This window comes from Papio anubis, chromosome 16 (genome assembly GCF_008728515.1).
Source record: "Papio anubis isolate 15944 chromosome 16, Panubis1.0, whole genome shotgun sequence".
Lineage (NCBI taxonomy): Eukaryota > Metazoa > Chordata > Mammalia > Primates > Cercopithecidae > Papio > Papio anubis.
Genome location: NC_044991.1, coordinates 34433088 through 34499394, shown reverse-complemented (window position 1 = coordinate 34499394; position 66307 = coordinate 34433088). Strand labels below are relative to the sequence as shown.

Genomic DNA, 66307 nt, shown 5'->3' with positions numbered 1-66307 from the left:
GCTTACTGGAAATCTACCAAAATGTCAATGCCTGCTTACACTTAAGTCCAGGATAAAGTTAATTCTAGTTGAACCAACATGAAAAGAAAACCACAAAGGGTGTTCCTGTCTATATCGCTCAGACATGGGCTTGGGTGGCTATGTCTCTGCTCCAGCCCTAAAGTAGTGTAAGAAACAGCAGTTGTCCCTGGCCCAGAGTGACAGCTCCCCCTTGATGAGGGTGGACAGTTGTGAGCCAAAGAAGACATCGAACGGAAGGAAGGAGGGCAGGAGTTCTCCAGAGCCAGAGTCTGGTGGTCCTTAGGTAAATCTGTGGAGGGCCCCACACTGACAGAGGCTGTGATTTTAGGAAAGGAGAAGAAACTCTGGCTATGAAGTGTGGCGTGTCCTTAATGGGACTCATACACCTCTTGGAATTTTAGAGCTCAAGGATTCAGAATTTGGATATCATTGGTTCATTTTGCAGATGAGAAAACTGAGGCCTAGAGATGTCAGGGGCCTTGCCAAGTGGCAGGTTGGAGGCAGAACAGAGGGTAGAAGCCAGGAGGGGATCTAGGCCTCGCTCTGGGCTCCCTGTCTAGTGCTATCTGTACACTCAGGGGGTCCATGAAGGAGAAAGTCATTTTTGATCCACACAGGAGGCAGGATGGTGGCCACAGCTCAAAGTTCTCAGAGCTTTGCCCTTGGAGTGACCCCGAGATGTCCCTGTGATCTCAGAGACTTACGGCTCTCAAGTAGCACTAAAAGTGACACCTGGTCTTGAGCGAGAGCAGGCAGTGCAGCTATGGCAGTGGGGAACCCCCAGGAGAGGCAGCCTGGGAACGGGGAAGGGGACATTGGCATGTAGGGGGTCTTGCTGTGCCCCTCTTGGCCCTGCAGGCCTGGCAGTTAAGGGACTGGTTCTCCCAGGTGTAAGATTCTCATGGTATCTTCCTTGACCACGAAGGGCTGCAAGGGGTCTTGTGGGGAAGTCCTTTCTATGGGTGGATGGATGATGTCCCCAGCCTTGCATGCTCATGGATGGCTGGGGTGAGTGATTAAGAGTTACCATGATTTGGTGCTGCTGGAACTGAGTTACCATGTTGCTTGTGCTGACCAGGAGCTGGCCCCACCACAGAGCCCAACTGTTCTGCCTCCCGCACCGCCCTCAGAGTGTCACAGAGCATAGCTGCCTGGCTGGGCATCCCGCAGCCCCAGGAAGGATGCTGGGCAGTTGCTGGATTGCGCTCCCACTTCCCAGACTTTTTTGTGCTTGTGGCCACCCTGTCTTGTTCCGTGCTTCACTGTGTGTTGTTGGGTTGACCCCGCAGGGTCGGGGGCACACTGCACATCTGCAGGGCTTGGTGCATGGTGCCACAGTGCATGAGGTTGTGGTGTGTTGCAGCCATATGGGATCCTCTAGCCCCCTGCTGAAGCAGATGTATGCGTAGACTCCACATACCTCATCATCACCCGGAATTCATGGGCACATTGAGAAACATGAGCCCGAAGGGAAGGGAGCCCTGTCACCTTGTGAAGCTGCTACCAGGGCAGCCCTGGAGATATAGCGGAGAAAGCTCCTTATTTTTTCTTATGCAATTTTTTTCTAATCCCCTTAACTATAGGTAAGCTTGCTTAAAAGAACTTCGGGTGGCCTAGGAACTTCAGGACGCTTCACCAATTACCAGAGGAAGATAAGGCCTGCACAAAACCAGAGCAAACCAGAACCAGTGGCCCCTGCCACCTTTAGATCATTGGCATGTCATTATAATGCTAAAGTCCCCACTCACAGAAGAGAATCGCTGCCACTTTCTGCACACGTGTCGTATGAAGAGCATGTTCATGATCTGCACCTGCGTGTCTGAAGTTCCTCCCCACACAAGCTTACATAGCCCCTGCACCACATCTAACCCTGTAACATTCCCCAGCTTTGCACTGCTCTGGAAGAAGCTGTCTTTAGAGCAAGCGCTCTCTCCTTCTCCATGCCTGGCTGGGAATAAAACCTGCTCGCCCTTTCCCCAATCTGGTGATCGTTCTTTGTAGCCGATGCAGAGTTGAGAAAGAACTCAGTGTACTGGTGACAAAGCCAATGCCAGACTCCCAGCATTTGGGTCCTGTACTTGCTCTGAGCTCTGTCACGCTCTTCTAAATTCTGTGTTTTGGTTTTACTCTGCATTTCAGCTATTTGAACAGTGTCTGTTCCTCCCCAATTTGAATTGTGACCTGCTTGCTTGCAGGGGCCATAACTGGACCATCCTTGTCCAGCTGACAGCCCTCAGCTCTTGGTGGTGCACATGGGAGAAGTTCACAGTTTCTTCTGAGTGTCATTGGAAAGAGGTGTGTGTGTGGGGTCACAGAGACAAATGAAGAGAACAGGAAGAGGGAGAGATGGAGGAAAGAAGAGGAAGGGAGGGCTTTACCAGCTCTTTGGAGACCACAGAGTGCACAGGGAGTGGGTGGGGATCCGTTATCAGCCAAGACTGTTTCTTGAGCGCCCGAGCACTGCGACTCTGGAGTAATAGGCATGGCAGGAGCTATGAAGGCAAATGGCGAAGGTGGTGTTGGTGGGCTCTACCCCTAAAGCTGTTAAGTTAAGATGCTCTGGAGGCTATGGCTCTGCTACCTACTAGCTGGTGGTCTCGAGTGAGCTTCTGTCCTCCCGCTCATTTTCACACATGTACAGTGAGGGCAACAGCATTCACTGCTGCGGGTCGTAGGGTCAGTAGTCACAGCTGTGCTGGCATTTCTGGCCTAAACATCAGTCCCGAGACAGAAGCGAAGCCCAGATTCCCAAGACCCTACCTCCCAAGCCCTTCGTGTGTGTGCAGCCCCTGCCTGACAGCATCCGGTGTTCCAAGGTGAGCTCTCCTGAAGTTGAGGCCACGGGCTTCTTGGGGAGAATATGTGACCAGCGCTGCCCTTATACCTTGCTGCCCTCTCAACACCTCTGAGGGCCCTCCGGGATGCAGGGCCAGGAGCGGGTGCAGTGGGGTGGAGTTCAACCTTGTGCTTGTTCTGCGAGAGTTGATGACTGGCTGCCAGGAGGGAAGCAATGGGGACGACCTTGGCCTGGGCTGTGACACTCAGAAGGAAGTTCTCAAGGCCACCTCTAGGTAACTCGGGCAGCAAGAAGTGCAGTTCTGCACCACCTGGTTGGTTCTGACATGTTTGGTTCTGAAATGATCACTTCTTCTTATCCAACCAGAAAGAATGAAGTAGTATTTATTTTAAAACAGAGTTAGTTGTATGTACTTTTTTTCATTGCAGTTGTAGAAGACCTTAGAAATGAAGGTAGTGGGAAGAAGGAGCCATCGCCGTGCACTCGCCACGGGGTGGCTGTCGGTGCTGGGCCCAGTCACAAGCAGCGTAGCTGGTGTCCCTTCTCTCACAGAGCTCCCTCCTGGTAGGAGGACTGGGAAGATAAACACAGAGCTAATAAGTAAGAGCCATGGAGAAAAACCAAGTCAGGGGTTGGGACTAGGGAATGAGGGCAGAGGTACAACTTTATGTAGGTGACAGGGAAGGAAGGGCTCTTGGATGGAATGGATGTTTGAAGACACCTGAAGGAGGTGAGGGGGAGTCTCTGTGGACATCTGGGTGGAGCATTCCAGGCAGAAGGGACAGTGTGTGGCAGTCATGAGGTGGAAGCCTGCCTGGTGATGGGAAGGACAGGAGGAGGCCAATGTGCTGGAGCCCCAGTGAGTGAGGGAGAGCAGAGGAAGAGGGGACGCTGGCTCAGGGAGGGCAGCGCTTCTCTAACTTGAATGCACATGCAGCTCCCCTGGGGGCTTAAGATGCAGATTCTGAGGCAGCAGGTCTGAGATGGAGCCTGGCATTCTGCATTTCTGCAGTGTCCAAGTGATGCTGCTGGCCCATGGACCACACATTGAGTAGTAAGGCTATAGCCTGTGGGCCAGGGAATGATGTGGCCTTTGTTTTAAGGAGACTGGGGAGCCCTTGGATTGCTCTAAGCTCCAGAGCAAGTTCCTCTGACTTTTGTTTAAAAGGAATTGCACTGCTGCTGGTTAGGCTGTCAGGAGCAAGGGTGAAAGCAATTTGAAGCCTACTGAATAATCCTAAAAAGAGATGGGTGTGGTTGGGATGGTGGCAGGAGAGGATGGTGAAGGGGGAAGAGGTTAGTGCTGCAGGTGTTCTGAAGGTGAGCCACAGGATTTGCTGACAGGCTGCACGTGGAGTGTGAGGGGGAGGAATCTAGGATGAAAAGGGTATGAGCCCAATGAGCAGGAAAATGCCATTTCCATTCACTGACACAGAAGATCCGTGTTGGGGGGAAGAATCCCAGGACTTGGTATGTTTCAGATGTGAATGAGACATTTGAATACAGGACTGAGATGTGGAGGAAAGGTCCAGGCGGGAGGTGTCAATATGACAGTCAGAGATTAGAGAGCTGGTTGCTGTTTCCTAGGGGGCAGGGGAGAAAGGGGGATTTGAGGGCTGAGCGCCTGGGCACTTCAACACTTGGAGGGCAGAGAGAGGAAAGGCACCCAGTACAGGGCACTGAGAGGCAGAAGTCAGTGAGTGAAAGAACCATGCAGTTTTCAGCTTCAATTGTTGTATCAGTTACCTACTACTGAGTTACAAACCACCCCAAAGTTTAGTGGCTTAAAACAACAATGTATTCCTTCTACAATTCTGTAAGTGGACTGGGAGGTTCCTTTGGGTCCCGGGCGTTATCTGGGGTGACTCATGAGGCTGCTTTGGCTGGGGCGGGAGCCTCCACATTGGCCTCGTTCCTGTCTGGGATTTGGTCCTGGCTGTGCATGCGGCAGCTTCATCCTCTCCCTCGGCCCCTTCCTCTGGAAGGCCAGCCCTGCTTCCTCACAGCTCGCAGCTGGGTTCCATGGGAGGACAAGCTGGGGCTGCAGGGTCTCTCAGGGCCTCCAGGTGGAACTGTCAGAGCATCCCTCCCACCAGGTTGTACTGGCCAAAGCAATACAGCCAGCCAGGGTCCTCCTCTGGACAGAGCAGCGCGCCATCACATGCAGGTATGGGAAGGAAGAGTTGGTAACCATCTATGTGACCACCTGCTACAGTTAAGAGCTTTCTCAATTTACAATTTTACTACTCACTGACCTCTGCCTCTCAGTGCCCTGTACTGGGTGTCTTTAATATTCTATTCAAATGGGAACTTAGGCCAAAGAGCTCCCCACTGGGGGCACTGGGTATTAGTCTTGCTCTTCCCCCTTAGCCAGTCGAATGCTCTTTAGTAAGCCCTTTTATTTGTTTGGGTTCAGTTTCCTCATTTGTTCCACCTGGAGTTTGACAGTCGGTGGGGGGTGGACAGCACTAGATAAGTTTTAAATTAAGTAGACTAGCCGGGTGTCGTGGCACACGCTTGTAGTTCCAGATACTCAGGAGGCTGAGTCAGGAGGATCGCTTGAGCTCAGGAGTTCCAGGCTGTAGTGAGCTATGATGGGAACCACTGCACTCCAGCCTGGGCTACAGACCCTATCTCTAAAAAAGTATCATAAATAAATAAACAAAGGAGAAAATGCAGGTCAAGTGCGAGCACTGTGCAGGGCATGTGTTATGCTAGTAGATGTCACTGATTCTCCAGCCCTTAGGTACACTCCTGTCTTCTCTGGCAGACAGCAGCATTCCCCAGCAGGGGCTGGTGGCTGGCCCAGGCAGAGGATCCTCTAATGGCAGGCTCCTCCCCTCTGCAAGCCCTACAGCTCAAGGGAAAGAAACTTTAACATCAGAAAGAACTCAAGAAACCAGTTTTCCAAAACCTCTCTTCCCCTGTGTTTACCCCTTTGTTATGAATTTACTTCTTGGGTGTCGAAATATTTAAGAACTCGGTGGAGACCAGTTTTATACGTTTCCTTCTGTCCTTCCTGGCTCCACAGCTGCAAAAACATCACCCCCACTACTGAGCTTACTATGGGGCCACGCAAGGGTAGACGCTTGACAGACATTGTCTGATGTATTCCTTACTGCAGCTCCCCACCCCCGCCGTCCCTGCCCCCCAGGGAGGCATTACTTCCGTTTTCCCCAAAAGGAAAACGAGGCACCTACAAGTTAAGGAACTTGCTCAAGGTCACAGAATTTGAACTCAGGCCACAGATGCTGGAGCAACTGGATAAAGTCCTCATCGCCCCATATCACCCACCACCGACCCCCAGCAGAACGTGACCCTCGCCAGGACGGAGGCCGGCAGCTGGGGGACTGGAGCATGGGACCCCAGACCACGGACTCAGGCCTGGGCAGCCTCCCGGCTTCTGGGCTCCCCGCCGACCTCCTTCGCATTCCGCTGAGAAGCCGGGGAGGGGTTCACTCTCAGGGGCGCACAAAGGCATGAAAACCTTACTTCAGCCTCTGAGATGCGGAACTGACCGACCTATCGTCTTGGGACCCAACAGTGCGCTTGGGTGCACCAGTCCTCTTAACGTTGGTGCCAGCTCCCTCCCGCCTCCTTCCCATCCCAGAGGGCCCCCTCGCCCTGGGCCGCACGTGCCTCTGGCAGCTCGAAGAAGCTGTCGGGGCTTGCAGGAGAGCGCGCAAACTGAAACCAAAACAGGCCGACGCGAGGAACGTCCGGGGGGGGGACTGCAGACCCGCGGGAGCACAGCGCCTGGGCCAGGGCCTGGGAGCCTGGGCTCCGCCCCGCGCTCCTCTGCACCCCTTCCCCACGCTGCTCCCCTCTTCCTAAGCGTCCCCCCCTCTCCCGGGCAGCAGAAGAAGGGGTGGGACCCGGGCGGGCTCCGGGAAGGGGCCCTGGAGGAATGGATGGTGGCCGAAGGGCGGAGCAGGGGCGGGGCCCTCGGAGACTCCAAGGGGCGCCCCGGGCGTGAGGCACCCACTCTGGGAGCACAGAGAACTCAGGTAGTCCGGCTAGATGGCGGCGCGCAGCCTGGGCCGCGGCGTCGGGAGGCTGCTGGGCAGCCTGCGAGGGCTCTCGGGGCAGCCCGCGCGGCCGCTGTGTCGGGTGAGCGCGCCGCGCAGGGCGGCCTCGGGACCCTCGGGCAGCGCCCCCGCAGTTGCCGCAGCCTCACAGCCCGGCTCGTACCCCGCGCTGAGTGCACAGGCAGCCCGGGAGCCGGCCGCCTTCTGGGGGCCTCTGGCGCGGGACACTCTACTGTGGGACACCCCCTACCACACCGTCTGGGACTGCGACTTCAGCACTGGCAAGATCGGCTGGTTCCTGGGAGGCCAGTTAAACGTCTCTGGTGAGTGGGCTTCGGGAGACCCAGGACGCCCCCAACTCTTGCGTCCAGAGGGAACTCGGAGCCTCTCGTCTGCGGCAGCCGTCCCCGGGCTGCGCGGATCGCACCCCTGCAGGGGCCCCTCCTCCGGTATTCCGTCCGCCCCGCCAGCTCTAAGCAGTGGCTCCACGTCACCCCGTCCCTCATCCCATCCGGCCCCAGATCCACGTGCCCAGCTCGGGCCGGTGCCCGCGGGGACCCGGTGGCCGCTTGGGACGCCCCGCTGCTGGCCTTGCTCGGCGCGGCTCCTCGCTCTGCTGACTCCAGAGTTGCGTTACCGGGTGCATAGCGCCGCGGAGCCAGAGCCGGCGGGGAGCCGCGGGCTACACCCGAGCGCCCTGGAGTCGGGACTTTCCCGTTGCTATACCGGGGTGGACGGAAAAACAAAGCGGTGGCGGTTGTCACTGGGGGCTGCGGTGCCCGGGGATCAGCCTGAGGACAAGCCCTGCCCACATAAACAAACAGAGCTGTGGCGGGCGACCTGGGGAGGAGGAAACCCGGCGTGGCAGCTGGAACCAGTTATTTCCTCGCTGCGGGCCTGGGGCCTGTGGGCGGGAAGGAAGTAACAGCGGCCTCCGGGTTCTCGTTCTCGGCCTCAGAGAACTGCACCCCAGCGACCCAAGGCCTGCTTTGGACCCGCGGGGTCTGAGGTTCCCGGTGGTCAGTGGTCTGAAACTTGCTGAGCAGAGGCCTCTGCTGCTCTGCTAAGATTTGGGGCTGGGGGTCGTACACCGCACCCTCGCCCCCACCTAAGGCGCTGACTGGGCAGCGAGGGGGAAGCCCTGAACTGCAGGCAGGGCTGGCCACGCAGGGTGGGTGCCAAGTGCAGGGTGGGCCCTGGATGCAGGGTGGGCCTGGGTGTGGGGCCTGCGGGGAGGGCCTGGCAGACACGGTGTTGATCAGAGGGATGCAGGCCAGAAGAGTGGCCATAACCAGCTTGCTGGATTTGGGAGTGTTTGAGAAAGGACTTGAGGGTCTTTATGGCAGGGTCACCAGGGCCCCATTTCCTCCAGCTCCTCCCTCAGTTATCCCTGTTGTTCTGCCCCGCTAGCCCTCAGTGTCCACATTGTGAGAATGGGGGCAGTCATGCTCAGAGGTTAGGCTGAGTGCTGCAAGGTATGCAGCAGACCCAGCTCTTACTGGTGACCCACAGGCAGTAGCGATTTTAGTTTAACTTCAGATATAGCCATACAGTTGTAGGTAGTGTCTTGTGGTTAGTTTTCAAAGAAATTGAAAGGAACTTTGGACCTCCCCCCGATATTGTATATTACTTTGCTGGTTTAATTAAAATGAGTCACTTACTAGATAAGTGTTTTCTTTAACCTTGAGTCAGCAGCAAGTGCCCTCTAACTACTGGGAAAAAAACCAAACCCTTTGGTTTGCAGAGTTGGTGCAATGTGCCCTTGAAGGGGACTAGAGCAGCTTGCCCAAGGACAGAAATGGAAAGTGACCTGCTCTGGACTTGTGAGGCCAAGGTCATGGGGAACATTCACAGTTGGCCTGTGCACAGTTGCAGCCCCACTCAGATAAGACAGGGGGGCGGACCTCCTGGGGCCAACAGCAAGGACCTTCTGAACCTCGCTGGGTCAGGATCAGGGTGTGGTCAGCAAGCATTCTTCTGTCTCCTTTTCCTTCACTTATTTCTCCTGATAATATGGCCTTTACGGCTACCTTAGCCAGAAATTGAGCTTCAGAAAACTAACTTGAAAAACAGCTTTTCAGCAACTTTCTCCCCGGGATGTGCGTGCCCACCTGTTCATGGGTCAGCAATATCTCTTTCCTTTGTCGGTGTCTGCAAACCATAGTGGGGACAGTATGAAAAAGGGCCAGGCCAGGCCATGACTCCTCTGGGAGCCCCTAGAAAGTCATGGGATAGGTGAGAACACTTTGGCCTGATCTGTCAGCTGTGTGTGATAAAGTCAGATGGCTTGTTCCAAAGGAATATCACTCTTGAAGAAAACTTCACCTCACTCCTTCAAGAATACCAGTGGTTCTCAACGCATGGTCCTCAGACCAGCAGCATCCAGCATTACCTGAGAACTTTTGAGAAACAGAAATTCTGGAGCCCATCCTGGATATCTGGAATCAGAAACCCTGGGTGGGACCTGACACCTGTGTTTATAACGAGCCCTTCAGGTGCTCTAGAGGACACTCGGGCTTGAGAACCACTGGTCTGTACGCCTCAAAACAGGGCAGATGAAGGCACTTCTGAAACAGAATTGGGATTAGTGCCCGGCCATGGCCCTGTTAAACAAAGAGCAAACAAACAATGGGCTGTGGATGGTGCAACACCGTTTCGTGGCTCCAGGTGTCTTTAGAATCAGGACTCGGGTTGATTTCTTGCTTTCCCTGTACTGCACTTTGCATGTTTCCTCATCTGTAAAACAAGGGCAGTATGTAACTGAATTATGTCCTAGTTACTATCGATGCACATCAAACCACCCCTAAGCTTAGTGGTACAAGATAACAACAATTTTATATTCCTCGCAGAGTCTGTGGGTCAGAACTTTGGACAGGGCCAGATGGGGATGACTTGTGTCAAAGGGCAAAATTCCGACAAATTTAGTTTAAAGATCTTAATTCACTTTTTTCGTGATTATAGAACTGGGAAACACCTAATTCCATAAAACAGAATGAATGTTTGATGAGTTGAGCAGAGGAGGATGGTTTTATAGACAGAAGGGTCTGAAGAATGCGGACACGGAGAACAAAAAGTGGACTGGTTATTTCAAAGCTACTTTTGCTGTAAAGGTGAAAGTGGAAGGAGCTCCCTTACTACGCCAGCTTGTTTGGAGATTGAGCTATCTCTCACTCTCCTTGTTTCTTAGAAGGCTGGATAAACAACTTAGTTTCCATTTGGTGACACGGCACTTTAGCAAGAGTGACTCCATTTTTGTGTGATCTATTGGGCCTGATGCGGCTCAGTCCAGACCAGTGGCCTCCTATACATTTTATTTAACACTTGCTTCTGCTCCTCAATGTCTGAGGTTGGAGTCATCTGCCTGTTTCTCAGTCCCAAGTCTGGGGCCTGGTTTGGGACAACTTGCAGGCTGACTTCAGCCAGACCTGTGACCCAAAGCACCTCCTGGGGCTTGTCACAGCGTGGTGGCTGGGCCCAGGCAATGTCCGGCAACCAGAGGTCTAAGAGACCAGCACAGACACTATTAGACATCTTCTGACCTGGGAAAGGGCACCTGACTGTTTGCACCTGTTTTGTTATCCATCGGAGTATCTGTCAGCACACATATCCCAGGGCTGTTAGAATGAAATAAGAAAACGCTTGTAAGGCACTCAGCACTTTCTTAACACATTATACATCCCCAATCACTGGCCATTTGTTATTTATTAATGAAGCATGTGGGGAGGCTATGACCTTGTGCTTGGCCTTCAGCAGTGCTGCTGAGAGAGCTGAGCTTCATTTGAACTGGACCACATGAGCTTGCATCTGATCAGCCTGGGATAGGTGGGGAATAGGCTTCCGAGAGCATGCAGGTGGCTGAGGTGGCTTTCAAAACACCACAATATCCTGCTCATCCCACAACTCCAATAGCCAGACGAGGTTATGGTGTCTGAGGCCCACTGGGCAGGGTAGACAGAGTGTCTGTGCCCTTCTGTGACTTGCTTCTGTCACAGAAAAACTGCCTTGCAGAAGGTTCTTTGGAGAGCCAGGTTCTAAAAGGGATTCTTTCCCACCTGTGAAATTTGGCTCTGTCCTTTGTAGGGCTCTGCAACTGTTTTTGCCCTGTGGCATATCAACTCAAGATATCAGGAAGTTGTAAATGCAGAACCAGAGGGTAATGACATGTGTTACTTTCAAAACACACAGCTAAGCTCTATTTTTTAAACCCCCTATTTTAAGTGATGTTTTTCAGTGTGTATACTCTTAAGCAAGAGTGTAAAAATCCTCTTTGTAACCAAGCATTGAGCACTGGGAAATTTCTTGGATGCTTTTTGGAGATTAATTGCAGGAATAGAGGCCCTTTTGCTGTAGTTCCTCTCTGTTGGCTGTAGTTTCCTCTCTGTGGCATGCCTCCAATAGTTCAGAAGGCAGGACACTGACGGCGGCAAGACGCTGTGTGCCTGTGCTTCATTTTCCTCCTAGTCACTCCAGTGATTCAAGTAACTTTTTAAAGGTTTTTCAGGTAACTCTACATGAAAAAGGAACCCTAATCTTAGGAGGAGGGTCCTCCCAAGGAATCCAAGTCCTCTCCAGCTGTCAGGGGCACAACTTATTTTAAATAACAGATGCTCTGGGAAAATTTTCCAAAACAATTTTTGTGACTGACGTAATATCTCAAAGCGTGCCAGGGAAGATTGCTATTAAAAGAAAGTCCATTGTGGGCCAGGGGCCGGGGCTCATGCCTGGAATCCCAGTACTTTGGGAGGCTGAGGTGGGCAGATCGCTTGAGCTCAGGAGTTTGTGACCAGCCTTGCAACACACAGTGCAGTGAGACCCCAATTTTAAAAATTAGCCAAGCATGTGGTGTACACACCTTGTAGTCACAGTTACTTGGAAGGCTGAGGTGAGAGGATCCCTTGAGCCCAGGAGGTAGAGGTTGCAGTGAGCTGAGATCGTACACTGTACTCCAGCCTGGGCAATGAGTGGAGACCCTGTTCCAAAAAGCCTTCCATTGTATAGTAACTCCCTATTCAAATTGAATTTCCATATGCTGGGTTCCACTTTCAGTTAGAGGTGGAAAAGAGGGATGGCTTTTCTAATAACCAACAAGAGTACTTGAAGATTCCTACATGTGTCAATATAATGGAATGCTAATACTCTTTATAATGCGAACAAAAATACCAAACTCTCAACAGCTAATGGCATTAAGGACTGCTCTGCTGTGTGAGGCCCTGGGCGTCTGTGAGCGCGATGGAGGGCCCTGGTGGGACGGCCTTCTGCTCTGCATGGCTTGTCACATCCTCATGACACCAACGTGACGCGGTTGGTGGTCCCATTGCACAGATGTGGAAATAAAGGCTCCAGTTCATGTACAGCAATGAATAATCCAGAAAATGCTCAATACCATAAAGCCCACATTCTAATAAGGAGATGAACCATAAGTCAGTGAATGAGTAAGCCCACACTGGGCTGGGCGGGGGATTGTGATGTAATTCCCAACCCTGGTCCCCATGATAAAGGAATCTTAGGGACACGGTCCCTGCCCTTGGGGAGTGGCATTGTGTCCCATAGTGGGGACCACTGGGCAGCATGGGGCAGTGTGAAATGGTGTGGGCCACTGACAGGGGAAGTACAGGTCATCATGTGCTGGGAAACTTGGGAAAGGCTGGAAATAGGAAGTGGAGTTTCAGCTACACCTTAATTTGCCATAGGTCCTTGCCCATCTCTTTTTGGAAATGCTGAGAAATGGAATTTTCTTGTCCCACTGCCCAGTTCTTTGGGCAGATTTTTTTTGAATTTTCTTTTCCTCCTTCCTCTCTTCCCCTCTTCCCTCCCCTTTCCATCCTTCCTCACTTTCTTACCTCCTTCCTCCCCCTCCCTTCCGCCTTTTCATCCTGAAATTGAAGCATCAGCAGGAACCATAACTATGTGCGAAGAGCCATGTGCACATGAGTGTTAGGGCCACTGTCCCCCCAAACCCCACATGGAGCTTTCTCCAGGTGCTTGTGTGGTCTGAGCATCAGCCGTGGTAGCTAGAACAAAGACGGGGGGAGGGTTGTTCTGTTTGTCTTCCTGGGGACACCTTGACTCCATCAGACCCACAGTCAGCAATAATCCAATGGCACCTAATCCTTCCAGTCCCACCCAGACCAAGGATCATTATACCCACTCCAAGGATTAGGAAATGGGCTTGGATTAAATGATACGTGCATTGTCTGTGGTTAGTGAGTGGCTGGACAGGGGCTGGACTTTGGACCCTGAGTTTTTAGTGATGACTCCAGGCTGCCAGCCAGTGGCTCACGAGGCTGGCAAGTGTGTGTAATCACCCCTGTCCCAGAGGAAAAGGAAAACCACTGGAAATCTGGCATCTGCGTAGAAAGTGGACATGCATGCAGGTCCATGTGCACGCATCGTCAGTCGGGTCCCAGGACCAGCAGCGGTTGCATCACTAAGATCTTGTTAGAAATGCAGATGCCCAGAGCGGGGGCGGGGCACACCAGCTCCAGCTAACACACCCTCTGGGGATTTCTGATGCCACTCAAGGTTGAGAAGCGCTGATTTGGGCCAAAAAAGAGAGCGTCTTCTACTTGAGGGATGAAGCCACAAAGACAAGAAGAGGTCTGCTCCCTCCCTTGGGTGTGAGGGGACCACCTGTCGCCAGTTACACCCCAATAGGACCCTTTGGCTCGAGGACGCAAGTGGTCTGTTTCTCGGCTCTGTGCTCTGGACTAGGCTACCTGAACCCAGACCCCAGCAGGACACTCGGCCGGCGCCCTCGGGAGCGCAGCAGGCAGCGAGCATCTGGAAGAGTTGGGGATGCACAGGGTCCGGGACAGTGAGGTGCTTGGGAGAGTGAGCGCGTTGGGCTGAGACCTGCAGTGTGGGTGTGAGGAGGGCACAGCGCCCCAGGCAGGGAGAAGCCACAGCAAAGGCCCCAGGGCAGGGGAGCTCACCAGACGTGGCTTGGCCAGCAGGGAGAGGCAGGTCACTGGGGCCTTGGTGGCCACTTTTTGAGCACCTTCTGCATGTGGTGAGGCACCTGGGGGACACTGTGTTTGGGGCTCCGTTCTGATCTGCTGGACTCAGGCCACCTGTCAGTCCTGGAAAGATAGGGACACGTGGCTTATCTCACGGGCCACCCAGCAGCACCTGGGTGCTGTCCATCCTAGGGCTGGCCTGCCCCTCTCCACCTTCCTCAGCTCTGCCTTCCTGCTTGGTATAAAATGGTGCAGGATGTCATGCTGGGCTGGGAGGTTGTGAGGGCCTGTTTGAAGTCGGGCAGTCACTCTCTCTGAGAGAAGTGTCCTGGTGCCCTGGCTGCTGTGGGAGCAGGTGAAGCAATGAGATGAATGCCAAGGCGAAGTGTCCAGCGTGGTTCCAGCCCTTCCTGCTTCGTCCTGGCTGGGGCCTTGGGTAGGTCACTGTGCCATTCAGAGGCATTTTCTCATCTACGCCTGGGCAGGCCACTCTTCTGGAGGGCTCCAGGGTCAAATTTGGAGTGGAGCAAGTGTGTCAGGCAGAGCTTTTCAGATGTGAGAGTGGGTTCACATCTCCTGGGGCTTCTTATGAGGCTGGTTGGGACTCAGCAGGTCTGGGTGGGACTGACAGTTTGCATTTGTGACCAGCTCCTGGGGGGGGGGCTGGCGGGTGCAGAAAATGTCTAACCTCAGCTGGGCACTCCCAGGCTTGTCATAGCTGCCCAGAGTCACTGGAGGTGACAGGCAGGCAGCGGGGTATAGGACCCTCTATGGAGGGATGATCTCCTGCTGATTGTTCAGAAGCCAGAAGTCCATCGCTTTCATGTGAAATCTCTTGATTTGTAAATATTGGACTGGATTCACACACACACGCCCACACACCCTGGTCAGGGTGCTTAGCACATCTGTATACTGGACTCAGCCTAGGGACCACGTTGGCAAATATCGGCTGTACCTGTGTTTTAATTTTCTCCCTGGCAGTTGTGTTGTTTTTCCATCTCCTTCAGGGTTTACATGTTCCTCTCGCCTGCCTGAATTGGCCTCACTATTCTTTCCCCTGTCTGTAAGACCAAGCCTGATTCTTCCCTCCTCCCCTCTTCCCCCACTACTGGCAAAGCTTGCTTTCCTCCCACTTGTTGCATAGAGCAGTTCTCCACTGCCTGGTGAAGAATTGGACTGTTATCAGGTGACTTTGGAGGGTAGGATGGTAGGACAGACTGTGGAGCCAATCTGCCTGTGTTGAATCCAGCTCCGCCTCTGTGTGACCTTGGGCGGGCAGGTTAACTTCTCAGGACCTCTGTTTTCCCATCCATAATGGGAGATGCTGGTGGTGTGGGCGCTCGCTCTGTGGAGGCTCTTGCAGTAATTATTGTTTCAGCCCCAGGCTGCTCTTAACTTCCTAGGGCTTGCCTCCCTAGGGTAAATTCAGCTCCATTTCCCTGTTTGGACAAGTGTTATGAGCCTGCCACCACCGACCTTATGTGTTTGGTCACTTTGCATGTTTCTTATGTTTGCATCTGTCTCCTGCACCCACGACAGGGGTTTTGAATCTGCCCTGGCATTTCCCTCAGTGCTCAGCATGGTGCCTTGATCAGGATTGGCACCCAGGACTGGTTGGGTTAAACTATCTCAGGGTTGTATGCTGCTTCTCTTTGCTCCTAAGAGACTACCCAACACCCAGCAAAACATTGTGGGGTTAATGCTGCACTTGGCATGACCACAGTGAACAGAGGTTAGCGTGCCCACTCCCCCAACACACACAGAGATGTCGGGTTCCTTGTGTAAATTCAGGTCTGCCACTGAGCCCCTTCTTAGTTTGTCTTCTTGTTTATATTTTCTTCCATTTTGGGGGCATTTCTTCTCTTTTATTTTTCTGTTAATAGTAGTTCAAAGAACTTTCTTGTGTCTGTTGCTAGTATTAATAATTTTTTCCTGGCATCTGTCTTCATTTACTACATTTTTGAGGTGTAATTTACAAACAGGATACAGGGGTGACCCTGAGAGACCAGGTGGGCAGGTGCTGCTGCCCCCAAAGCCAATCATGGGGCTCGTGTCCCTGCATACCCGGGGACCCACCGATGGGCCAGTGAGTGAAGAGAGCTGGCTTGAGGGTTGTCAGAAGGGGCTCAGCTTTGGAATCTAATGAGTAGTGACCAGCCTGCTGGCGGAGGAGCCCGTGCTGCTAATCCTCACTCTCACAGTGTGCCGGTGTGCCACAGAGTTGACTGTTTCTGCTGGAGGGTCATGTGTGGGAGCTTGGGTAATGGAGAGGGAGGGAGCTGAGCCTTCTGCAAAACCAGGAGGACATTTCCCCATCACGAGCCACTTCTTGGAACAAGGCTGGTTTACTGGGTACTAGTGGAACACGTGGGGGAGTTGGGTCCTCATCCCTTCTTGCACCTTTAACCTTGGGGGCAAGAAAGCACTGGGCAGATGGGAACTGCAGGAGCCAAGCCCTGAAACAGGAATGACCTGTTTGCGCTGAGTGTTCTTTCCAACAGCTCAGGCTGCACTGCCCAGCCCTGGCTGCACATCAGAACCAACCATGGTGTCTTTGAGGCTTTGAAGGCCCAGGGCCCATTGGGTAGGGTCTCTAGGGGTGGCCCAGGAGATGCCAATATGCAGCCAGGGTTGGGTCCATTGTGAAGCAACCACTTCAGAATATTTGCAGGACATCACCTTATACCTCTGAGATCATGTTTGTTCACCGTTCTCCTTGCAAGCAGGTAGAAACATCATCACTGATGAGGACAGGGCCCCTGTCAGTGGGAGAAGAGAGAGCCACAGCAAACTAGACCCCTGCTCCAATCCCTCACCCTGGCTGAATTCTCACTCCAAAAGCACCAAGTGTAACATCTGCAAACCCTCTTTTTGTACAGTCAACTGCTTGGACCAGCATGTTCGGAAGTCTCCCGAGAGCGTTGCGTTGATCTGGGAGCGCGATGAGCCTGGAACGGAAGTGAGGATCACCTACAGGTACTGTGTGCCCTCGAATGTTCAAGGTGCAAGGGAGGCACCCAGCTCCGTCCTGTGTACTGAGTGGCTGTCAGGGAGGGGCTGTGTGAGTCTCAAGGAGTGCATTTTGGCTTCGCAAATGCTCTCTTATCCAGGAAAAGTAAACGTGAACGCAAGCAGAATGAAACACAGTAAAAGCCGGTCTAGCCTGCCTGGCCACACTCTCAGTGCCTTGTGAGGGTGGGACGATAAATAAAATCGTCTTTAGAAGAGTTATTTTGTTTTTAAGCTGATCTTTTTAGTCTCTGATTCCTTAAGCATATTCTATGTGCCCAGCATGTTTCAGATGCTGTGTGCGTTGGGGGGTTTGCACTGGTCTTCCCCAAGCTGCTTCCTGTAGGAGCTGCTGTGTCGGTGCAGCACCTTTGTTCTCCATGCAAACCCCTTTTGCCTGAGGCTTACCTTACCCTTACAGAGATGCCTCAGGCCCACTGTGCCTCTAAACTGTGAGTTCCTAAGTCCCCATCACACACAATCATCCAGCGTGATTACTCTCCTGAGGGCAGCTCCACGGTCTTCTTGTCCAATTACTTACCAGGTCTTCACTGGGTGCCTTCGTGTCGATATGGGCTGGGGTATGTTGCAGTAACAAACAATCCCCAAGCACATGGCAGAGCATGGCTGGGTGGCCACTGTGAGCTGAATAGTCTGGAAGGCCTCTTGGAGGAGGCAATGTTTCAGCTGAGGTCCTATGGGCCAAGAGGAGCAGTCCTGAGGAGACAGGGGCAGACCTGGTCCAGGGGTCCCAGAAGTAGAAGGAAGGTGCACGTGGCTGGAACACGGGAGCGAGGGAACGTGGAGGAGGAGCATTCTGACAGGCAGGTCCACACTGGGCAGCCTGAGAGCAGTAGTCACTGCCCTGCCACTCGGGTGACCTGGGGGCGAAGGGGCACTTGTAGTTTCCTGTTTGTTTCTTGAACTCCAGTTTTATCACAGACCAAATTCACCAAACCTGCTAAAACTGCACTCACGCTGACTATTGGATGCAGACAAGTGATGCTAGTGGATCTGCTGCAGCTCCCAGTGGGCCCTGTCCTGCTTGTTCCTCTCCTCGGCCCCCAGGAGCCCTCAGGCCCATCACAGCCTCCACCAGCCTCGGCCAGGGCTCCTTTGCTGACCCGTCTCCCCACCGGTCAGACTTACAGCCTATATAGCATGCATTTCTTATCTCTAGTCCCTGGTTGCAGATGCCATGTGGCCCACAGGCCAGCAGCATTCTGCTGCCCGGGAGCCTCGGGCCCCAGTGGACAACTGAGCAGCCCCCCAGGTGGCCCCTGCACACTGGAGTGCAGGGGCTCTGAAGACCCAAGCTGCTGCAGCCGCCCCTCACCATGGTGGGCCCAGCTCCATTTGCCTGCGAACAAACCCCCTTCTGAGAAGGAAATTGAGGCTGCTACCCTGGGAGTTGTTCTTCAGTAAAAGATGAAATCCTTCTGTTGGGGGTCGGGGGCTAAAGGAGCTGCACCTGGAGGTCCGGCAGGGCGGGCCCAGCCATGGCACTCCCCGAAAGGCCAGTTTCCCTCCATCAGTCTCTCAGGTGTGCCTGAACCCTGGGGCCGGCGGGCCGTGTGCGATGCCCTCTCGGCTGGACGCTGCCCGTGGGTGCACTGAGTGCATGCTAAGCAGCGGTTCGGTCTGTGAGTGGGGCTGGAGCCCTGTGGAGATGTGTGGTTAAACATAAACCATATGAGAATTCTCAGGACTGCAGCCAGCCTATGAAAACTAAGGACAGCTTCAGGCCCATGGCACTGAAATGGCCCTGGCAAAGTACTTATTACTCTGTCTCCAAAAATAAACAGGGGCCGGTCACAGTGGCTCACGCCTGTAAACCCAGCACTTTGGGACGGTGAGGTGGGCGGATCACTTGAGGTCAGGAGTTTGAGACCAACTTGGCCAACATGGTGAAACCCCGTCTGTACTAAAAATACCAAAATTAGTTGGGTGTGGTGATGTGCGCCTGTAGTCCCAGCTACTTGGGAGGCTGAAGCAGGAGAAACGTTTGAACCCGGGAGGTGGATGTTGCAGTGAGCCAAGATTGTGCCACTGCACTCCATCCTGGGTGACAGAGCCAGACTCCATCTCAAAAAATAAATAAAAAAAATAAATAAAAAAATAAAAATAAACAGACCTCTTCCAAAATGGTTTTGCAGACTTTAGCCAGGCTTAATACGAGGTGACCATTTCTGTTTACTGTTTGAGTGAAAAGTGTTACCTGTAATTGCAGCTAGTATTTGAGGGATGTGAGTTCCTTACTGTCCTGGTCATGCTAAGTTTCTGATGTGAGGTTTTCTTCTTCCTTTCTCTGAGGGAAGCCCCCAGACATTGGTGCTGGTTGTCCTCCCAGCAGACATATCACTGCCACTGAACACAGTGCTTTCCTGCCCACGGGCCTCGTGCCACAGCACTTAAGGTGCCTAGGAGGGTTGCAGGCCTCCTCGGCTGGAAGATCAATGTACAGACTAGCAGCCTGGGCCTGTTAAAGAAACCCCTTGGGGCTGGTAGAGATTGGGATGCCGGTGGCGATGCAGGAAGCTTGCAGGCAGTGAGGAAGTCTGTGTGTTACAATCCCAGGTGACCTGGCAAAGGAAACCTCCCGACTCTGACCCCCACCGTGACCTTAGGCACAGGTGACGCTGGGTCAACACAGGCAGATGCAGCCCTGGGACGGGTGCCCACGGCCTTTACCCTGCAAGTGCAGGATTTGCAGTCCCTGCTTCCCCAGGTCCTCGGGGGCACAGGGTCTGCAGAAAGAGGCACGTTCTAGCTCTAGTTCAGTACCATCTTGCTGCTGGCCTGTGCCCTTGTGTGGCTCCCTAATCTCCCCGGGTGTGACTTTCCCATCTGTACACCCAGGGTAATTGTCACAATGGAGATGACTGTAAAGTAGGCACAGGGAGATGACAGCTTGAACGCACTAGCAAGTAAGAATAGCCGTGATGATGATGTAGCTGCTATTTATTGAGTACTCACTGGATTCCAGAGCTGTTTTCAGCATTGTAACTGGGCAGCGACGTTGGGCCTCGTGCTGGCTGGCTGCAGGGCTCGGGAAGGAGGAGCCCCTTCCCTGCCGCGGTTTTACCCCGCTTCCTCCTTCATAATTGCAGCCCTCACTTCCCACTGGGAGGTGAAGGGCTCAGCCTGGGACATCTGCACTCATCTCCCAGGGCAGTCTGCCACCCAATTCCAGGTCCCAGCTCCATTTCCAGCCTTCCTCTGCCCAGAGCTAGCTGAGGCAGCCCTTCTCCCCTGGTGAAGCAGCAGGCTGAAAGCCCAGAGCAGAACAGTGCCTGCCAGAGGCTGTGGGCCTGGTGGCCCTGAGGCTGTGGGTCCAGGCAGCACTCTGGGAGGGCAGCGGTTCTTTTTGGCTGTTTACCTGCACTTCTCCAGCAGGTGCCCATTTTATTTTATTTTTATTTATTTATTTTTGAGACAGGGGCTCAAAAATGTCACCCAGGCTGAAGTGTAGTGGTGCTGTTACAACTCACTGCAGCCTCGAGCTCCTGGGCTCAAATGATTCTCCTGCCTCAGCCTCCCAGTAGCTGGGACTACAGGTGTGTGCCACCAAGCCTGGCTAAGCATTTTATGTTTTGTAGAGATGGGATCTCGCTATGCTGTCCAGGTGGGTCTGGAACTCCTGGGTTGGAGTGATCTGCCCACCATGGCCTCCCAAGTACTGGGATTCCAGGCGTGAGCCAACGCCCCCGGCCGGTGCCTGTTTTAGAAGACTGTCCTTCACACTGTAGTTCGCATGGGCAGGTTCTAGAGACCCTGGGGGGTGGCCATGTGGAGAAATGCAAATTCCTCTCTTTTGGGAAAGCGGTGGCCCAGGTAGATGAACGAGGCTTTGAGATGGCTGCTGCCTAGCTGGTGTGTTTCTCCCTGCCTGGAGCCTGGAGTCTGGGGTCTGGGGTCTGGGCCAGGAATTTCCAGGCTAGGGCTGGATTCCAGGTGCAGGAAGCAGCCTGAGGCCCTGTGCAGGTCCAGATCTTCTCAGCCAGCAGGGTATGCCCCCACACAGAGGAGAGACCGGACTGTGGGTGCCAGGCTGGGGGTGCCTGCAGAGGCTCCAAATCAGTGAACCTCTTCTCTGAGGGTCTCTGTAGGGGGGTGTGAACTTGAACTTGAACTTAAATGAGAGCATCTTAAGCCAGAGGACCAGGTTTTAGCTCTGGCTTGTCCTATGGCCTCAGACCTATCCCTCTGGGCTTTAGTGTCCTCATCTGTAAAAGGAGGGATTCGATGGCCCCAGTGTTCCAGCCCTGGCAGGCATGCATGAAACACGGAGGGGCAGAACTGGGCCCCGAGTCTGTGAGGAAGCGCAGTCACTGTGTGCCACTCCGGGAGCTGTTGCCCTGTGGAAACTCCCGCTGGTGGGGGTAATTTCTGTGACTGTTATTTCCCGGCCTTTTTATTGGGCAGGGTCCTGCACAGTGAGAAACCCCTGACCAGAGGAGCAGAGGGGATGTCAGGCCTCCCCCAACCCCAGCTGCCTCAGAGTCCCAGGGGATTGAGGGAAGGCTTTCTCCGTGGGTGTGCTGGGCTGGGCATGGGGCTTTACTGTGAATCTGTGCAGCCTGGCACCTGACACGGAGGCCCGCAGGGCCGTGCATGACAGGGCCTGTCCGTTCACCCTAGGGAGAGGGAGCTGCCACACACTACAGCTGAGGTGGGGCGGGGACTGAGCCTGGGGCCACCTCTCTGAGAGCTTGTTTCTGTTGTCCGCCCTGGATATCTTCAAACACAGCCATTTAGGGGGGTCACAGAAGTGGCTGGTCCCTTGAGGGGAGCAGGAAGCAGGAAGTCCTGTCACAGACACTTAGTTGGAGAAGGCTTTGTGGAGGGTTGAGTTTTGAGAGGCAGAGGAAGGGGAAGTGTGATGAGGGCAGGAGTGGGGGACTGGTGAGGACACGGCAGGGGGAGGGGCCAAGGTCTGGGAACTGGTGGAGGCGGGAGGCTGTGCCCTGCCTGCCTTGACCCTGGCAGGGGGAGGGGCCAGAGCCCTGGACCTGGTGGAGGCAGGAGGCTGTGCTCTATCCACCCTGACCCTGGCTGTGGACCTAGAGCCTGTCGCTCCACCTCTCCCACCCTTGGTTTTCGCATTTGCAAAATGCAGTCACACTTCTCCTCCACCGGGCTGCTGGGGGTGGAGAGGGACACGTGGGATGAAAACCAGAGGGGTGCCTGGAAGATGAAGGCCCGTTGCAGCCACAGGTCGGGGCCAGGTGAAGGAAGGCCAGCAGAGGGTTTCAGATTTGAAGAAGGGCAAGACATGGGTGGACCCGTGGCTGTTGGGGCTGAGAGTGGGTGGGTGGTGATTTCAGGGGTGATGGTACTCAGTGGGACTTTGCCTGGGAGGACACATGCATGAGCTAAAATGTGCCCCTTCCCTATGTCCCTAGTGGGTGACCCTTGCCCTTTGCTCTTCTGCTCACCCCCCCCAAGTTAATTACCCTAATGAGCACACTCCCTTATGAAAACATCAGGGCAGCTGGGGGAGGATCCTAACTCACGGGAGGCTGTGGGGGAACAGCCTCGCTGACCCGTGTGTGACACAGCGGCTGTTGTGGAAGGCAAACTCGGTGTGGTCTGTAGGGCTCCCAGGGCGGGTGAGGCGTGGAGTCCCAGCCTAGCTGCCCCACCTGAGAGGAGGGTGCCCAGGCAGCCTCTGAGACTCGGGCTGGGACGCTTGGTCTGGAATCTGCATGCTAGAGCCAGAATCTGACAGGAACCCATGTTACTCGGGACGGGCTGTTTTTAAAGCAGCATCCACCTTTCCTCCAGCCCCGGGCTGCAGCTGCTGCCGCTGGAATATTTGGGGTCTTCCTATGCACGCTGTCTGTGCTCCCTTGCGTTCTCCTGGGTGCTGAGGTCCTGGCACTTCGTAGTTTAGAAAGGCCCCATCTTCAGACTGCAGTGCAGTAACCCACACTGAGGGAGTTTATCTTTATGTCCACACGCGAGCAAACGCCTGCGGTGGAGCTGGATCCCGGCTTTTGTGACCCCCTGCTACCACGCAGGCTGGATCCCGGCTTCTGTGACCCCCCTGCTACCACGCAGGCTGGATCCCGGCTTCTGTGACCCCCTGCTACCACGCAGGCTGGATCCTGGCTTCTGTGACCCCCCTGCTACCACGCAGGCTGGATCCCGGCTTCTGTGACGCCCCTGCTACCATGCAGGGGCTGTTGGGGTTGGCCCAGTTCTGGGAAGGGGCGGAACAGCTGGCAGAGCCGAGGGGTGGGAGCTAGCGGGTGATGGTGAGGAGGTGGGGAGGGGCGTGGGCTGGTGGGGGCACAGCCTCCCTAGGGGGAGGGTCACGCCTGGAGATGAGTCTGTGAGGACCAGGACACAGCTTTGTGGCTCCTGTTTTGCGTTTTCCCTCCTGTTTCTGCAGGCACTAGGCAGGGGGTGAGTGACTTGCAGCTTTGCTATGGGCTGCACTGTGGGGTCCCTCAGTCCTGCCCGTGTCCAGTCCCCACCAGCACAGTGTGGGCAGCACAGGGGCCAGTGGATGAAACTTTCTCACCTGTCCAGAACTGCAGCTCAGCTCAGTTCACCCCCATCCCTTCCCCATGGAGGGGCTACATCTTCATTCCCAAGTTCCTGCCCTTGACACTGCCTCCTCCCCTGCTAGGCAGACACAGAGTGAAGGTGTCACCGTGGGTTAGATGTGGGGTCCAGTGCACGGAATGGAAACCAAAGCCCATTCAGTAGTGAGTGTGCCCCTGTGGCAGGGTGCCCAGTGCAGCCCCGGGTGGGGTACGACAGTGGGGTGAGGATGGACTAGACCTCCTAGCTGGCCCAGGAACCCCTAACTCCTGGCAACAGGCCTGCACACAAGGCCTTGGATGGATGGGGCACCAGCCCTCCATCCTCCTCAAGTCACCTGGTATCTCCTCGGTGTCCAGTCTGGCCTTGCCACCCTTACACTGCCTCTGTGGGTCTGGCCTTGGGCAGGAGCTGACACCAAGGATTTCAGTTCATATTGATGTTTGCCTGGGACCCTGATTTTTAAAGCTGGGGACTCTGGTATCCATAGAGCTTTAGGAACTTGGGAGTTCATGCAGCTGAAAAGGTTCCCCAGCTCTGACTGTGGTGGATGTACTGAGGAGTCTATAGTCCCATCAGAAGTGGAGTTCAGGTCTGAATGGGACCCCTGGGCTCTGCAGCTGAGGCTTCTGGCCCTCCACACACCTCTAAATAAACATCCTGGTGTGCCCAGGCCGAACTCCACTGCATGTAGACAGGATGCCCTGTTGCTGGCCAGGGCCACGTCTTCCAGGTGTCTGGGGCCTCAGAGGACCAGTAGACACTTATTAGGCACTGACACCAGCTGGGGTTTAGGGGGCTCATGCCAGAGGACTCCAGGACCCCTTGTGCAGGGTTCAGAGACTGAGGGTCGGCTGCTAGAGGAGGTAGGATCAAAGGCTGTGGAGTTACTGGTGCCAGGACAGGAGGTGGTGGCACGGTGCTGCTGGCCTCTTGCAACAGGGGCCTCCCCTGTCATTCTTTCTCCTGACCCTCCCTGTGGCTGTCTTGACCTCATCTGAACATTGTGACAGTAGGGGGTCAGGATGGGTGGGGACTTGACAATTTCCCATCCACAAATCCAGTCTAGTTCCCCTGAGAAGCCTGGAGAGAGGTTTCAGGGCCGCTTGCAGATATGGTGAATGTGTCTGCCCCCTGTTCGGGCCAGCACAGTCCCACTCTCCCTGCTGCTTCTGCGTGGATGAAGCCTTTAGGGGAATGGCCTCGACCAAGGGAGACAGGCCATGTGGACAGGGACTTCAGAAGTGGTCACGTGGGATCTTCTCAGACATGAATGTCTTCAGGAATTCCTCATGGTCTCCAAACATGCCAGGGAAATTGCCAGGCAGCTTTAACAACTGTGTCACTCTGGCTGGAATTTACAGCAGTGATTTCCAGCTGCAGGCCATGCCTCAGAGTCCCCTGGGGAGGGTTTCTAGTGAGACAGTACCCAGGCTTTGCTTGGGCCATTCTGAGTTTCTGGGAAGGTCATGGGAATCTGTATTTGAAAATGCATCCCTGGGAATGCCGCAGCAATGGCTCGTCAGAAATCTGTCAGGATTCAGTTGTAAAAAAGGGAAATCACCGCTGTTCTTTTAAGTGGAAAGGGAGTTTAGGCAGGGTGCTTCCAAATCCCTGGGAGGTAGGAAGAGCAGCCTCTGGGGGGACCTTCAGCCTCGACCTCTGGCACAATCAGAAGGGCCTCCAGAGACCTCACTGGCACTGCTGAGTTTCCAAACATTCTCCTGCAGCTTGGGTCCAGGACTCGGGAAACCACCATTGCTTCTGGTTCACCTGTGTCTCGGCACCCTCACAGCGAGTGGGGCTGCCCCAGGAAACCCAGCATCCTCTAGCCGCTCTGCGCAGCAGCAGAGCAGCAGCACGCCTTGCAGGCACTCCCATGCGCAGCTGTCTGATGCTGATTCACAGGCAGAACCTCGGGAGCAAGGGCGACTCTGGTGGAGGATGCCAGGCTGGCGTGGATGTAGAGGGAGAAGACGCTGTGGTGACCACAGGCAATTCTAGGCCAGCGGGTGGGTTGTGGAACCTGACTGGGCTGATACCTGGGCTCCACAACCCACTGTTAGGACAGAAGGATCCCACCTGTACCTTCTCAGATCCCAGGCCACTCAAATGGAGCCTGGCAGTCCTTCCTCCTCATGCAGGTGACCAAACCCTCAAAGTCACTTCAGTGTGCAAAGGCCTTTGGCCACCACAGCTGTTCAAAATCTGCTGTAACTAACAGGCTCTGGTCTTCACCCTGATGTATTCATTCTACCCATGGTGGCCCATCTCATGTGGATTGCCTGCAGGCCAGCCCGTTTTCAACAAGAACAGTCTTCTATCTTCACATTAGAAACCCATTAGTTTTTTGGACTTCACAACTAAATTGTGGGACAGTTTTCCAGGCTAACATTTAGTATGGTTTCTGGCATGTTTTCCCGGTGCAAATGGGGCCACTTTTGTGGAAGGGCTCCCCTCCCAATAGGGTATTCAGCCTGGTGCAGATTCCAGCATCCCTGGGGTAGTGCCTTTGAACAGGGATGAGCTGCAAGGCCATGTGAGGTGGCCTGGGGACAAGGGCTGCCATGGAGAGAGTGTGGGTGTGCTCTCAGCCCTTGGCCTTATGCCCGGGAGTACGGTGCCCTCTGTGGAAGCCCAGCCCCGAGCTTCTGCAGACCCTCCATGTCATCTTAAACCCAGGATCAGAGGGATTGTGGTCTTGAGGTCACAAGGGGTGGACTAAAAAAAGCTGCATGCTTTTGCTCCTCCCCTTCCTTCCAAATTAAGTTTTTTTTATTTTTATTTATTTTTTTTGAGACAGAGTCTCGCTCTGTCGCCCAGGCTGGAGTACAGTGGCACGATCTCGGCTGACTGAAAGCTCCGCCTCCCGGGTTCACGCCATTCTCCTGCCTCAGCCTCCCAAGTAGCTGGGACTACAGGCACCCGCCACCACGCCTGGCTAATTTTTTGTACTTTTAACACAGACGGGGTTTCACCGTGTTAGCCAGGATGGTCTCGATCTCCTGACCTCATGATCCGCCCGCCTTGGCCTCCCAAAGTGCTGGGATTACAGGCGTGAGCCACCGCGCCTGGCCAAATTACTTATCATTAAATGAATAATCATTAAATAACAGGGTTTATCAGCAATTACTTATCATTAAATGAATAATCATTAAATAAAAGGAATGAAATCATAAATTATTAACAATTATTGTTTTATAAAGGGGAAAATTAGTTCCAGTGAACTTTAAGGGTGGCCTGGGGTGGGGCATCTGGGCAGCTTCTGGGGTGTGGCTGCAAAGAAAGAGGAGGAGGCTGCTCCTGGGGCTCGGTGGTTTGGGTACTTGGGCTGCAGGCTCCCAGGCTGGGGTTAGTGTCGAACGGGCTCCACAGAGTAGTTGTGTGTGCATATCTTCCCAACGCCTTGTCCAGTCAGCCCTATCAGGAGCTGAAAATCAGTGGTGGAAATATTTGGCACAGTGATCACTGGCAAATGTTGTAAGTCAGGGCTTCTTTTGCTGAGAAACTGGTTGTTATCAAGCACAGCACTGGGGAGCAGGAGCCTCCTGTTCTTTGTAGGAGTTTGATGCTTCTCTAGGCTGCTGCCAAGAAGCAGGGAAAGTTGCTGGGCCCGAGGCAGGTATGCCAAGCGGCTGTGCTCTCTGGATTTCCACCTGTGTGGTTATGTCTGCGAACTTCCCCTCCAGGGCTTATTCTCCTCTAGGTGTTAATCTGGAATGTTCTGTGGACTTCTAGGAAGGCCTGATAAATAGAAGGACCCCCAACCTGCGTCCAGGCTCTGCAGCGTTCTGTGTGAAGTTGGCTGCCCTGTGTTGTGCTGTGTCTGTGGCAGCCGAATGGGCTCTGGTAGAGCCATTCAGAGAGACGGAACAGAGGGCATGTGGGGCGTGCAAACCTGGAGTGGGACCTGCAAAATCTCCTGTGTTTTTTTTTTTTTCAACCACAGGGTAAAGTGAATGTTTACAGAATGTTAAAACCTACATCCCTTTCCAAATTCCACTAGGGAAAGGACTCACTTCTGTGGCTTTCTCCCAGGAGGTAAACAAGTCTGTCCAGCCAGGGGTGAATGTTCTGCCAGGGAACCAGCTATTCTCAGGGCTGGCTTCCAGGACCCGAGTCCCCCAGTGTGCTCTTGTCCTGGGCTGCCAGCCTGCAGGAGCCTCCCAAGTTCTTCAGGCATTGACACCTGATTCCTGCAGTCATGTGAGCTGGGCTTTGTATCTGGAAAAAGAACTTCCTTTCCAGAAAGACTTGGGCCAAAGCCAAGTGCTGAGGTCGAAGGGAAAACCAGGCGTTAACAGGAATGAGGACAGAGCTTCTCTGGAGGCTGGCCTGGTACTTCCATCCTACAAGGCTTTCTTAGAAGCTGACCGCATCCTGGGCTCTGGTCAGAGGAGAAAAGAAAAACTAAGGATGTGGGATTTGACCTGACTGTGCCTGGGGAGGTGTGCCCTGGGCAGATGGCCCTGAGCGAGGAGCCAGACACTGAATGATGAAGGAAAACGCCGTTCCACACCCACCCTCAGCCCTGTCCTCCATTCTGATGACAAGAAGAAAGGCTCAGTTGAACCCCCATGAGTGTGGGGGCTTTGGGCACTTTTCTTGCTAACTTTCCCTTTTGAACAGAGAATCAGCCTCAGGTTCAGAGCCTTTGGTTCATTCTTAGAATCAATTTATATTAAAAAAGTAAACTAACTCAAGAAATATGTTAGATGAATAATTATAGCATTCGCAGAGGGCAAATCTTTTGAAGTTTGGGAGCCTTTGCAATAGGAGTGGTTCTAATACTGAGGAGCTGGCTGACAGCAAGGCCCCTGGAGTTGGGCCTGGGTTTGAATCCAGCCCTGACTCCTTCAGCTGAATAGCCTTGAGAAAGTGGCTCAACTTCTCTGTGCCTCAATTTCCTCATCAGGAAAGTGAAGAAGGGAATGGGAGCTCGGAGCCCATGGGCTTTTGTGAGAGTTTAGTGGGTTCTCCATGGGAACCTGCTTCATGGGAGCAGCCCTGGGTACAGGATACTTGCTTGATAGCTGTTCTGTCCTCATTCCATAAGATGGGGCTGTGAACTGGGGGTGGGGTGAGGGCAGGTGGGAGGAGAGGCGGGGGAGGGAACACCCCCCGGATGTTGAAGAGGTAGGAGGCCATGGGCCTGGAGAGGAGGTTTCCTGTGCTCACAGCGGCAGGCAAACATGCTGGAGAAGCTTGGGTAGCCAGCAGGGGAGCAGTGACGGGATGACATGGCACATGGTGGTAGGCTGTGCAGAGCATGTGGGGTGGACCTGCCTTCCCTCTGGCCTTTTGGAAGCACAGGCCTCGGGCTGAGTGCCTGGAACCCCCAGACTGGCAGCAACCCCAAATGTAGGAGGCTCTGCATCCTTCTCAGATCTACTCCTGCCCTCAGCACCCGCCTTGGGGGCATGGAGCAGGCGGGCTGTGCAGGTGAGGGCTTCCTGCAAGGCATTCACACAGCTGAGGCGCATGTGCCCTGAGTTGGTGACACGGAGACAGCAGCTTCCATAAGGCAAGCCAGCATTTTGCACCTGCCCTCCTGAGAAGGCAGCACCTGAGGTGCCCACTTTTCTTAAAGGTCCATCAGTGTTCAACAATTCTCTTTTTCCCATGTCTTGTATTTTCTGCAGTCATTATGGCCACTGTTTACAGGTCACCTTCAAAGGTGTCTGTAACTTCATATGTGGTCCCCACGACCACCTTGGTAGTGGGTCCTATTATTAGGCCATTTCACAGATTAGACAATTCAGGCCCCAGTGGTGTGGGGTGCTGCGTTGGGAGCCCTGTTCTCTGATCCGTCATTGTTTGGCCTCCTATGAGACTCCTGAGTGATCAACTTGCAGATTCAGTACTTTCCGCAGAGTCTATAGCAAATCCTCAGGGAAGAGACTTTCATTTTCCATAAGGAATTTAGAACACACATAGCTTTAGTGATCTTGTTACTGGCTGAGCTGGCATCACTACTGGTATCTCAGCTTATGTCCCCTGGGGGCCCTCGCTGTGCCTGGGCTCACCTTGGCCCAGGGGACCATTCACGTTCAAGTGCGGCTGCCACTTTATGTTTTCACGGCAACTTCTCTTTGCTAAATGTCACGGCCATGACATCAAATAATGATGTAAGAAATTTCATACTTGGTTTATGAGCCCTGCTAGCTGACTTCCTGGTCTTCTGTTCTCTCAGTGGTAGTAAAGAGCAGAGTGAGCAAATCTTACCACCATTGAATGACAGTCAGTGGCTACAGTAATGTCAGGGCCAGAGGAGTCTGCCAGGTGGGAAGGAGTCTGTTCCCCAAGCCTGGGTCCATGAGACACGAGCTGGCCATCCATGATTTGCGTGGCCCTCCACGCTCCTCCTGTGTGGGAAGGGGTCTGCCTTGCCAGGCTTCCCTTCCCTAAGGCTGATCCTTTCTTCTCTTACTACCTCTATCTTCCTAACACAGCATGCAGAAGAAAATATCAAATTCTAGAGACAGCATAGGAATGTCCTTTCAAGTTTTGGATCTAGACCATGGAGTTGACCTCCCCCAGCCCCCGTCAGCACCAGTGCTTGGAGAGAAGTGACTGAGCCCGGGGAAATGCTTCGTGTCTTTCAGAGGCCTTCACATATCAAGACAATTACCTGGGTTTACTTCCCTTATTGGCAGAAGAAAATGAAAAGTATCCGTAGGCTGGTTTCTCAGAGGGGGGTCCTTCCCATTTGCTTCTCAGAGCAGCAGCACATTTTCATGCCAGCGTGATGCAAGGTGACAACAGCCTAACCTCAGGGGAAGGAGGACACAGGGTGTCTACAGAGTGGGTGTCGCTCTTGGCTGAGGTCCTTCCCACTTCAGGTTCACCTGCTGTGCCCATTTGCTCAACAAATATTTATTGAGTACCTTATACGAGCTAGGTGGATGCTGGGAAGAAGGCAATAAGCAAAACCCAAATCTCTACCCAAGCAGACCTTGTACTTGATGGACAACAAAGAAGTCTGTTAGCTAGTGTTTATTTCATGAATACTGAGTGCCAGAATAATGGTAAGCAGTAAGCAATCATGCATTCTCAATTTTTCTTTCTCTTTCTCTTTCTCTTTCCCTCTCTCTCTCTCCCTCCCTCTCTCTTTTTTCTTTTTTTTTTTTTTTTTTTGAGTCTAGCTCTGTCACCCAGGCTGCAGTGCAGTGGTGGGATCTCAACTCACTGCAACCTCCACCTCCCCGGTTCAAGCGATTTTCCTGCCTCAGCCTCCCAAGTAGCTGGGATTCAGACGTGCAGTACCACGCCCAGCTAATTTCTGTATTTTTAGTAGATACAGGGTTTTGCTATGGTTGGCCAGACTGGTCTTGAACTCCTGACCTCAAGTGATCTGCCTGCCTCAGCCTCCCAAAGTGCTGGGATTACAGGTATGAGCCACTATGCCCAGCCTCAATTTGTTTATTTCTTAAACACGACAGCACACACAGGACTTACTTACCCTGGGCCCTCATCAGGAAATGTCTAGGAGAAAAAGATACTTTCAATATTAACCATGACGAAGCTAGCTCCGATTGAAAGATAGATGAAAAAATAAATACCAGTGCATTTCTTCTTCTCTTTTCTCTGAACTCTGTTTCCAGCTGTTTCCTGTTTTGGACTAATTTTAAATTCTGAGGCGGGGGGTGGGGGGTAGTGGTGCATTTGTATCGTCTGAGTTCAGGCAGTTATCATGTTGGTCACAATTACTTGCAGTCAGATTATATCTTTAGCATTGATAAAAGTTATTCCCAGTTGATGTTAAGAGTTGATAATAAGTCTTCTTCCTTCCCCAAGGCCAGTCAGCATTTTCCTAGTGTTGAGCACCAGGAACACAAGACCAAATCTGTGTTTTTCTGCACATCATTTGCATACATCCACACCAAAAGCTTGACCCGGCAGAGTCTACATTGCAGACAAACTTAAATATCCTGCTCGGTACCTGAACGACAAGTGTTGTATTTCTTCTTGGACTTAAAAGTAAAACTCTAACTCATTCTAGTGACTTAGAAAGCTGCACATCCCCGTGCTTTGGAGACCTGCTAGGGCGCCACAAAAGAGGATCCTGCAGGTAGTGAGGAAGCCACTGTTTCCTGCAACTGTAGCCCAAGGCATCAGTCACTGAGTGGCTGCGTTATCTTTCTGATACAGAAACAGTAACATTTCGGTTTGTGGAAGTCTGAGAAATTATGAATATCCAAAAACGTGCTTTCAAATAGTTGCTGAGTACTTGGAATGGCAGGATCACTTACTTGAACAACATTTATTTTTCGATGATTTGAAGATCTAGGTTTGCTGACCATATTTTCCAATAATATATGTCTGGAGGATATTGCTAATGAAAAATGAGAGTTTAAACTTAAAAATCCAGGCTTCAAAAATTGCTGGTGTGTAAGGTGCTCATGCCTGTAATTCCAGCATTTTGGGAGGCCAAGGCTGGTGGATCACTTGAGGTCAGGAGTTCCGGACCAGCCTGGCCAACATGGTGAAACCCGTCTCTACTAAAAATACAAAAATTAGCTGGGTGTGGTGGTGCACGCCTGTAGTCCCAGCTACTCATGAGGAGGCTGAGGCAGGAGAATCCCTTGAACCTGGGAGGTGGAGGTTGAGCGGAGATGGCACCACTGCACTCCAGCCTGGGTGACAGAGCGAGACTCCATCTCAAAAAAAAAAACAACCAAAAAAGTCATCTGGAGAGATGGGGAGAAATTGAGATAGAATTAGATTGGGATAAATGGAAAGCCTACTTTAAAAAAACACAAAACATTTCCATGGCCATAATATGAGAAAGCCCTAGTTAAAGGGCATCTGCTACATGTATTAGGAGTTGGGAGGGTGCAGGTTAGTGATCTCATGTTGAATTTGAGCCACCTGTCAGGTATTTTAAAAATCCATATGGTCGGCCTGGCGCAGTGGCTTATGCCTGTAATCCCAGCACTTTGGGAGGCCGAGGTGGGTGGATCACCTGAGGTGGGGAGTTCGAGACCAGCCTGATCAACATGGAGAAACCACATCTGTATTAAAAATACAAAATTAGCCGGGTGTGGTGGTGTGTGCCTGTAATCCCAACTACTCGAGAGGCTGAGGCGGGAGAATCGTTTGAACCTGGGAGGTGGAGGTTGCGGTGAGCTGAGATCGAGCCATTGCACTCCAGTCTGGGCAAAAAGAGCGAAACTCCACCTCAGAAAAATAAAAAAAAATTAAAAATAAAAACATGGTTAAATATAGAATTGAGGTCAAGGGTCTGGGTACCCACATTCAGCTCTGGGCAGGCAGCATGAGAATGTGGGGGTTCACTTGGAAGTCTGGGGGTGTCTACCGAGATTGAGTGCCGTCATGGAGGGCTGGACCAGAGAACCTGGGGGAGGAAAAGCTTCCAAGAGGATGAGGGGTGGGGAATATTCAGGAATTTGAAAGGCTGTCATTGAGAAATTAGATTTATTCTGGGAAGCTTTAAAGGTCTGAGGTAGGACTAAGGGGTAGAGTTTGAAGAGTTGCAAATCTTGGTCCAATTTTTGGTAGACTGTTTCCCTATCAAAGTGACAGAGAGGTGGCCCCATGAGGTGAGCTCTGGCAGTGTGATGTTTAAGCAGAGGCTGGGCTGCTGTGGGCCAAAATGTGGCTGCCAGATTTCAGAACCCCAAGGAGGCTGCACCGCCTGACATCAAGGGATCCTTTCCACTTCAAGGATCCTTTCCACTTCTTTGCCGAGGTATTTCTCTTAGCAGAGAATATAGGAAGGGAGAGGGCTCTGAGATTTACCTGGATCAAATCCTTTATCAGAAGCCTCTCCTCTGGACTCAGCAGCAAGAGTGTGGGACTCACCAGACCCTGCTTCAGCTCTTGGGCCCATGTTGAGGCCTCAGTCTTCCAGGGAAACCTCGTCTCTAGACCCTCCCTGAAGGCTGTCATTTAGCTGTCCAGCTCCAATGACTGGGTGACGTCTGCCCCTATAGGGAAAATCCACTCTTCTTTCTGCCCCAGTCCTTCTCCCAACAGCTTATCTACCCAGAAAGCTCTCCCTGCTGCCGTTCCCTGCCACCCCCAGTGGCTATACCACCAAGCTGAGCTGCTCAGTGCCCTGCACACCTTCACATGTGCCGTCATTTCCCCATCGGAGCTGTGCTCCTGGAGGACACTTTCCCTGTCAATTTCTTTCTCCAGTGCAAACACCCCACTCACTCCCAAGGCGCCTAGAATGGGATTTTTAACATCTTAGGAATTCACTGAAGTGAGTTAGCTGATTTTTGTCATTTTAGAAAACGATTTCACACACAGATTTCTGAGAGTTTCCATCTGACGGGAAAGACAATTCCTGCTGAATGTCTGGCAGACTTCCAAGTCGGTCTTGCTTTTTATTAATACTTGTGACAGCTGTACAAGGTGGAGGGTGCTTGCTCTTTCTCAGATGGTCACATGGCAGCTCAGAAAGATAAGCTCTCATGCTTAGGCAGCTACTACAGAAAGCTACCCCAGGCCTTTCTGTTGGGACAGTCTGGTGTCCTTTCTTGGCTTCAGATTGCTGCCCTCCGTCTGCAGAACAGGGACTGAATTTCATCGCCATTTACTGTTGAGCATACATTCAAGCCTTCATCTCTCGTAGCAGTGAGGCTTAAGCTCTCAGAGCTATGAAAACGGAATCTGGCCGAGGATGTTGAGTGACTCTTCCCTGCTGTTGACCACGGCTCCCTCTTCAGCTGGTCACAGGCCACCCCAGCCTCCTCCCCGGAGTAGCAGGAGTGTTGCTGAGCCCTAGATTCTGTAGAGCTTGGTGCTGGGGGTTTTCCTGGGGAGTGTTCTGTCTTTTATCACAAACCTTGGCAAGGGGTGGGTGGGGCGCCACTGAATGGCGCCTTTGTCCTCCTTCTGAAAGCCTGAAGGAAAAACGATGAAATCCCACAGAAGAGGCCGCTGGAGCCAGGCTGGGCAGGCGTGCTGGCTGTGGGGAGAACTGCGGGCTGGTTCTCATGTGGTCCCCTCTGCAGATGGCCTTGGGAAGAAACAAAGGCCTCCTTGAGGCCCCTGCCTGTGATGCGGAGAGCTCATTTTCATTCTGCTGTGGTTTCCCGGGTGGCCTCGTTGAGCTTCACTGTTCTCGGGAGCCCTTTCCTTGACTACCCTTTGAACAGAGGAGAGCTATGCAAACATGCTGCGAGGGGCCTTGCAAGCCCGAGGAGGGTCTGCTTTCTGGGCCTCTGCAGAGGGCAAGGGTTGCGGGCTGGTGGCCTGCCCCGCCTAGAGAGAAGGGGCCTTAGCTTCCCCTCATTCTTCCTTATGTGTTAGCTCTTTTTATTGCAAATAATTAATTAAAGTCAGTACAGCAAGAGTGGGAAAGTGGTTAATGCAATTGCCAGGTCCAGATTCAGAGGGATGAGGAGGCCCGGAAAGGAAAGACAACCTTGGGATCGCTTCCACTTCCTCCACTTCTCGCTGCATGGCGGGCAAGTGGGCAGCTCTCGCGTGCTCCAGGTTTTCCCAGAGTTGAGTATGGTTGACTTTGACTGGACCAGGTTGGGTCACCGTGTCAGCCCTGAACCAATCAGCTTGCCCAGAGAGATGCTGCACCCTGATTGGCGGGTAAACCTGGTGCTAGGCCCCAGAGTGGCCAGAGAGGAAGGGCACGCACACCCCGTAGAGGTAGGCGACGTGGGGGACGACATGGGGGCCGGGCAGGTGCCCAGTGCTTTCCCTTCCCCTCATCCATGGTCCCCTAGCTTGAAGAGAAAGCAGGGTGCTTGCTCTACCTGCCCGTGCTGTCTCGGGGCAGCAGGGAGATGTGGCTGCCCTGCGTGCGGCCTTCACTCCTGACTCACTGTGGCTTTGCAGAGCTGGGGTCCACCCTCTCTGGGCCTGGGGGCCTGTCCGCTGAGGGCATTGTTTGGTGCCCCTCGACTGTGTTGATTCAGAAATCTGGGACCTATCGTTTCTCGACTAAATGTCTTATGAGATCAGTCTTTCTTTTGGAGGCAAACATTTTCAGAAGTTTTGGAACCATGATGATCTATGCCTCAGACACTTGTGGTCCCTGAGAAGCTGCTGCTGGAAAAAGGGGTCCCCATCCAGATCCCAGGAGAAGGTTCTTGGATCTTGCCAGGAAGGAAATCCAAGGCGAGTGGCTGAGCTCAGTGAAAAGAAATAGTTTATTGAAAGCTTCTCAGTTACATAGTAGGGCCTCCTCAGCAAGAGGAGGAATGCCTCTGTTTTGTTTATTTCTTATATCGGGGTCTTATCTATGTAAAAGCAAAGCTATGTCTCCCTCCGGGTAGGCTGACAAAGTGACATTTATTACTTTGTTGATTGAAAGAAAGCTATCCTTGGCATTTTAGTGCATAAGTACATCAAAGCATGCCTATAATCATCTTAAAAGCATATGTTATGCAATATTGGGGCATCTGGACATTCTGTTGTTGCAAGAGTTTGCCTTTGCAGGTATTAAGCTGCTTCCTCAGCTGTAAACATCTTAGGACTGTGGGTCGTGACTGGCAAAGAATGTGCCTTGCTAGTTTTAAGATGGAATTGATTCTAAAATGCTCCCCTACACTCCTGTTCCCTTAACAAAACCTTGCCATAAGTGTACTTAAGGATAGCCTTGTCACCCTAGCAATGTGGCAGTGAATCTCTGCCAATAGCAATCTACAAATGTTAAAAACTTTTCTTTTTCTGGAAAAGTACTTTCCATGCATTAAGTATTCAAGTGCCTGTTATCCTGGCACTGGGGTGGGTGTATATGACATAACATTTGCAGTATTGCTCCACCCCAAACTGCTCTGCGTTTTGGCGCTCCTCAATCTCTGATGGCTTTCTCTTCCCTGTGCTGCAGGGAACTGCTGGAGACCACGTGCCGCCTGGCCAACACGCTGAAGAGGCATGGAGTCTGCCGTGGGGACTGTGTTGCCATCTACATGCCCGTGTCCCCACTGGCTGTGGCAGCAATGCTGGCCTGTGCCAGGATCGGAGCTGTCCACACAGTCATCTTTGCTGGCTTCAGTGCGGCGTCCTTGGCTGGGAGGATCAATGATGGTGAGGAGGTGGGCGTGGGGAGGGAGGAATCCTGGAGTTCCCTGATCCTTGTTCCTGGGGGCCTGGCCATCAGTGTAGAGACCAGCAGAGTGCAGACATTAATAAAATGTCACACAGACAAATGACAGATCCTACTAGGGACAGGCACATGGCCAAATGAGAATTTGTTCTGTGGGCTGAGATCTGAGTGCATTGAATTTAGCCAGGTGAAGAAGGGAGAGTTCCAGGTGGAGGGAACAGCAGAGACACAGGCCAAGTGGAGGAGGAGCGCAGCATGAGCGCCTAGTGGAGGCGGGTGTAGTGCAGCAGGAAGGAAGTGTGGAGGTGGGATGACGCTGGAGACACACAGGGAAGGTCCCGCAGGTCAACAACTGGAAGCTTTCTATCCTGAGGAGCGAAGGGGTGGACCATCTTTGGGGATCCGGAGTCAGGTGAAGGGGGTCTTTCTGTCTGCATGTGGGTCAGTGTGTTTTGGACACTGTGCAGAACAATAACTTCCTTGTTTTGCTGTTGTCAAAGGACTGAGTGTCGGGATGGTGGCCCTATGTCCATGCAGTCTGATCTCTGCTCCCTGCTATCTCCTGGAGGGAGTCCTCCGAGCTGGTTTTGCAAGGCAGGTGCCAGGTTCTAGGGGCCATTGAGAACTCTTGTGTCTCATAGAAAATAGAACTAGTGGGTAGAGTTTTCAGACCCCTGTTGACCTCCCTCTGTGTAAAAGTCTAGGAAGCCCTTCCACTTCCTTTCAGGGTTTCCTCCCCCACGTTCAAGGTTGATGCTGCCACCTGTTTCTCTTTTTCTTCCTCTCTCTAGAACTCTGTAATACCAACTGTGTACCAGGCACTGTTCTAAGCACTCTACAAAGGTTATGTCCTTTAATTTACCTTAGTCTTCATAGGTATTTTATGCAATAACACTATTATTATTCCCCTCCCCTAAAATTACTGTTGTAACCATCTTAAAGCGTACAAGTCAGTCACATTAAGTACATTCACAGTGTTATGCAGTCATCAGCATCACTAATACCTGAAGTTTTTCATCACTCAAAATGTACACTTTACACCCATTAAGCAGACATTCTCCATTCATCCATGTTGTGGCACGTGTATTTCATTTTTTTAATAGGTGAGTAATATCCATTCATTAATTGATGGCCATTTGGGTTGTTTCTATTTTTTGGCTATTGTGAATAGAGCTGTTATGGATGTTCATGTATAGGAACACCTGCTTTTAATTTTGGGGATGTGTACCTATGAGTGGGCTTGCTGACTCATGTGGTAATTCCATGTTTAACTTATCAAAGAACTGCAAAACTGTTGTGCTAAGGAGATGTACCATTTTACATTTCCACCACCACATATTCCACCAATAGTATATGTGGGCTCCAGTTTCTCTGCATCTTGTTTTTCACTTAAAAAAATTATAGCTGTCGTGGTGAGAATGAAGTGGTATCTCATTGTGGTTTTGATTTGCATTTCCCTAATGACGAATAATATTGAACATCTTTTATGTACTTGTTGTCCATTTGTATGTTTTCATTGGAAAAAGTCTACTTAAGCTGCTTGCCCATATTTTAATTGCTTGTTTGTCTTTTGTTGTTGAGTATGTAAGTTACTTATATATTATGAATATTAGACCTCTATCAGATATATAATTTGCAAATATTCTCCCATTCTGTGGGTTGTCTTTTCACTTTCTCAGTAGTAAACTTTGGTGTATAAAAGTTCTAAATTTTAATGAAGTCTAATTTATCTATTTTTTATTTTGCTGCTTGTGTCTTTGCTGTATTATTTGAGAAAACATAGCCAAATCCAATGTTGTGAAGATTTTTTCCTATGTTTTCTTTTTCTTTCTTTTTTTTTTTGGGATGGAGTCTCGCTTTGTCGCCAGGCTGGAGTGCAGTGGCATGATCTCAGCTCACTGCAGCCTCACCTCCTGGGTTCAAGTGATTCTCCTGCCTCAGCCTCCCGAGTAGCTGGGATTACAGGTGTGTGCCACTGCACTCAGCTAATTTTTGTAGTTTTAGTAGAGACGGGGTTTCATCATGTTGGCCAGGATGGTCTCGATCTCTTAACCTCGTGATCCACCCGCCTCGGCCTCCCTGTTCATATGTTTTCTTCAAAGAGTTTAAGTTTTACCTTTTTACATTTAGGTCTTTACTTTTGAGCTGATTTTTGTACAGGGTGTGAGGTAAGGGTCCAGTTTCATTCTTTGTCCTATGGCTATCCGTTGGTCCCAGTGCCGTTTGTTGAAGAGGCTATTCTTTTCCCTGTTAAGTGGACTTGGTACTCTTGTTGAAAATAATTTGACCATATATGGGAGGGATTATTTCTGGGCTCTCTATTCTTTCCATTTATCCATATGATTATCTATCTATTGTTTTCTCAGTACCAAACTGTTTTGGCACTGTAGCTTTGTAAGTTTTGAAACCAGGAAGTGTGAGTCTCCCAACTTTGTTCTTCTTTTTTCAGGATGGTTTTGGCTCTTCTGGGTTTCTTGTATTTTCATAGGAATTTTAGGATTAACTTTTTTATTTCTGCAAAAAAAGATGTTGGGATTTTAATTGCATTCAATCTGTAGAAAATTGGAGGGTATTGCCATGTCGACAATATTAATCCACAAACATGGAATATCTTTCCATTTACTTAGGTATTTTAAAATTTCTTTCAGCAGTATTTTGTAGTATTCAGTGTCCAAGTCTTGCATATCCTAGGCTAAATCTATTCCTAAGTATTTTATTCTTTTATGAATTTTTATAAATGGAATTGTTTTCCTAATTTCCTTTATATATTGTTCATTGTTAATATATAGAGATACAGCTAATTTTTGCATAGTGATCTTGTATCTTGCAAATTTACTGATTTATTAGCTCTAATAAATAGTTTTTTGTGGATTCATTAGGATTTATACATATTAGATCATGTCATCTGTGAATAGAGATAGTTTTACTTTTTCCTTTCCAATTTGGATGTCTTTTATTTCTTTCTTTTTTTTTTTTTTTTTTTTGGCCTAATCACTCTGGCAACAACTTTTTATAATGTTGAATTGCAGTGGTAAAAAGTGGGCATCCTTGTTTTGTTCCTGATCTTAGGAGGAAGGCTTCAGCCTTTTACCATTAATATGATGTTAACTGTGGGTTTTCAGATGCCGTTTATCAATGAAGTTCCCTTCTATTCCTGGTTTTAAGTTTTTGATCATCTAAGGGTATTGGATTTTGTCAAAAGCTTGTTCTGTGTCAATTGAGGTGTGTTTTTTCCTTCATTGGAGTAGTGTGATGTATTACAGTGATTGATTGCTGCATGTTGAACCACCTTTCCTAGGGTAAGCCCTGATTGGTCATGGTGTATTCTGTTAATATGCTGCTGGGTACAGTTTGCTAGCATTTGGTGGAAGAGTTTTGCATCATTGTTTATATGAGATATTTGTCTGTAGTTTTCTTTTTTTATAGTAATCTTTGGCTTTAGTATCAGGGCAATACTGGCCTCATAAAATGAATTTGAAAGTATCTCCTTCTCTTCAGTTTTTTGGAAGAGTTTGAGAAGGATTGGTTGCTAATTCTTTAAATATTTGATAGACTTCACCAGTGAAGTCATTTGGTTCTGGTCTTTTCTTTGTTGGGAGGTTACTGTTCCCTTTCTAAAGATGAGTAAACTGAGACGCAGAGAGTTTAAGTGACTTATTTAAGGTCAAATACCTAGTAAGTGACAGAGCCAGGAGTTGAACACAGACATTCTGCCGCCATAGTTCATGCTTTCAGCATTATGCTAAGCTGCCCCTTTCCTCTCTTGCTAGTGTGGCCATGGTCACCCAGTGCTTCTGTTAAGATTGTTTGAAACAAGCAATAGCAGTTGACTCTTGGTGACTTCAGCATATGGGGATTTAGTAGCTGGATGCTGGGGTGCTCCCAGAACCTCAGAATTGCTAAACAACCAAGCATGAGAGGGCAGGGGCCAGGAGTCTGTTCTGAAGAGGACTCTGCCCTGATATCCTTCAGCCTCCTTGTGCAGCTCTGCAGGTGCCAGATTCCTGGGGACAAGATTCTATTAAGATGGGTATCTATGTCCTCTTGAGTCAATGAGGGGCTGTTTTGATTTTCTGTTGCTGTGTCACAAACTACTCCAAAACTTAGTGCTTAAAACAACTGAAAACTATAAATTTTATTATTTTATTTCATGGGTCTGTGGAACAGGAATCAGATGGGGACGGGGAATGGCTGTTCTCTGCTCCATGACATCTGGGACATTAGTCAGGTTGACTTGAAGGGTTGGGGACTGGCGGGCCTCTCTTTCTCTCCATGTGGCCTCTACACGTGGCTGACTTGGGCTTCCTCATAGCCTTGCAGCCTCAGCAGTCAGGCTTGTCACATGGCAGCACATGGCTCCAAGAGGAAGGAAATAGCAACTGCCAGTGTCCTACAGGCCAGGCTGGCACAGGCCTGGCATCACTCTTGCCTTACTAGATTGGCCAAGCCAGTCTGTGGCCATTCCAGATTCAAGGGGAGGAGACCTGGATCCGGCTTCTCTATAAGAGCAGGTGAAAGAATGTGCAGCCATCTTCAGTTGGTCGCTGGGAGGTGGGTGCATATTGTGAGTCTGACCGCCAGGGTATCACATGTCTGGGCAGCCACCTCAGTCAGCAGGCGCAGTTCCAGAGTTCCGTCCCCTGGCCTGACTTCCAGGCTTGGACCATCCCTCTTCATTTGTCTTCCCTCTTGCTTTAGGCTGCTTGAGGAGTAGAGAGTGTTGGAGGGGAGGATAGAGGTCAGGAGAATGGCTTTGAGAGAGGCTATGGGGGCAGAATAATGACCCACTCAGATGGCCACACTGTAATCCCCTGGAAGCTGTGCTATGTCACTTGCATGGTGAAAGGACTTTGCAGATGTAAGGCAATGGGATATCCAGGTGGGCTCCGTCTAATCCCATAGCCCTTAAATGCACAGAACTTGCTCCCAGTAGAGGCAGAGGAAGTGAAGCAGAAGGGGAGGTCAGAGAGATTCAAAGCAACTTTACCCGCCATTGTTGGCTTTGAAGATAAACAGGGCCATGAACCAGGGCAGGTGGTGGCTGTAGTCGCTGAGAATGACCCCTGGCTGACAGTAAGCAAGGAAAGGGCAACCTTAATCCCACAGTCGCGTGGAACTGAGTTCTGCCAACCACTGAATGAGCCTGGAGGTGGATGTTTCCCCAGAGCCACCACATAGGAGCCAGCCCCGTCCTTGACGTTGGCCTTGTGAGACTCTAAGCAGAGAACCCTGCCAAGCCTGTCCAGACAACAGAACTGTGAGCTAAAAATGAGTGTTCCGAGCCACAGAGTTTGTGTCATTTGTTATGGAAGCAGCAGAAAATGAACGCAGATGCTGGTGCCTGCTCAAATCCAGGGAGGGAAAGTCAAATCCTCCCAGAGTGGCACGTGTTTCCTGCCAGCACCCATGCTGTGGCCCAGCCTTGGAGGGCACCAGTGGGCCAGACATGCTTATGGTGCTCAGAAGCTCCTGGGTACCTCCTGGAGTCCTCTCATGGAGAGCCTGTTGGGCAGGGAGGCCCTGGACAGGTGTGAGTCAGGAGCGAGGTGTGTGCCTTGGGAGGCAGAGAAGGAACTGCCTGCTGTGTAGTGTGGTTTCAGCATGTTGCACGGGCTGGGGTCACTGTTTCATGAAAGATCCTCATCCCCATGAGCTTTCTTTGTCTCCCATCCCCTTGAGAAAGGTTCATTCCTTCCTGCTGCACTATCTCCCTTCCTCGCCCATAGGGGGCTCGCCTGGACCAACCCCTGCTCGGGGATGTAGGTCTGGAAAGTCTCTGATAGGCTCCACCCAACTGACTTGGTTTCCCCAGGTGAGCTATCGCTGAAGCTTGAAGGGCAAAGAATGTGTGTAGCCATGGCTCTTGGTGCCAGGCAGGGGTGGCAGCCTAGAGTATCTCTCTGACCCCTGGATGGTCCTGTGTGTGCTGCAGAATTCTCAGGGAACCTTCATGGCCATGACATCTCCAGGGCTCTCAGGAGGAGAAAGGGTGGGCATGTTGTGCAAAAGTGCTTTCAGATTTATTTAGGTAGGACTCTCCCAAAGGGAACATTGAGACCAGAGTCTGTCTTGGAAGTGTGGTAGGGCAGTGGTGAGTGAGGCCACAGGGGGTGACCGGAGATTCATCTGCAGAGAGGCTCTGGACAGGAATGTGGCACACATGCCTCAAATGGCTCGATGCAAAGGGTGGGGAGTTGTACCCACCAAAGGGTGGTCGAGGATTTGTACCCCAACTATTGAGAGTCATTGGTCGAGGGTTCCCAAGCACTTCTGTCCATAGCTCTGCAAGAGACCTTTGGTGCAAAATGACTGAAAGGCCTGAGGGATGTGGGTGAGGCCCTGCCAGTCAGGGTCACAGCTGGACATTTGTCCCAGGCTCTTCCTGAGGGGCTGTGTAGTAACCCTCTGCAGCTGTGATTCTTCTGGGTCATCCCGCACTGGGGAACAGCATGGCAGACACCTCCTTTTCCTGGGGTCTTGAGGCCCATTGTGAGTGTACCCCTCTTCCCTGCTCTGGGCCTCCCCCTAGGTTAACCATGGAAGCTAGGGTCCTCCTGGCTTCCCCCTGGGCCTGGCTGAGCACCATTGGTCATTGAAGAGCAGGTGTGGGATCAGGAGGGCCTTCTCCTGCAGGTGAGGAGGGCAGTTAGCTCCCAATCATCCACTGGGGTGTAGTTTCTGATCTCTGGACAGTGAAGGCTCTTGGCCCACACATGTCACTCTAGACAGGGCCTGGCCACATGGGACACCTTTGGGCTTGGCCTCTGTTTGTCCAGCTTTCTTGGTCTCTGCCTCTCGGTGTTTCTCTGTCACCTTGATTGCTGCAGATGGCATGATGGCCCCTTTCCTGGGGTTTGCTCCTGGGCAGACAGGAGAGAAAGGTGGAAGTCTGGTTGGCAAATTGTCTTTATGCTGCTGACTCAAGGAGGAAGAGTTGAGCTTCAAAGTAATTTATCTCTGGTTCCTTCCCCTTAGCCTCAGAACTGGACAAAGGCCTGGTGCTTCTTCATGGCACACAAAGGCTGGAGAGCAGACAGCCCCTCACTTTTTCCATCGAGTCTTTTACTCAAGATTGGACTGAGTTTCTCACAGTCCTAGGCCTGGATGTCCTATGTGAGTCAGAGGTATGAGGGCCAAAGTCGGGAGGAGACTGATCAGAAATGTCTGTGTTGTCTCTGTTAGCCAAGTGCAAGGTGGTTATCACCTTCAACCAAGGACTCCGGGGTGGGCGCGTGATGGAGCTGAAGAAAATAGTGGATGAGGCTGTGAAGCACTGCCCCACCGTGCAGCGTGTCCTGGTGGCTCACAGGACAGACAACAAGGTCCACATGGGGGATCTGGACATCCCGCTGGAGCAGGTGGGTTACCTCACTTTGCACAGTTTGAGGAGAGGTCATATCAAGTTAGCTGGCTCTGAGACTTCTTGGGTTGTAGTTCTCAATTTGGGTTCCCTAGAGGTGCCCAGGATTCCTCTGTGGTATTTGGTGAGCTTGAGTACTGCCTGGGAAGATAAAACTCCAATACGACAAGGAGATTGGAACACTTACTGTAACACAAATGATTGCACCCACCCTTTTGTTTTGTGTCCTTTCCACATTTGGAATTGAACTTGGACAGGTCAGAGCAGGTGAATTCTGAATCCTGTGTGCAGAGTCCTGCTGTGGAGGGGGAGTGGTGCTCTCAGAGAGGCTGAGTGCCCTCAGTGGGCTCTTTGTTTCTTGTCCCTTCCAGGAAATGGCCAAGGAGGACCCTGTATGCGCCCCAGAGAGCATGGGCAGCGAGGACGTGCTCTTCATGCTGTACACCTCAGGGAGCACTGGAATGCCCAAGGGCATCGTCCATACCCAGGCAGGCTACCTGCTCTATGCCGCCCTGACCCACAAGGTACAGGCCTGTGCGGGGCGGTGCTGGGCCCTCGGCAGGGCTCCAGGCAGGGGCAGGGCCAGAAGTCCTCCTGCTGCAGAGCGAGGCCTGTAGGTGTGAGAGGTCAGTGTTTCTTCCTGGCCTATTTGGGGCAGGGCCCCTCGAGTCTCCCCACCCCACAGCTCCTCAGGGCCCTGGCTGCCTCGGGCTCCCACTGCACTGTCTAGAAACTCCCAGAGAATCTGACCATGTAACGTGGCAGCAGGACACTAAGGGCCACTCACCCAAAGATTTTTTTAAAACTCTTTTTAGAACAGATACAGAAAACCACCCAAATTAAATGTGTGGCTTAATGAATTATTATAAGGCAAATGCCACTTTGGTCAAGAGGTGAAAGGCCACCCATTTCTCAGAAGCCCCTTCCAGGCCCATGTGGCTGCAGCCCCGTCCAACAGGTCCTGATGCGTCTTGCGCCCCTGCCCTGTGTTTTTCTTTTGATAGTTTTGTGGCTCATATGTGTGTCCATGGGCACTGTAGCTTACTGTTGCCCATTAAAATATGTATTTTTTCTTCATGGAGTCTCACTCTGTTGTGCAGGTTGGAGTGCAGTGGTGTGATCTCAGCTCACTGCAACCTTCATTTCCTGGGTTCAAGTGACTCTCCTGTCTCAGCTTTCTGAGTAGCTGAAATTACAGGCACCTGCCACCACACCCTGCTAAATTTTTTTTTGTATTTTTAGTAGAGACAGTGTTTTGCCATGTTGGCCAGGCTGGTCTCGAACTCCTGACCTCAAGTGATCCGCCCGCCTTGGCCTCTCCAAGTGTTGGAATTATAGGTGTGAGCCACTGAGCCCGGCCGAAAATATTGTTGATATGTCTTTTAAGTCCTTTTAAGCCTATGCTCCCCCATTTCCTTACACTTGGCCATTGTCGTGTCCAGCCATTTTTCTCTGGTGTCCTTTGGTCTGGGTTGTGCCTGTTGTCCCTCTGCCCTCTGTGTTTCCTGCATATGGGCAGTTGGATCCTGAGATGGGATCAGGCTCCAGTGAGCTGCTGTGGAAGAATAAAGGGGATTCGGATGTCTGTCCTCTCATGCTTCTCGAAGCTGATGATGCTTGATGCCATTCTTGGCCTTTTTGACTTTTATTTTTTGTAGTTCTTAAGAGGTTTAAAAAATCGTGGCGTAAGGCAATGCAAAAAGGTGTCCACGTGTTAAACATACAACTAGACGGACTCTGCAGTGTTCCCACCTGTCCTGCTGCTGGAGGCCGTTTGATGAGCCAGCTGCCTCTCACAGCTGTGGCCTGCAGCATATGCATGCCGATTTCCTAGTGACCTGGTGAACATGGTGGAGTGGGGGGACAAGCTCCTGATGCTCCCTTCCTGTCTCTGCAGCTTGTGTTCGACCACCGGCCAGGTGACATCTTCGGCTGTGTGGCTGACATTGGCTGGATTACAGGACACAGCTACGTGGTGTATGGGCCTCTCTGCAATGGAGCCACCAGTGTCCTTTTTGAGAGCACCCCAGTTTACCCCAATGCTGGTAAGGATGGTGAACCCTGTTTGGGACCCCATGCTGGTGTCAGGGGAGAGAGCCTGAGGCTCGAGGCTTGTGGAGAGGCTCATGGAAGGGGGATACCTGGGCTCTGGTGAGGGTGTGGCTCTCCAGGTCCTGCTGTTGAGATACCCGGTGGGGCCAGGCACCGGGTCTTCAGAAAGATCCGATGGGCAGCAGCAGGGAGTCTGACTTGGTGCTGGAGGACATCTCAAGGCGCCTGCTCCTGTAGTCCTGCCCTCTGACTTAAACTGCCAGCCTCGGGCCATCACTTTGGTATCCTTCTCACCTGTAGGCCACCTGCCCAGATCCAGCCCTTTCTCGAGGCTAGGACCAACTGCCTGCCTCTTCTGTTTCCCAAGCCCTGCCCCTTGAACTTTCAGGGCCATCCCTCAGACCATGTTATGCATGGCCTAGAACCATCTCCATTACATTGAGATCACTTTGAAAACAAGGTGAAGTCTGGCTCCGTTGGGCATCGTCCTCCCACACAGCAGTGTCTTCAAATATTTGCTTTAATGTAAGAAGACCATGGTGGCTCTGCCCAAAGGCTGCTGCCACAGCGTTCCATGGCGCTGACAACTGTGCACGAACTGTGTTATCACCTCCCAGTGCTCCATCCCTGCCTTTGGGGTCTGGGTGTGCTCAAGGAAGAAGTTGTAGGGGCAAGACCAGGGATTCAGGGCCATGGCCCAGGTGCTGTCTCAGGCCACCACTTTAGCCCCTGGAAGCTCAGTGTCCCATGTGGAGGGGATGGTGTGGGTGGTGGGTTTACAGGAATCAGGGGTGTGCATGCTGGGCATATGGCCCTGCTCCCTGGGACACACACAGTGGCAGCTCTGCTGTCACAAGGGGAAGCCCCAGTCACCACTTTAGAGCCCATGTAAGTGTGACCGAGTGAAAGCTCTGTGTTAATGCTCCACGGGTTATTAAATCCACATAGTATCGCCTTGAACTAGGCCATCACCCTAAGCCAGGTGAAGACTGTTGCTGAATGTGCCACCCATGGATCTGCGGAGTGCTGGGAGGACAGCCGCCATTGGAGACTTGTCCTATGGGGCTTCTTTCCGTCTTTCACTGCGGGGGGGGTTGGGAGGGATCCTTTTTATATGGACATATGCACTTCTGCACATGCCCAGCACTCAGGAAGTCTTGGCTGATCTCTAAGTTTAAAGTAGATCATGTCAGCTCTCCTGCTGACAGTGAATTTCGGCCTTTCTGTAGGTCGGTACTGGGAGACAGTAGAGAGGTTGAAGATCAATCAGTTCTATGGCGCTCCAACGGCTGTCCGGCTGTTGCTGAAATACGGTGATGCTTGGGTGAAGAAGTACGATCGCTCCTCCCTGCGGACCCTGGGGTCAGGTGAGTGGCCTGCCCTGCAGCAGGAGAGGGTGCACTTGCCTTAGACCCTCAGAGCCAATACGCGCTTCAGCAGGACTTCAGTCATGAAGCTGCCCGGCTTTGTATGTGTGAATTCATGCAACGCCAGACTGGATCTGGTAGAAAGCACCTCTTCCCACCTATAAGCCCCTCCCCAGAGCTGGCAGCAGTTACCAGTCTGGGGAAAAACATTCCAGACATTTTCTGTGCCATCGTTTCTGTGCCCAATTTCTGTAGCTTAATCTTCATTAGGAATACTTAGCCACTCAATAAGTTAAGGGCCAAGTCATTTCTTTAGTGGCTGCATGGGATTTAATTGTGTAACTTAGCTGGGTGTGGTGGCAAAGGCTGAGGTGGGAGGATTGCTTGAGCCCAGGAGTTTCAGGCTGCAGTGAACTAGGATTGCACCACTGCGCTCCAGCCTGGTGACAGAGTGAGATTCAGTCTTCTAAATAGTAATAATAATAATAATAGTATAACTACAGTTTGCTAAACACTGCCCCGTTGTTAGACCTTTTGATTGTCTCCAAGTCCTTAGACCTTTTGATTGTCTCCAAGTCCGTGGAGTGGATACCATCCTGCGCTTTTGCCCTGCTGCTACTGTAGATGTTTCCAGGCAGACAGTTCAAAGCTTAGGCCTATTGGTAATGTTGATGGATATTGCCAAGTCACGTGGAAACATTTTGGAAAGGTGACGATGTCATGGTTTCGACAGTATCGGCGGTGTCTGTCTTTCGGGCTGGTGCTGGGAGGGACTGGGTGCTGGTGACTGCTGTTCCCTCTCCTGTCCCTGCCACATTTCATGTCTGCCTTTACATGTGTGGTCACATGTGGTCAGCCACCTGCTTGGTGGCTTTTCACTGGGGAAGCATGCAGGGCAGTGACCACGGAAGAGTGTCCCATTTTACCACATGCATCCTTGGGAAGGGAGTGCAGTGAACATGTGATTCTGCTACTGCTGGGTGACCACGAGGCCATGCGGGCATCTGGGCCACAGGTTGAGAGGCACTGCAGCTGGGGCTGTGCCCTGCAGAGTTCACCACTTGTTCTCAAATGTGAGATGGGGATGAGACCTACCTGCAGGGTGGTGAGGATGCCACAGAGGGTCAGATGTGAGCCTTAGTGTAATGTTTAGCATGGAGATGATTAACGGGGAGAGCTCCTGAGGAATAGCAGGCATCCAATGACTCCTCCTCCTCTTTTCCCTTATTTTCCCCTTAACAGTAAAAACCTTCTTTTCTCAAAGAGCTTTCTAGATTAAAAAGCAGGAGGGGTTTGAATACTATTAATAAGAGCAAATATGTATTAAATGCCTTTATCTTCACATCCTTTGAGCAAAGAGCAGATATTGCTTCGCATTACAGAGGAGGAAGAGGAGGCACAGAGAGGTCAGCGAACCTGCCCAAGGTCACTCAGCAAGTAGGGCACCCTGTGCTGAACCCAGTACCTGGTTCTAGAGTCAGTAAAACTCACTCTGCCCCCCACCTGATTGATGGGCTCTAGGCACCCACCCTGTACCCTCAGCAGGTCCTAGGGTCCTGGCTCACTCTGCTTCCCTTGCCATACTGTCCCTCCACTTCTCAGAAAGAGCATGGAGCTCCTTTCCAGATGGTGTGTCTTGGTTTGCTTTGTGCTGCTGTAATAGAATACCCTGAAACTGGATGATTTATAATGAACAGAGATTTATTGGTTCACGTTTCTGGAGGCTGGGAAGTCCACATCAAGGTGCTGGCATCTGGTGAGGGCCTTCTTGCTGCATTGTCCCACGGTGGAAGGGCAAAGAGCGGGTGAGAGAGAGCAAGAGGAAGTTGAACTCAGTCCCACTCATGAGGGTAGAAACCTCTTGGCATAATCACCTCATAAAGGTTCCACCTCTTAATACTGTTACAATGGCAATTACATTTCAACATGAGATTTGGAAGGGACAAACATTGAAACCACAGCAAGTGGTGAGTTTGGGTGGTCTCTCTTGGCATGCTGGAGCTGGGCTTGAGAGGCCCGTGTGATTCTGGGCCATACAGTGCTTGGGAACTGGGAACAAACAGTGGGGTGGTCAGGGCCATAGACACTCTCCTAGATTCTCTAGGTGTTGTCAGCAGGGCCACATGAGTGGGCCCTAGGCATTAGGTGGGGACAGGGCTGAAGGCCAAGATTTGGTTTTCCAGATACACTCATGGGATTTGTCTGCTGAAGGAAGATTCACAGGGTCCAGTGACAAGGGGTACCACACTAAGTGCATTTCAGGAAGGGGTGTGCTCTGGCAGCTGCATTAGAGTGTGATGTGTATCCCAGCAGCCTCTGTCCCCACAGACCTGGAACACCTCTGAGCCAGGGGGCCAGCCCCCAGCATAGGCTCAGCTGGGTTTTGTGTATTTAGCTGGTCAATAGGCACATTCCTATTCCTGTTGCATAACCGGTGCTAGCCGCAGAACCCTGCGGGAGGCCAGGTGCTAATCACACACCTTGTTGTGCTGTTCTTGGTATACAATGCTGGCAGGCAGTGCGGCGTCCTGTGATGTCTTGCACCTGAGGCTCCCAGCACCTTGGAGCAGTGCTGGGGGTCAGTGTGTTCCACACCTTGGCCAGGGCCAGCACTGTGCTGGCATACTTGTCAGTGCAATTCCAGAGCCCAGACCCATTCCAGGCAGCTAGGATCAGCCCTCACGACACTGAGTCATCAGAATCCCACTTACTCAAGACCCTCCCCCTAGAAGTGTATTTCTCAAAGCTTTTTTAAACTTTCAATTTCATAAGTAATACATGGATAAGCTCTTGTGAAAAGAAGAAATTGGAGCATTGAACTTAAAGCTGATGTCCTTAGGAGCTGGGCGTGGGGGTACATGCCTGTAGTCCTGGCTACTTGGGAGACTGAGATGGGAGGAGCCTTGAGTCCCGGAGGTCAAGATTGCAGTGAGCCATGATTGTGCCACTGCACTCCAGTCCAGGCAACAGAGCGAGATCCTTGTCTCTCTAAAAAAAAAAAAAAGCTAAGATTTTCCCTGACCTCTGCTCCAGGTGTTGTTGCTCCTGCGCCTTCGGTCCCGTCTCCGCAATTCAGTTCCTGTAGTGGATTGCGGCTCTGTTAAATGATGTTTTCTTTAACACCAAAGTCACCACACTGTGCTATTATGCTGTAATGTTTGTTTTAAGATCGTAGAATCTGCATTTTTTCCACATGGATCTGCCCTGCTGTGGGGATTGCCCTGGCTCGTGTGGTCACATCCCCGTGGCTGGGTGCAGGCTGTCGCAGTGTCCCAGCGTGTCCACCAGTGCTGCAGGGCATCTCCCTGCCCCTTGTGGATGTTCTGAGTGCAGGTGTGACACATAAGACACCGAGCCGCCCATGTGGCCAGCACTGATCATGCAGCACTGATGCGGCGGCCGCTGCCGGGACAGGCTGTGGGTTGTAAGTGGTCCTGAGCAAGGAGCAAACATCAGCACGAGAATATGTCAGTGTTTTAGTGACAGCGCATCTAGCCTGGAGAGTTCTGGCTGAGTGCTGGCCTGGTGTGGAAATGTCATAAGGTAGACATTATGAGAATGCTAGGGTGTATGTGTATCTTTTTCCTTTCTATTGAGATATAATGTATACTAAAGGGTACAGATGTTAAGTGTTCAACTTGAGAGATGTTTACATGTATAAGTGCTACAGAAATTCCCAGTCCCCAGAGGCCCCCTTATGGCTCCTGCCAGTCACGGGAGTTACCTGAGCCGTGATCACAGTGTAGCCTGCATCACCACGGACAGATGTGGCTGCACTTGAACCTCAGTTGGGTGGGATCACGCAGCACACCCCTCCCTTTCTCAGCATCGTGCCTCAGACTCACCCATGCCGCCGTGGGTCGTGGAGGTTCGCCATCTTCTTTGCAGTGTGGCGTTCCTCTGCAGGAGCGTGCCATGTTGTATTTAGCCACCTACTCCTGAGGGATGTGTGTGGTTTCTGGCATGAGCAGAGCTGCTGAGGACACCCTTTACATGGCCACTTCTGGTGGCATCTGCAGTCATTTCTGTGGGGTGTACGTCAGGGGTCATGTTTTGAGGTGTTCCGCCGTAGCAGATTCTGTCCCAAGCAGTTGCTCAAAGTAGTTGTATTGGATGTATGGAGTTTTAAATGTTAAGAGAAACATCCAGATTGCTCCCCAAAATTGCTGAACCATACTACCTTCCTATTGGTGTCTGTGAAATCCTGTTTTCCCCACATTCTTGCTGGCTTTTTGATTTTCAACCATCTAATGATAAAAATACGTCACAGTCATGTGCATTTCTTTGATGACCATAAATATGATATGTCTCACTGCATTTTCAGGTCTCCTTGTATGTTCTTCAAAAAAAAAAAAACATTACAGAGCTGTTTTCTCCTTAAAAATCTCTTTATTTGACTGGGCACGGTGGCTCACACCTGTAACCCCAGCACTTTGGGGAGGCCAAGGCTGGCAGATCACCTGAGGTCAGGAGTTTGAGAACAGCCTGGCCAACATGGTGAAACCCGATCTCTGCTAAAAATACAAAAAATTAGCCGGGTGTGGTGGCAGGCACCTGTAATCCCAGCTACTCAGGAAGCTGAGGCAGGAGAATTGCTTGAACCTGGCAGGTGGAGGTTGCAGTGAGCCAAGATCACGCCACTCTACTCCATCCTGGGCGACAGAGCAAGACTCGGTCTCAAAAAACAAAACAAAACAAAAACCAAACCAAACAAAACAAAACGAAACAAAAAAAGAAAAACAAAAAAACCCACAAAACTTACTTTTGGTTTCAGGTTTATTTGCAGCCTGTTAACATCTTTTTCTTTCCTGTGTGGTTTCAGTGGGAGAGCCCATCAACTGTGAGGCCTGGGAGTGGCTTCACAGGGTGGTGGGGGACAGCAGGTGCACGCTGGTGGACACCTGGTGGCAGACAGGTGAGGAGGCCTGGGGAACAGGTTCCAGTCTAAGTGCTGGGTCTGCAGGGTCGGGTGTGAGGCTGGGACTGGGGTCCGAGCTCTCAACAGCAGGTGCAATAGAAGACACGTCAACACCCGAGACTGCGGAAACCCTGGGACCTAGAGTGAGGGAACTCCGAGGTCGCCTGGCTGCTGTTTCCCAGCTATGGGACCTCATGTCACGACTTCTCTGAGTCTCGGTTTCCTCCTTTGTGAGGTGGGGGTGCCCCCCACGGGCCTGGGTGAGGGTGAACTGAGGCGACACAGCCCAGCTTGCTGCCCAAGGCCTGGTGTGCAGCAGGAGCTCAAGGGCCGTGTCCCTTCCAAGTGCCCCTTTCTGAACAGGGGAACATCTGATGAGACAGGCCCTATCTTCTAAGGAAGCGTGAGTCTAAATTTAAATTTTAGTGAGAAAAGGAATTTTTCCTGTGACATTTTGTTTGGATTTGTCCCCCCTTCTCTTGGGTATCTGACTTATTAGGATGCTTGGGGAGACAGACCACCACAGATGTAATGAATGTAACTATCTGAGGGCTTATCCTCAAGCCAGAAAATGAGATGTTCCCATGGGACAGTCCCATCCATTTGGGAAAACCTGGGGCAGAGATTCTCTAGCTGAGTCCCTGGGGCATTTCCCTGGTAGAGGCGAGTGCCAGAGAAATAATGTGATGGCAGGATTTGAGGGCATCTTTTTTCGTTGCTGGGTTCGTGTCGAACAGGCGCTGGCCCAGAAGCAATTCTTTTTCCCCCGTCTTCATGTGCAGGTGGGTGGGCTCTGCCCTTTCCTACTTCAAGCAAGGCCCCGACATGGCGAGGGGGCCTGTACCTGGCTGTGGGACGCCAGAGCTCCTGGGGCTGAGGCCAACTTGGGGTTCCTTCTCATATCCGCCGTGGAGGGCACCAGACTCACATCTGGTTTGCCTCAAAGATCGTTGTGCCCCTGAGGCATTTCCTTGCCCACAATAGGGACAGTCCCACCCACCCCCCACTCTGGATACGCATATCCCTGGGTCCGGGCCGATCTTGCATTTCTTCCTTGTCGTACCTGCAGAAACGGGTGGCATCTGCATCGCACCACGGCCCTCAGAAGAAGGGGCGGAAATCCTCCCTGGCATGGCGATGAGGCCCTTCTTTGGCATCGTCCCCGTCCTCATGGATGAGAAGGTGTGTATGGGCCTTCCCCGCATGGGGGCCATGTGCTTGCCCTCCCTCATCCCTGCCTGCCCAGCCCAGCTCCCTCCTGTGTGCCCAGGTCTGTACCTGGCAGGAGGCTGCTGACCTCACAGCGTTCACTGCACTGGTATCATGCACTGGCTAGCGGCCACACAGGCGGCTTGGGGCCCTCCTCGGGGCAGAGGGGAGAGCTATGGACAGCTCCCTTGAGGGCAGGGCTTGTCATTTTTTGGCACACTTGTCACCCAGAGCCTGCCCTCTCTCATGTGCATGTCTGGGGTCTACAGGGCAGCGTCGTGGAGGGCAGCAACGTCTCCGGAGCCCTGTGCATCTCTCAGGCCTGGCCGGGCATGGCCAGGACCATCTATGGCGACCACCAGCGATTTGTGGACGCCTACTTCAAGGCCTACCCAGGTGAGCAGGCTGTCAGGGACCCTCTCATTCCTTTTCAGCTGACTGCTAGAATCTTATTCTCAGAAAACATTTTTAATGGGATTTGAGTGCAGCGTAGCACAGTGGCCAGGAACAGGCGCTCCCGAGGCCAGAGTTTGACTCCCACCCCCTCTTCCTTTGCTGTACCTCCCTGGCTTTCCTTATCTTGACAGTGGGCGTGATTCCCTGCTCGGGGACTTTCTTGGGGCTACTTAGGTGTGGGTGTGAAGTCCTGCCCTGCAGCCAGGCCCGTGGTAGGATCCTGTTAGCTACTGGGGAGGGAGGGTGGAGAAGTACCTTGGAAGACTGTCACCAAGGCTGGGAGTTTTCTTCCAGTTTACTTTTCTTTTTTCCTAGTTTCCCTTTTTGTCCTTGGGTTGGAAATTTTTTTTTTTTTTTTTTTTTTTTTTGAGACGGAGTCTCGCTCTGTAGCCCAGGCTGGAGTGCAGTGGCCGGATCTCAGCTCACTGCAAGCTCCGCCTCCCGGGTTCACGCCATTCTCCGGCCTCAGCCTCCCGAGTAGCTGGGACTACAGGCGCCCGCCACCTCGCCCGGCTATTTTTTGTATTTCTTAGTAGAGACGGGGTTTCACCGTGTTAGCCAGGATGGTCTCGATCTCCTGACCTCGTGATCCGCCCATCTCGGCCTCCCAAAGTGCTGGGATTACAGGCTTGAGCCACCGCGCCCGGCCCTTGGGTTGGAAATTTATATGAATGCTATCTCCTCTGTCTTGTTGGAACCAGTCATTTTCAGTCTCAAGCTTGTAAACAAGACTCAGTGTTTTGGAGAAGCGTCTTGGAAGTGCTGCTTGTATACCTTCTGCTCCCCGAAGTCTCGATGTCTTGGAGCCGCCTGCCCATGCTCTAGAACATAGGGAAGCATCGGAGTTGCAAGGAGGGCCGATGGGCGAGACTGCAGCTGTGTGCTGGGCTGCAGAGCTTCATGCTTAGTGAGGTGGGGACGTGGGTCCTGGCTCAGGGTTCCTGGTGCTGAATTTCTCTGCTGTTGTAGGCTATTACTTCACTGGAGACGGGGCTCACCGAACTGAGGGCGGCTATTACCAGATCACAGGGCGGATGGATGATGTCATCAACATCAGTGGCCACCGGCTGGGGACCGCAGAGATTGAGGACGCCATCGTGAGCACAGGCTGGGCCTCCCCCTTCACTCCTGCACCTCCATGATGCCCCTATGGGCCTGCAAGTCCGGGTGGGAGTCCCTGGTCCGAGTCACTTCTAGCACCAGGGGCTGCCACATTTTGTCATTTTGTTCTCTGTTGTACGCAGGCCGACCACCCTGCAGTGCCGGAAAGTGCTGTCATTGGCTACCCCCACGACATCAAAGGAGAAGGTGAGTGTCCTGGAGAAGAGCTCCTCCCTGATTCCTGACCCCATGCCCATTATGGGCACCTCTATACGAGGAGCAGACTCTGGAGAGTGGGGTGATAGGGGATACTGTGGGCCAAGCTCCCGGTGTTCTTCTCTCTCAAGTGGAAACTGCAGGGGAGGGGCCTGAACAGCACTCGTGTTCGGTCAGGTTTCTGAAATGCCCTGGTTCTGCTGTCCTTCCAGGACACGCATCCACAGTGGCCGTGACCCACTTGGGCTTGGCTAAGCTGCGGGAGTTTCCCCCTCTGTCCATGGTTTATCTGGTGGAGACATCGCCCAGCCCTGTTACAGGGAGTTTATGAGAAAATGTCCAGCCTCATGTGTCCTCACGGGCTTGGTCATCGCACTCAAGCCAGCTCTGCAGCCACCACGCGTGTGTGCTGGAGTGTGCTCTGGAGCGTGCAGGCTGTGTGCTGCCCTGGGACTCTTTGGACAAATCTGACCTGTGGTTCCCACTGCACAGCGCCATGCCGGGGGAATGCAGAATGAGGGACTAGAATGGTCTTCTTTACCAAGGCCACGCTTTGTTTCGAGTCTGCCAGCTTCTCAGTGTCTGGGTCTGGGAAGGGGCGGGAGCACCCAGGTGTTGCAATGCCAGGTCCATCCAGGCACACTGTCTGGCCTGGCGTGACCTGGACACACACAGATCCAATGCCAGGGCACTGCTGGGCAGACTGGCTTCTCCCGCCCTGCCCAGTGGCCTGGGGTCCGGCTTGCCCTCCCACTGGGAGGCCACCCTGTGTCAGAGTGTGTCCCAGATGTCACCTGTCTCCCTGTACTTCTATGTGCCGTTGTTCCATTATTTACTTAAATGCTTTCTTTAAATTGACCCATTGCAAGATTGAGAATTTGTTTCAGTGCTTTACAAACAGCATTTTCAGTTGCCATGAAAAGACTGTGCTGGTAAGGCTGGGATGTGGGAGAGAGCTAGTGGGGACCCCTGCACAGTGACGTCCATATGTGATCAGGAGGGTCAGAGAGGACGGAGATGAGGACAGTTTCTCAGATGTGTCTAGGATAACTTAGTGCTCAAACCTCGCTCTGACAGGAGCCTGGGCCCTTCCTCTGGGTACTCCTGCATTTCACGTCTCTGGGCTGGGGATCCACAGGGCACTGGGGTGTCCTGGGATTAGAAAGCCGCATCTATGTCTGAGTCCAGTGGCTGAGCCAGTACTCCCTGGGGACACTGAGAGGGGTCCGTGCATGGTCCACTGTGTCTGGGGGCTCAGAAGCCCCTGTATTGAACTCCATAAAGTAAGTGCAAGATCAAGGAAAGGACAGTGGAAGTGACCTTTAGACAAACGTTTGGGCATCGCAATCACTGTCTTTCATAGAGCAGCTTAGCCTTAGGTCTGTTGGGGTGGTGTTGTGGCATGGTCTGCTGTGGACGCTGCTGCCCAGGGCACGTTCTGCATGTGTGGAGCTATTGCAAGTCTGGTGTTGCCAGGCTTCTTAATGTCTGCCAGATGTGTGGGGAGAATTTGTGTATCATGGGTATGATGATTCTCCTGATTTCTAATGAATTTGAGTATCGATTCTATAATTATGAAGAGCTGACGAACAGCTCTTGATTGGCTGTAAAGCCACCTGTGAGTATCATGTATTTGTCCCCACTCTCTCTGTTTTGCACCAGCTCTGAAAAAGGGCAGCCCCTGGTAGACCCAGCAAGCCTCTGGTGCTGCTGGCCAGGCTCTTGTCTCTCTTGTCTCCAGTGTCCTGAGCCTTGCCTGCCTCCTCCTGGCTCTTAACTGGCTCCTCCACCCATGTGGAGGGTTTCCTCCCTCCAGCACCATCCTCAGAACTCAACAGCCCAGGCCCACTTCTGATCCCATATCAATGACCAAGATGAGAAAAACAGTGTTCTTTCCCTCAAAGACCTAACAACCTAGTGGGGTGGCAGCAGAGGGACTGACAGCTGTTCCCGCACAGCATGTGCCATAAACTAGATTAATGGGTAAAGGCTTCACAGAGCAGGAGGTGGCTGAATTGCGTCTTGAGGGATGAATAGGAGTTTGCCACATGGATATGGGAAGGGCTTTCAGGCAAAGGCTGTAGGTCTTTACAGATCATAGCTTGTTCAGAAAACCAATCATCCATTCATGCACTAAACAACCATGTTTTGAGCACCTCCTGTGTTCCAGGCATGGTTCTAGATGCTGCAGACACAGCAGTGAGTGAGAAGGTCTCTGCCCCCATAGAGCTAGCATGCTGGAGGGGTCGAGAGTAGAGGAGAGAGACAGACAAAGAGCAAGAAAGATGATCACTGAAGAAACGACACAGTTAGGTGCTACATGCCAGGGGAAGAATGGGTGAAGGTGGCATGGCACTGGGGCAGATGAGCAGTAGGAGAGCCACACATATATAGAAACTTCGTGGGAGAGACAGAGCACCTTACAGGCCAGTGGGGACGGGCAGGCTGTCAGGGATGGCGCTGGGACAAGCGACTCTTTATATGGAAAGCAATCAAATTAGATCCCTCTTCACAGTGTGAACCCTTCCCGGAACATGCCAGGTACTGAAAAACAAAACCTAGTATTTATGCTAAAATGTGGGCTGGCCAGTGCTGCCCGGCAGAACTCTCAGCTGCCCCACGTCTGTGTTGTCCAGGGTGGCAGCCTCTGGCTGTGCATGGTGCTGAATGGCATTTGAAGTGTGGCTCATGCAGCCGGGGAGCTGCTGATTTAATTGAACTGAAATAGCCACCCTGGCCCATGGTACCATGTTGCACACACGCCCCCAAAGGCTGTTGGTGCCCACTTGCTGTGCATCTGTGCACCTTCTCTTGGAAGTCTCATTCTATCAAACCACATTATGGGTTATTTGACAGATGAGGACACAGAGAGGGGAGGTCCCATGTCCCAGGTCACACACAGTTAGTCAGCATTAGAGTTGAGATGCCAAGCTCTTAGCCACACACGTGCACTCACCTGGAACATCTGTGGAGCTGTTAGAATCGCTGCCACTTTTCGTGAAACTGAAGTGCATCTTTGGGTTTGCAACTAAAGAAACCAGCTGCTACAATGTCCCTAACATAGAATTCAGAAGCCCTTTGGATTTCTGGCAGTCTGTGCATAGCACCCTGCTTTGGGAGTTGGCTCATTGTCTAGTATTTAATACATCCCCAAACTTGACTTTATTTGCAGCTGCCTTTGCCTTCATTGTGGTGAAAGATAGTGCAGGTGACTCAGATGTGGTGGTGCAGGAGCTTAAGTCCATGGTGGCCACCAAGATCGCCAAATATGCTGTGCCTGATGAGATCCTGGTGAGTGGGCCTCCCACAAAGGTGGGGCTGTGCTGCTGTGCTTCCCACAATTGTTAAGTGACAATGATCTTTTAGGAGCATATTACTCTTTTCCAATTACCATCAAAACTGACACTAGCTGTTTGGTTTTCCTGGCTGGTGGTGAGGCTGGTGGGTCGCTGTGTTGTCACAGAGGGAGAGGAGAGGGCAGGAGATGTAGCTCCAAGAGCTTAGCACCTCCAAAAGCTCAGCCAGCTCACTTGTCCAGGAGGTCGCCTAGGCAGGTTTCCACGTTCAGTGGGCTCATCTGTCCAGGAGTTCACTTAGGCTTCCACGCCCAGCCAGCTCACCTGTTCAGGAGGTCACGTAGGCTTCCACGCCCAGCCAGCTCACCTGTTCAGGAGGTCACCTAGGCAGGCTTCTGCTCTAGTATGTTGGCATGTGCAGGCTAGTCACAGAAATGGGGCTGCTGGTGAAGAATCTTAGGGATTTTCATTAGAAACATGGGGACAGTACCAGGGTTCTCCAGCCCCTGTGTGGTTCCTGAGCACTTTTCCTGGTGGCAGTGAGGGAGATCGCAGATCCCCACCCCAGGGGGTCAGAATCGGGGGAGGATTGGGCTGCCTCTTCAGCCCTCAGTTTTTCATTCCCTCCTTTATGAACATTGCACGCAGTGACTCTGGGTTTGGTGGCCCTCGGAGGCAGCAGGGCCAGGCTCCACTTGGTATTACGAGAGTTGACACATTTGGCCAAGTGACCAGAGTTTCAGGAGACCCGGACTCGTCCTAGGTGAACTGAACTATTTCAAAAGACAGAGTGACTGTCAAAGATCCCAAACAACAGCTCTTAATGTATTGCCATTTGCAGTGAATGGGCTGTAGTTGTTAGAGCATGCTCCATGTTAGCTTTTCAAACACTAAGACAAAATTTTTCTCTTAAGTAGTTCTCACCTCTTACATAAGACAAAACCCGCTAAGTCCCAGGTCAGGGAATGGAGATGAGGCATCCAGTGGGTGCTTGGACCTGCTGCCACCTGGGTGCCTGCACGTGGCACAGTGGCAGGACAGACAGGCGGCAGTATGGGGTGAACCCAGCCTGGGTGGACCCTGCCTGGCAGAGGGCATCGGGGGGGGTTTCAGCTTAGGTCCAGATAGTGGGAGGATAAAGCCAAGACCTCAGGCCTCACCATTCTCTGGGGGTGGAGGCTTAGACATCCACTGTGGATCCCCGGGAGGGCATCCCCCCTGAGCAGAGCCCTTCTCATCTCAATGCAGTCCATACTAGCACGGAGGCTGGGCATCATCCACGCTCTAATACCGTGCCTGTTCCTTGCCAGGTGGTGAAACGTCTTCCAAAAACCAGGTCTGGGAAGGTCATGCGGCGGCTCCTGAGGAAGATCATCACTAGTGAGGCCCAGGAGCTGGGGGACACTACCACCCTGGAGGACCCCAGCATCATCACAGAGATCCTGAGTGCCTACCAGAAGTGCAAGGACAAGCAGGCTGCTGCTAAGTGAGCTGGCGCTTTGAGGGGCTCTTAGGAAGGGCGGGCACCCAGGCCCTGCCTTGTCCTTCCCAGAGGGTACCCCTGAGGTTGGCATCTTCTTAAGTCCCAGAAGCAGCCCCCACCCCACACATGACCCACACCGCCCTCACGTGAAGCTGGGCTGAGAGCCCTTTCTCCCATCCATTGGAGGTCCCAGGAGTATCACCCGTGGAGAGGCTATGCAACATGCTAGGGTTGGCTCTGTCCTCCTGAGTTTGGTCTCCTGGAAGGAAAAGGCATTGCCATCTCCATTTCTCTGCCCTCTTGAGCCAGCACAGGAAGGTGAGGCCCTGGGATAGTGCGCCTGCTCAGATAACACAGAGCTAGTTAGCTAGTAGCAACCATGTTTTCTCCAGATGTGTCTAGATACAAAGGGCAGAAATCGTATTTTTATACTTTTGTATTGTGGAAGAACAGCATACAACACTCACATGTAGTGTGTGGATTTACTTGAACATGTTCTTTTTAACATATAGTTATGAAAATCTCCTTTTTTGCCTCTACTGGTGGGAAACATGAGGATCAGAGGCCACATTTTTAATTATTGTTAGTGTATTTGGAAGTCTGAATTGGAGATGTTTGTACCTCTGTCTAAACAGCTCCCTTGAGAACTTCCAAGCCTCCAGCATCCTTTCCTGGTGACTGTTTCTCCTGTGCTTGGTTGTGTATAGTGGAGCTAACTCCTAAGTGATGGGGTGAATGTGGCCACCTTAGTTCTGAAGCTACTCCAATCATGTTCTGTTTCTTCAAGCTGTGATCCAGAAAGATTTTTGTGCCCCCAGATGCCTCTTGATAGGAGAGGCAACACTCTCCAAATAGGTGGGCTCTTCAGGGAAGCTATTAGAAACTCAGGTGACTTGTTAGAGCACTAACTTGGTCAGAGCCAAGTCCTGGTAAACGCTGCCTGACCTTCGCTCTGTGGTTGGGGTGGTGAGAACCACTGAGGCCCACTGATGAGACTTGGAGATCTGAATCCGGTCTCTCTCTGTTTTAATGTGACTTAGGTGCTGTCAACATTAGCAAGATAATGGAAATCATGCCACCAGTGGGTGCTTACCTCCCAGCTAAGCATGCAGGAGCTGGTGGTTGGCAGGGGAAGGAGGCCCAGTGAGCCGGGTCCCTTAGGTCAGGGAGAGTGTGTCCTCTTTGCCGCACAGTCTACCCCTCAGGGCCTTGTGGCAGTGCCGGTGTTGGGGGGGTGTCTGGGCTACTGAGTACCCACTCAGCCATGGCGGTGCCGGCCTCTTGGGTGAGTGAGCCTGTGATGCCCAGGAGGTGGTGTTGGCTGCAGCGCACACAAATACTGAGTGGTGCTCTTTTGTTACAGACTTAGCAACAAAGGTCTGTGCCCTGGGCATGGGGGGCTGTAGGTTAGCTATGGCTGTGCATTTGTGAAATGGCTTAGCTTTCCATGTTGCTGAGAGGAATCTGGACATGGTCCCGGGCATCTGAATGATCTGTAGGGGAGGGAGTTCAAATAAAGCTTTATTTTGTTCATTTTCTGTTTGTGGTGATTTTTTTGGTCCAATAATGCTACTCTTTTTTTTTTTCCCCCCTGAATATAATCCTACGGACAAAATTGGAAAGGGCCTTTTCTCCTGGAGGGTTCACACTCACAGCGCTGACTGCTCCTTGGTGAGCTCACGTGCCTTACCAAGGATGGCTGACTGCACTGATGCATCAGCCATACGTGGCCATTTAGCTGTAACTTAAACAGAGTAGAAATTTGGTTCCCAGTCTGCAGTAGCTGCATTGCAAGTGCCCAGAGGCCATGCATAGCAGGTCAGATAGGTGCACTGCCACCATCACTTGGAGGCCACGGGCGGCACTGGGCTAGAGCACTGGCAAGAGCGAGGGAGCAAACCTGGCTCTGAGTAGCGTGCATGAGGAGCATGGTCCAGTCCCTGGGTCATCCCTTTGCTAGGGTGGGCTGGTCCTTCATCAGGACACACTGAATCAGTGCCACAGAAGTGGAATCTCAGTGGTCTGGTTCTGCTCCTGACACCCATCTGGCAGCCCCTTGATCTTATACTTCCCGGCCTCCATAGAAACAGATCTCTGTGGTTTAAGCCACTCAGCCTATGATATTTAGTTACAGCAGTAAACGAATACAAACGAATACAACTTTCCTACTTCATATTGTACAGAGGGTGTGACAAAAAAGAAAGGGATTCTGGACTGTGCTGCATGATGCCCTCTCAGCAGAGTTCCCAGGGCAAGCCGCCTCTCTCAAACTGCAGATTCGGGAAGAAAAGCAAAGATGCTGTGAAATACTGCTGGCCAGCTACTTGCCTACTTTGATGCTGACCTGTGGTTACTCTGTGGGGAGCTCACCAATGTTCCCTTGGTTACTACAGAAATAATTAACAAACAGAGCTGCTCCAGGGCTTCTGGGCAAGGGTTCCTCCTTCAGCTTCTAGGATCCTGTTCTGTGTTTATTTGGCATTGTTGCAATACCCCTTTGCTATTCCACAAAGAAATTGCTGCAGAGCAAACAGACTGGCTGTCCAACCTGCTCCCAGATATCCTGTGCTAGGGCCAGGTCTGCAGAGGTACCTGCCCTTTGGGGGTATAGTTCTGGCTTTTCTACTTGACATTATGACTTCTTTGCATCATGGATTGTTTGGAAAAATATTTCTAATTTTTTTTTTTTTTTTTTTTTTTTTTTTTTTAAGATGGAGTCTTGCTCTGTTACCCAGTTTGGAGTGTAGTGGCACGATCTCGGCTCACTGCAACCTCCACCTCCCTGGGTCAAGCTATTCTCCTGCCTCAGCCTCCCAAGTAGCTGGGACTACAGGTGCACACCATCATGCCTGGCTAATTTTAGTATTTTTAGTAGAGATGAGGTTTTACCATGTTGGCCAGGCTGGTCTCAAACTCCTGATCTCAGGTGATCCACCCGCCTCGGCCTCCCAAAGTGCTGGGATTACAGGTGTGAGCCACCGTGCCCAGCCTATTTCTAAAATTTCTAAACATTTAGTTTTTGTTATTTTATGGTTTTTGTTATTTTATGGTTTTTGTTATTGGTGTTTAGCTTATTTGCACTGTGCTCAGAGAGTATGCTCTCCTATGACTTCAGTGCTCTGAAGTTTGTTGAGGCCTGCTGCATGCCTCAGCCTATTTTCAGAAAGGTCCCATTCGAGATGGAAAAGAAGTATTCCATAATTACTGGGTAGAAGACTGTTTACGTATCCACTGGGTCAAGTTTGCTGATCATGTTGTTCAAATCCATGTCCCATCTCATTTTACTCACGTGTTTCATCCCTTACTGAGACAGACTTGTTAAAAGTCTCCACTTCCACTGTGAATTTCTCTTTTTCTCTAGTTCTGTCAGTTTTTGCTTTGGACATTTTGAAACTTTATCTATTTATATATTTATCTAGCACAATTATTTATGTATTTATCTATTTGTTGTATATTAGGTGCTGTTGAAAATTGTTGTAACTTCCTGATGAATTGACTCTAAAAGAGGCGTCCCCCTTTATCTCTAAATATGTTTTCTTTTGGCTGTAAATTATATTTCGTCTGATAATAGTATAGTCACATCAGCTTTATTTTTGTTGATATTTGCATGGAATATTTTTTCCATCCCTTTATTTTTCTTTTCTTTCTTTTTCTTTTCTTTTCTTTTTTTTTTTTTTGAGACAGGGTCTTGTTGTGTTGCCCAGCTGGTCTCAAACTCCTGGGCTCAAGCAATCCTCCCACCCCAGCCTCCCAAGTAGCTGGCACACAGGGGGAAACCACTGTGTCCAGTGGATTATTCCTTTAATGTTAATCTTATTGTAGCCTTATGTTTTTGATGTGTCTCTTTTAAACAGCGTATAGCTTCACCTTGGTTTTTTAAACCACTCTGGCAATCTTTGCCATTTAAATTATACATTTAGTTTACTTACATTTAATGTAACTATTTATATATTTGGGTTTAAATCCAGCATCTAACTCAGTACTTTTTATTTGCCCTGTTTGTTCTATGTTCTGTTTTTTTGCTTTCCTTTAGAGTGACTATTTTTTATTATTCTAATTTTTGCCTTCTCCCCATTAGCTTGAAGTTATAAACTCTTACTATTTTAATTGTTACCCTAGATTATAAGTTGCAGTCTTCAATATTAATTGGTACCTTACCCTATTTCCAGTGAATACAAAGACTTTAAGAACTCACTTTAACAACATATAAACCTCTCTTCCAACTTATAAATCATGCATTTTAGTTTTCTCTCTCTTTTAATTGTACAAGGCAGTATTATTATAGTTGTATGCATCTTATTATTGTTCTATATAGACAATATTAACTTAGATTTACCCATATATTTATCATTTTTTGATATCTCTTCTATACCTCCAAACTTCCATTTGGAATAATTAACCTTCTGCCTGAAAGGACTTTTGTCATTTCTTTTAATAAAGGTCTGCTGATAAGAAATTCATTCAATTTTTGTCTACTTGGAAGTATTTTATTTCATGACCACTCTTAAAGGATATTTTGACTGGGTATATAACTCTAGCCTGGTAATTATTTTTTTCAGCACTACAATGATCTCATTTCCATTGATATCTGTTTTCCCATGCTTCTGTTGAGAAGTTGGCTGTCAAACTAACGAATGGTCATTTAAAGGTAATCTACCACTTTTCCTTTGGCTGCTCTTAATATTTCTCCTTGTCTTTGGTTTTTGCAGTTTTATTTTTGACTTTTTTTAAAATCTTGCTTGGGTTCTGCAGGACTTATTAGATCTGTATTGATGTTTGTATCAGTTTTGGACTTCTTAGATCTGTATTGATGTCTGCATCATTTTGGAAATATCTCAACCATTATCTCTTTAAATATCATTTTTGTTATTCTCTCTTCTTTTGTTGAGGACCCCAACTTCCCATACAATGAAATTTCTTGCATTCTATTTTCTGTATTTCTTGCCTTAGCCTGGGTTGCCTGGAAAGCAGAGCCTGATATAAAGGCTTACATGCAGGTACGTTACTTAGGGATGTGATTCTAGGAACAAATGTGAGGAATGAGCGGTGTAGAACAGGGAAGGAGCAAGAACCAATACAAGTATTTGACTGAGTCAGCTGGTGTGACAGACAACTTGGACTACATCTCAGGACTCAGGAGGAATCTTACAAAATGTGTCCCTGAACTCACTCACTCACAATGAGCTGTTAGAAATACAGCTTGGCACAAAACTGGAGGCATCACACTACCTGACTTCAAGGTGCACTACAGGGCTACAGTAACCAAAACAGCATGGTACTGGTACCAAAACAGAGATATAGACCAATGGAGCAGAACAGAGCCCTCAGAAATAATACCACACATCTACAACCATCTTATCTTTGACAAACCTGACAAAAACAAGCAATGGGGAAAGGAGTCCCTATTTAATAAATGGTGCTGGGAAAACTGGCTAGCCATACGTAGAAAGCTGAAACTGGATCCCTTCCTTACACCTTATACAAAAATTAATTCAAGAGGGATTAAAGACTTAAATGTTAGACCTAAAACCATAAAAACCCTAGAAGAAAACCTAGGCAATACCATTCAGGCCATAGGCATGGGCAAGTACTTCATGACTAAAACACCAAAAGCAATGGCAACAAGAGCCAAAAGTGACAAATGGGATCTAATTAAACTAAAGAGCTTCTGCACAGCAAAAGAAACTACCATCAAAGTGAACAGACAACCTACAGAAAGGGAGAAAATTTTTACAAACTACCCATCTGACAAAGGGCTAATATCCAGAATCTACAAATAACTTAAACAAATTTACAAGAAAAAATCAAACAACCCCATCAAAAAGTGGGTGAAGGATATGAACAGACCACAAAGAAGACATTTATGCAGCCAACAGACACATGAAAAAATGCTCATCATCACTCGCCATCAGAGAAATGCAAATCAAAACCACAATAAGATACCATCTCACATCAGTTAGAATGGCAACCATTAAAAAGTCAGGAAACAACAGATGCTGGAGAGGATGTGGAGAAATAGGAACACTTTTACACTGTTGGTGGGACTGTAAACTAGTTCAACCATTGTGGAAGACAGTGTGGTGATTCCTCAAGTATCTAGAACTAGAAATACCATTTGACCCAGCCATCCTATTACTGGGCATATACCCAACAGATTATAAATCATGCTGCTATAAAGACACATGCACACGTATGTTTATTGCGGGACTATTCACAAAGACTTCAAACCAATCCAAATGCCCATCAATGATAGACTGGATTAAGAAAATTTGGCACATATACACCATGGAATACTATGCAGCCATAAAAAAGGATGAGTTCATGTCTTTTGTGGGGACCTGGATGAAGCTGGAAACCATCATTCTCAGCAAACTATCGCAAAGACAGAAAACCAAACACTGCATGTTCTCACTCATAGGTGGGAATTGAACAATGAGAACACTTGGA

At 51.1% G+C, this 66307-nt stretch overlaps 1 protein-coding gene across 3 annotated transcripts; it reads left to right on the top strand.

Moving 5' to 3' along the window:
* The first annotated feature begins 6000 nt into the window (after positions 1-6000).
* Positions 6001-61398, top strand: ACSS1 (acyl-CoA synthetase short chain family member 1). 3 transcript variants are annotated; one of them, XM_003905171.3, is made up of 14 exons: positions 6001-7169; positions 16682-16778; positions 36184-36383; positions 43585-43760; positions 44134-44286; positions 45660-45807; positions 47044-47181; positions 52004-52096; positions 53169-53281; positions 53578-53704; positions 54734-54861; positions 55009-55072; positions 58254-58372; positions 59688-61398. In XM_003905171.3, exons 1-14 carry the CDS (start codon positions 6839-6841, stop codon positions 59865-59867), a joined length of 2067 nt encoding a protein of 688 aa, XP_003905220.1. In that variant the 5' UTR covers positions 6001-6838; the 3' UTR covers positions 59868-61398. The 3 variants fall into 3 exon arrangements, with proteins under 3 accessions (XP_003905220.1, XP_021777008.1, XP_009214938.1); XM_021921316.2 differs by lacking the exon at positions 52004-52096; XM_009216674.2 differs by lacking the exons at positions 55009-55072; positions 58254-58372 and having other exon boundaries at positions 54734-54820; positions 60698-61398.
* Positions 61399-66307: the final 4909 nt, after the last annotated feature.

Coding starts and splice junctions, on each gene's coding strand:
- ACSS1 (XM_003905171.3), top strand. CDS start 6,839: ATGGCGGCGCGCAGCCTGGGCCGCGGCGTCGGGAGGCTGCTGGGCAGC. Junction 43,761..44,133: donor TGGACATCCCGCTGGAGCAG/GTGGGTTACCTC, acceptor TGTCCCTTCCAG/GAAATGGCCAAGGAGGACCC. Junction 44,287..45,659: donor ATGCCGCCCTGACCCACAAG/GTACAGGCCTGT, acceptor CTGTCTCTGCAG/CTTGTGTTCGACCACCGGCC.